The following is a 72,089-nucleotide window of genomic DNA, read 5'->3' as shown; positions in this document are numbered from 1 at the left end:
AATTTTGAAACCATAGCCATATCTATAAAAAATAAATAATTTATATTGCCTTTTGATTTAATTGACTTTCGGAGTAGACGTATTGGAATTTTTATTCTTTTGTTAAGAAATATGTATTGTGCTAGAATTGAAACATATACTAAGGGTCTATTCGGCAAGTTATTTTAACAGTTGTTAGCTGTTAGCTATTAACTATCAGCTGGTAGCTAACAGCTGTTTATATAACGGTTTAAATTAGAAATATTCTATAAAAATAATTATTTAATTAGCTGTTTAACTTAAAATGACAAAAAAAAGACATTAGTTGTTTAATTGGATGAATTCAGAGGAAAAAAACAATGGGTATAATTATAAAAAAAATTTACCTAAAAGCTAACGTTAAATGTTAGTGTTTAATGTTTCATAAAAAGCTCTCTCAACCTCTAAAGCTATATGACTGAACGTCATCATAATAGAGATAAGAGTTTTGACTTGGTAAAAAAACTAGAAATTAACTCAAAAGCTCTTTGTTGAACGAGACCTAAAAGATAAAATTTGTAAGTAATCAATTCATTACCATAATCATTTTAGTTCTCTCATGATTTTTCAGTTGTAAATAATCAATTTGTACTCTTTTTTTATATAATATACTCACTCTGTTCTCTTTATTTAGAGAAAACAGAAAAAGCTCTTGAATTAAGAAAATTAGTTAAATGAAGTTTTCTCCTTAAAATTCTTTCATTTCTTTATTAATTATGGGAACAATAGCTGACACAAAAGGTAATCCTAACAAGTGCATTTATTACCTATTTGCATCCTTTGGGTGTCACTTTAAACCTTCTTTATTTAACTCTATCACACTGTATTAGAATGAGGCATTTACATAATATGTGCCAAAAAATGAAAAAATTTATATACTCTGAACTTATATCTTTAAATGGTCAGCTATATAAAGAGTTTATTCTTTAAATAAGCATTTTTGTTTGTTTTTTTTTTTTTTTAGTTTTTGCCCAAGTTTCCTTGATCTGATCTAAATTAATGAGATTAATTGTCTACTCAATTTGTAATATTGTTATCTTGTCTTATCAATTTATAATCATATACTTATGCCTTTCTTAAAAATTCAATTACTGCAATTGACCTTTTAACAAGTTTTAATTTGAAAGCGAGTATTAAAATTCGAGTTTTAGTTTGAGTTTGAAGCCACAATTTTTTGAACAAGTGGATAATGTAGCAAAATGTGTGACAACTTCACATTTTGAAAAGTGCACAACTAATAATAATACGGCCACAAAGTGGGTTACAAAAGAGTACAACCATTATAAAGATTTGAAAAAGTGCACAACTAATAATAACAATGCCACAAAATGGCTTACAGAAGTGCACAACTAATAATAATAAGGCTGCATAGTGGCACAACTAATAATAATAAGGCTGCAAAGTGGCTTCCAGAAGTTGACAATTATTACCTAACATAGGAAACAATAATTGTTGAAAAGTGAACAACTAATAATACAAGACTACAAAATGGCTTACAACAATTCACAACTACTATTAACAAAAAGACTACAAAGTAGCTTACAAAAGAGTACAACCATAACAATGATTTAAAAAATAAATAAATTACTGTATTTCTAAAAATGCACGATTAATAATAACAAAAGGCCATAAAGTGGCTTACAGAAGTTCACAACCGTTAACTAATACAAAAAACAATAACTATTAAAAAAGTGCATAACTAATAATAACAAGGCTATAAAATAGCTTACAGAAGTTCACGACTAAAAATAAAAAGGCCATAAAGTGGCTTACATGAGTTCACAACCGTTAATTAACATAGAGAAACAAAAACCATTGAAAAAGTGCACCGACTACTAATAACAAGGCCACAAAATGGAAGTGACTTACAGAAGTTCACAATCGTTAACTAACACAGAGAAACAACAAAAAAAAAAAAACCATGAAAAAGTTCACAAGTACTAAAAGTAGATTCCAATTTCCCCTCTTTTTCAATAATCAAAACACACTCGACTTTTAAAAACAAAACGTGGTCATTTTTAAAACTTCACTGAGCATAACGTATATTCGTTCTTGACATCAACGGTTGTGGCCAAATTTTACAATGATAAAAGTGGAAATATATTCATCAAACATAAAAATAAGGGTTACTTTGTATTTATGTGCCTGTTATTTTGACTTTTAATATCAGAACTTTAATTTTGTGATCAAATTTATAAAAATGACCACTGTTGCTATAAAAAGAAATGAAAAAGTGAGTTGATAACTTGTCCCTTGAAATACGCATACATTAAATGCTAAAAATATTTGTGTCTGCCACTTTCCTTGATTATTGAGCTTCAATCTTAACACAAACACATACAGTCTAAGGGCTATCTAGTCTTTTTAACTTGGCTTGCATCACAAAGTTACTAGTTAGCGTAAAATTCTCTATATAAAAAATACACCCTAAAAGGAAAATTTCTCTAAATAAAGAGAATAGCGGAAGTATTTTTTTTATCAACTGTATTATGCAATATTTATTAATAAAAAATTTTAGTATGATATTTTTTAAAAGATTTATAACATTGAATAGACTTATATATTTAGTAACATTTTGCCCATCAAATGTGGTCTGGTTGGTCTTCCACTTCTTGTAGAAGATGTAGAGAGTGAGAGTACTTGAGTGCGAGTCTTCTCCACCACAAAAGTTATCACCAATTTAGTGAATGTTATTCAAAGAGAAGGATTGCCCCTGCGTTGTAGTCCACAACGTTATTCTAATTCATTGGGCCTCCCATGTATGGAAAGAAATATTTAGTGAAATTTTACTTGAATAATTTTTATATTCAATTTTGAGAGTAATATAAAACAGAATATGATAAACACTTGATAATACTAAAAGAATTTTTTTAGGCCAAATGCATAAATATACCCCTATACTTTACAGAAAAAAAACCTTATGGCATCCTGAACTTTGTGAGTGACCTATATGCCCATGACGTTATGAATTTTGCTAATATTGTATCCCTCTCTATATTAATAATAATTTTTTTTTTGGTATTTTTGGTATTTATGTGTAAGATATTCACTTAACATGTGGTTAGTATAATCTTTAGAACAATGATTTTCATATTTTTCAAATATCTGATAAGTATGTAATTGATCTAACTTTTGCAGTTTGAGTATTCAATAGAATAATTTTTGCAAGTTAAAGTATTTAATTGATACAATTTTATAAATTGAAATATTCAATAGTCAAAGTAAAAGTTGAAGGTGCCACAAAATTTTTTACGTAAAGTATATGAATGAATTTATGCATTGAGCCATTTTTTTTTATAAATACTAAGTTAAGCATGTAAGTATCAATCAATTTAAAAATGGAAAAAAAAAATTAAAAATTTTACCTACATCCAATGTTTGGGCTCACCAATGCACCAAATGAATTAAATTTCAGTTCAAACTATGATAATTTTTATCATTGACTAGGAAAAAAAAAAAAAGATAGAAAAGTAATATTTTTTAAAAAAAATCTTTTTTTTATTAGCTGAGTATATGAGTGGTCTTATATATCGAGTGTAGGCAAATCTACTCCATGTAATTTACTAGTTTAATTTATAGCATAGTAAAGAAAATAAAGGAAGAAAGAAAGAGATCAACCCTTTCTCTTCAATTTGTTTATTTTGCTTATGAAATGGTAGTTGATGAAGAATGGTTAAGTTTATATATAAGTTTAAGTTTATACATAGATAGTGAGTAGATGATGCAATAACATAACTAATAAATAAAAATGTCCCTTTATTTATTTATGTACCTGTTGAAATATGTAAATATGAAGGGATAAGACCGTATAGAAGATATTAGAATTATTTATCAATAGAGTAGAACTTGAAGGAGCATAACGGTTGAGAAATGCAAATTAAAATAGATGAAGAGATATACTATATTAAAGAGAAGGAAGAAATTAAAATGAAACAAATCAAATCAGAATCGAACTCAAGAACCGAGTTGTAAATATGCATCTTTTAGTTTTTAGATACATTATTTAATTTACAATAACCATCATGTAATACTTTGATTTTCAATTTTCAAAAGTCTTGGATTAAATTTAACTTAAAATACACGTATTCACATTAAATGGAATAAAGGTGAATACTCAAATTTTGAGGTTCAAAAAGCCAGTTTTCCCGGCCGCGGCGGTGGTGGCAGCCGCCGGCGACAGCGGCTACAGTCGCCTGTGAATACCTAATTTTTGAGGCTCAAAGAGCCAGTTTTTCTCGGACTGCAAACAGTCCAGCCGGACCGGAGGCCATTCGGAAAGTTCACCGGAAGTATGCCAATATGGTACTCGGAACGTCCGGAAAATTACGGGGATCACGGAACTGGTCTCGGAATATTTTTTGGAGGTCCGGAACTCCCGAAAAAGCCTCCGGAACGAAAAAAGAAAAAAAAGAGAGGGGAAAAGGCACACATGCCCGCCCGCGGGGGTGGGCATGCCCGCCCAGGCCAAGCGGGCACGCCCGCCCAAGCCAGGCGGGCACGCCCGCCCTCGAAGGCGGGCAGGGGCGCCCGGGGTCGCGTTTTTTTCCTATAAAAAACGGCTCTGGGGCTCCGTTTTGAGACACTCAGTCTGTGTTGACGGACGCTCCTTCTCCCCTACGCTCCTTACGATTCTTTTACTGCTTTTTCTGCATTTTTAATTTAGTTTTTATTGCTTTCTTGTTGTGATAATTGGTCACTTAAATTAAATTAAAATTAATTAAAATTCCCTTAACGAGGAGCTTAACCTGGAGTTAAGAAGTGGCCGTCGATTAAATCAGGTACATGAACTAAACTCTGCCTATTTAATTTTAGCACTTCATGCATGCTTCTTTTCTACTCCTAATAACTCTACAACTGCATAAATGCATTCACATCACAATTAGGCAAATAAACTGCCTCAATTAAATATGATTAAGCTTTAATGCCCGGTTAATCAATAATCGTGGTATTAAGCTTAAATCCGACAATATCGGCTAAAAGGACCTAGTTAATCAATAACTACGGTTAATTGCTTTATTTCGAACAGCCTGGCTTAAGTCCAATTAATCAATAATTGTGGCTAAAAAGCCTTAATCAATTACGTTTTGGCAACAAATTGCCTATAATTAAATCAACCACATTTTGGCAACAAATTGCCCATGGTTCAATCAATTTTTGGCAAACAAATTGCCTATAAGTTAGATTAACCACTTTTTAGCGACAAATCACTTAAATCACAATTTTTGGCTAAAAGCCTTCAAACAATTGCTTTTGGCAAATAAATTGCCTTAAGTCAATCAATTTTGGCGACAAACGCCCAATCAATCAATTTTTAGGCAATAAATTGCCTAAATCAATTCATTTTGGCTAAAAGCCTTAAATCAGTCATTTTGGCGACAAACGCCTGAATAATCACTTTTGGCAAAAATTGCCTAAATCTTTTGGCTAAACGCCTTCCCATACCAACTTTTGGCACAAATGCCTTGATCACTTTGGCGACGAATCGCCCAACAAAACATTTTTTGGCAATAATAAGCCCAAACATCAATTTTTGGCAAACTAATTGTCTAAATCAATCCTTTTGGCTAAAAGCCATTAAAATCAACATTTTTGGCATCAGATGCCTAAAATCAAATCAATCAATTTTCAGGCAGAATGCCTAAACAAAATGCACAAAGCATACACACACTCATGCATTAAGCATACCCATTCAAAGCCCTCTAAAAGAGGCATATCGAACTACGTTGACTTTGATCTTCCATTCAAATAGAAGTACGTAGGCACGTTTGGGATCTAACCCCGAGCGGCAAGTCAAAATCACATAAACATTTTTCATTGGTCCAATTACTTCATTTTCCTTGCAAATCATTCATTTGTTTGGTTAGTTCATCAACATGACATAGTCTCGGGATCCACCTCGGGCTCGAAGACCATGCCTTAAACATTGGGTTAATTAATCTAGTAATTAGGTTAATTAAAATCGGAGTCACTTAGGGTTTTTTCCTAGTTTACCCTAAAATAATTAAACAAGGTGGCGACTCATACACTCAAGTGCATTTCTGTCCTTTGTCATATGCATTCATATGCCTATGATGTTTGGGGAGGGGTTCACAATCAAATCAGAATCGAACTCAAGAACCGAGTTGTAAATATGCATCTTTTAGTTTTTAGATACATTATTTAATTTACAATAACCATCATGTAATACTTTGATTTTCAATTTTCAAAAGTCTTGGATTAAATTTAACTTAAAATACACGTATTCACATTAAATGGAATAAAGAATTTTTAAGATTGAATGATATTATGTAACAATTAACTTGGTAAAAGGTAAAAAGGATAAATTCACCCAAGTTAAAGTAAGAAATTAACATGCCGCTATTATTGCACTATTAAAACAAAACAAAGATAAGTAAGAACAATGTAAATATATATTCAGTAGATGGCATGAATAAGAGTTCTAAATCACCTCACTTGGGTAATTTGATTTGGTGTAACATCTCAGGCCTTGCAAGATATTGTCCGCTTTGGGTCCAATCCACACGGATTTGTTCTTGAGAGTGACGATCTATCACCCTCCAAAGGCCTCTTACTAGTCTAAAGCTTGCCTATTCTTATATACATCACTTTCACATTGTGTTTAGTCGATGTGGGATTCACATAAGGTAAGTTAATATTTCAAGCTAGCACCTCATCTGGTATGGATGTTACACTTCACCCCTTGGGGCTCATCCCTGAGGTTTGCCCCACCACCAACTATAAGGACAACGCACATCCCAGGCCTCACAAGATATTGTTCGCTTTGGCCTAGCCGCACGGATTTGTTCTTGAGAGTGATGATCCATCACTCTCCAAAAGCCTCTTACTAGTCTAAGACTTTCTCATTCTTATGTACATCACTTCTACCTTGTGCTTAGCCGATGTGAGGTTTTGCCTAAGGTAAGTTAACATCTCAAGCTAACACCTCATATGGTTTGTTACACTTCACCCCCCTACGGGACTCAGAGTCTTCACTAAGGTTTCCCCACCACCAGCCATAGGGACAAGGCTAGTCTCTGATACTAAGTCTATAACGTCCTAAGCCTAGCAAGATATTGTTCACTTTGGGCCCAGCCTACACAGATTTGTTCTTAGGCTAGAGCCTCACGTTTGAGTCTAAAAGGCATCATTACAGGTTAGTGGCCGGTGTCGAATCTGCCAAAATTAATAATCTCACTACCAATTTAAAGAACTTGAAGAAAATGGTGCGTAAGGTCTTAATCCACAGAGACTAGAGGTTAAAAATATTATTTTTAAAACCAAAAAATAAAAATGAATTATGAATGGGAGGATTGGAAAAATTATTGAATCTAGCAAAAATAGTAATTTAAAAATGGGAAATTCAATTGGAGAAATATTTCCAGCCAAGGTCAATCTTGTACTAGTTCTTCGTGTTGATCACTGAATTCAAATTGACTCATTAACATAATCAATAAATTGGTTATGGTTACCAAAAATGCTTTAAACAACCTAGTCTTTCCGTAGTAACAGAATAAGCAAGACAACGCGCTTTGATTAATCCCTTACCAAATACTAATTTTGACACGCGCCTAAAATTAAAATATATTGGCAGCATTAAGAATAAGAAAGACCTAATTCAATCTAATAAACAACATGTGTAGTCTATTCAAGAAGATTGTTTATCCCTTTAATATAACTTGAAAATCTGGCTCTAAACAAGCTATATTAATTGCTACAAATTGTTAACTCAATCAAACAATTACGGATTTGATTGTATTAACTAGCACCTGTCACTCTAAATTAATCAAATAACTGGCCATTTACTTAATTAAATAGAACAACAATATCCATCTAAACCATTAATTGCAAGAGATAAACAAATATTGAAGAGTTAAATGAGTAAAAAGAAGAACAATTCTCACAACACTTCGGTAGAACTAGCACTTGATTAAACCTTAAGCTGGAATTAAAAGAATTCAGCCACGTATGGCCATTTCCAAGCTTACAAACTAAAGAAAAGAATTATTAACTCAAAACTCTAATATCCCAACTAATAGCCCATCTCTCCCTTTTATAGAAGAGAAGAGAAGACTATTTCAAAGGAAACTGAAAAAATATATTTACAATCAAATCAAATCTAACAAAATAAAATCCCATGATCCTCTCTATTCTTCAAAACCTTTGAATAAATCTTCCAAAAAGAATCCAGCAGCTCCTCATCCTCTGACTTAGTGATTTTATCCGAAAAAGGCAAATAAATAGAGTCAACTAATACATGCATCTATTTAATCACATAGACCAACAAACCCATCAAAAATACCAAATTATATGACTAAAATAGTCACATTTTCATAGGTTATTCAGAACAAATAATAAACCCATCAAATTCCCCCACACTTAATATTTGCTTGTCCTCAAGGAAAAACTCAATCTACACAAAAGGAAATTCACCCAACTCTTCACAACTCTTATAAGAACATCTTTAGCAAAGCAACCTTAATTACAAAAGTAAAGCTGAGTTGAATATTCAAATCTGAAATCTATGGAGAATAAAGAATTGAATTTACATTCTTTCAAACATAATAGACTAGGCTTGAACTTCGTAATTTTAAACATGCAATTTAAATTCCATATCAATTAAACCATTGCTTAAAGAATTATTTGTTAAACAGCTTGGTCATAGAAAATCATTGCAATCACACACAAAACAAATAATGCTGAACTTTTATTTATTTATTTATTTGTTTTTTTTTGTTTTTGTTTTTGTTTTTGTTTTTTTTTTTTTTTTTTTTTTTTTTTTTTTGTGCTTGAACATTTATCAATTGCCTGAGTATGTCATCATTGGTAACCCGCTTGCGGGTACTTGGAGTCACAAACTCAAGTGGCTACTAACACTACTCTTTGCCCAAACTCGGACAGCGGAGTACCTCGACTGCTCAAGTCTTAATTTAATTACTTGCTGTTTTTTTTTTCTTTTTTTTTTTTTTTGATTTAGTAACCTTAAATTCAAAAGTAAACACACACATACTCATCTCCATACCCAAGCTGTTTATACAATAATTGGAAAAGCAATGGATGTGAATTATGATCAAGCAATTCAGAAATTTAACCATGATTCATTCAAGCCTCATATATTATGTCAAAAAGAATAACTAAATTCAATAATTTATTCTAAATGGACAAGAGATAATAGCTACCAAATTAACTTTACTTAAGTAATTAAGAGGGTTTTTCTATTGAATTCAAAGGGCTGTTCTAAGTTAAGATCTAATCATCAGAATTTCAGCTACCCAAAATCAATATCAAATTCAAGCAAATATTAGAACAAATTACTCACATTTTAACAAGACCCAACAAAATCGCTGCTGATTATTACAATACCCAGCAAAATTTAACCAAAACAAATTAGCAATTGAACCCAAATTACAGCAAAATTAGAACCCTATTTCATATTAATGATTTTTCTAGCTCAAAATTTCCTCCCCCACACTTAACTTACATTGTCCCAATGTAATACCCAACACAAATCCAAGCAAATAAAAACAGAAATTGAAATTTATGTCCAAGAAAACTTACCTGAATTGCTGGACTTGTGATCTAAAACCAAAACAGGGGGACGCATCTATTGGGTACAAAACCTTCGAACACTGCGACTAGAAGAAGAGGGAATGGCTCCGAAGCTACTGATTGGGCTCTATTTTTGCTGGCGTTGGGCGATCTGAACAGAGATTGAACGATCTCTGCTTCGCGTGGAGGAGAGAGTGTCGGCTGAATGAAATTCACTTCTCCTTTTCTTTTCTTTTGTTCTCACCTTACTCACGTGCTGTATATATGAGTCAAAAACAAAATAGGAGAACATAATATAATAAGAAAAAGCCCACACTTGACGCTTATAAGGCTTATTAAAATTTCATATTCCATTAAACTCTCCCAAGGAAAGATCACGGCTTCTGCATCCAAAAACAATCAAATTGGATCATTTTATTAAAAGAAGATGACTAAAAATAAATAAATAAATAAATAAAATTAAAATAAAACAAAAAGAAACTTCATTATTTTTTTATTCATCTACTCTTTTATTTTCAAACTTCCTACTTTCAAACCTGAACTTTAGGAATTTCCAATGATATTTCCTCTGTTGCTGATCGAAATCCCTCATAGAATGGTTTCAATCGGTGCCCATTAACCTTAAAAATTTTATTAGTCTCTAAACTCTGAATTTCCACTGCACCATGAGGAAAAATATTGATAACCACAAAAGGTCCAATCCATCTTGACCTTAACTTTCCTGGAAACAATTTCAGTCTTGAATGATAGAGTAAAACTTTCTGGCCAATTAAAAATTGCTTTCTTGAAATTGAATTATCATGAAAGGCCTTAGTTTTCTCCTTGTAAATCCGAGAACTCTCATAAGCATCATTTCTAATCTCTTCCAGCTCCTGTAATTGCAACTTCCTATGTTCTCCAACAGCATCCATGTCCATATTGCACTTCTTTACAGCCCAATAAGCTCGATGTTCTAATTCCATCAGTAAATGGCATGGTTTCCCAAAAACCATTCGGTAAGGAGACATTCCTATAGGTGTTTTATAGGCTGTGCGATATGCCCACAGAGCATCATCTAAACGCAAAATCCAATCCTTTCGATTTGGACTCACGGTTTTCTCCAGAATTGACTTAATTTCCCTATTCGATACTTTCGCTTGCCCGCTTGTCTGAGGATGGTAGGCAGTAGAAGTTCGATGAGTAACCCCATATTTCTTGAAGAGAGCTTCCATTGTCTTATTACAAAAATGTGTCCCTCGATCGCTAATGATAGCTCTTGGAGTTCCAAACTTGGCAAAAATATTAGACTTCACAAAATCCACAACAGTTTTAGCATTATCATTTCGACAAGCCTTAGCTTCTACCCACTTAGAAACATAATCAACAGCAAGCAATATGTAAGTGTAACCAAAAGAAGCAGGAAAAGGACCCATGAAGTCTATACCCCATACATCAAAAATTTCACAAATCAAAATAGGATTAAGGGGCATTTGATCTCTATGTCCTAAATTTCCAGTTCTTTGACAATTAGCACAAGCTTTACAAAAAATATATGAATTATGGAATAATGTTGGCCAATAAAATCCACATTCAAGAACCTTACGAGCTGTTCTCTTAGGTCCAAAATGACCACCACAAGCATAAGAATGACAAAATGTAAGAATGGACTCAACCTCATCATTAGTGACACACCTTCTAATTATTTGATCTGAACAAGATTTCCACAAATAAGGGTCATCCCAAGCATAGTATTTGGCATCACTTTTAATTTTATCTTCTTCATGCTTAGTTAAATCATCAGGCAATGATCTAGTAACTAAGTAATTGACAATGTCAGCAAACCAAGGAGTACTATTGCTTAAAGAGAAAAGATACTCATCTGGAAATGCATCATTTAACGGTAGAGTTTCCTCTGTCAAAGGTACCCGGCTGAGATGGTCTGCCACCAAATTTTCAGAGCCCCTCTTATCTCTAATTTCTACATCAAATTCTTACAGTAACAAGATCCATCTTATTAGCCTAGGTTTAGCTTCTTTCTTCTTCAACAAATACCGCAGAGCTGCATGATCAGAAAACACAATAACCTTAGTGCAAAGCAAATAAGAACGGAATTTTTCTAAAGCAAATACAATAGCTAACAGTTCTTTTTCCGTTGTGGAGTAGTTGCTTTGAGCACTATCAAGTGTTCTTGAGGCATAATCAATAACATGAGGTTCCTTGCCAATTCTCTGCCCAAGAACAGCCCCTACATCATGATTGCTAGCGTCACACATTATCTCAAATGGAAAATTCCAGTTTGGAGCTTGAACAATAGGGGCTGTGATCAACTTCTCTTTCAATATGTCAAATGCTTCCTTACAGGCTTCATCAAACTGAAAATCAACATCCTTTTGCAAGAGTTTACATAAAGGTTGAGCAATATTTGAGAAGTCCTTGATAAATCGTCGATAAAAGCCTGTATGTCCAAGAAAAGAGCGAACTTCTTGTACACTTACGGGGTAAGGTAAAGATTTTATAACATCGACTTTTGCCTTATCTACCTCTATACCCCTAGAAGAAACAATATGACCCAAAATAAGCCCTTGATCAACCATAAAATGACATTTTTCATAATTAAGAACAAGGTTAGATTCTAAGCATCTTCCCAAAACTTTATCAAGATTTATTAAACATTCATCAAAAGAATTTCCATAAACAGTAAAATTGTCCATAAAAACTTCTATAATGTTCTCTACAAAATCAGAAAAGATACTTACCATACACCGTTGAAACGTTGCTGGGGCATTGCAAAGCCCAAACGGCATTCGTCGGTAAGCAAAAGTTCCAAATGGACATGTGAATGTTGTCTTTTCTTGATCTTCGGGTGCAACTGGAATTTGATAAAATCCTGAATATCCATCTACACAACAATAATGAGTTCTACCCGCTAACCTTTCAAGCATCTGGTCAATAAATGGCAGCGGAAAGTGGTCTTTCCTCGTTGCTGCATTTAGTTTCCTGTAATCTACACAAACACGCCATCCATTTTGAACTCGAGTAGGAACTAACTCACCATCGGGATTTTCTACCACAGTAATGCCCATTTTCTTAGGTACAACATGAACGGGGCTTACCCACTTGCTATCCGAAATTGGATAAATCACACCAGAATCCAAAAGCTTTACGATTTCTTTCTTGACAACCTCCATCATAGGTGGGTTAAGACGCCTCTGTGCTTCTCTCCTTGGCCTGCTATCTTCTTCAAGCAAAATTTTATGCATGCATATGGATGGACTTATGCCTTTAATGTCAGCAATAGTCCACCCTATAGCATTCTTATACTTCATAAGGACCTGAATTAACTTCTCCTCCTCCTCCTTCTTGAGTTTATTTGAAATAATCACTAGAAGGGTTTCTTCTTCACCCAAAAACACATACTTCAATTGTTGGGGCAGCGGCTTAAGCTCCAATTTCTGTGGCTACAAAATATAAGGCAAAAGAGCATGGTGACATTTAGGTAAATTAATTATAGGTCCATCACTTACCTTAGGGTCTTGTGCTTTTAATGCAAGCACCACTTCATGCAATTCTTCTTCAATCACAAACTTTTCTTCAAGCTTTCCAAGGCTCTCTGAATTTAAGTCATTGCAAAGCACAACCCTAAGCTTATCTTCTTCATTCAAATGAAGCACTTTTTCAGTCAATGGTTCAATAACATCTATGCCACAAACAGAAGAAACATCATTGGGAAATTTCATGGCATCATAAACATTAAATTTAATCACCTCACCATCAAATTCCATAGTTAATGTCCCCTCATACACATTTATCTTAGTTCTAGCGGTACTAAGAAAGGGTCTTCCAAGTAGTAAATTACAGGAATTAGAAGATTTATCATCCTCCATATCAATAACATAAAAATCCGCTGGAAATATTAAGTTATTCACCTGAACTAACACATCTTCCAACACTCCCTTGGGGTAAACTATAGATCTATCGGCAAGAACAATAAGTATCCCAGTTTCTTTTAAAGGGCCAACATTTAGTTGCAAATAAATAGAATAAGGCATTACATTTATTGATGCTCCTAAATCACACATAGCCCTATCAATCCCGAAATTACCAATTTGACAAGGTATGGCAAACATACCTTTGTCTTTGCATTTTTGGGGTAATTTTCTTTGAAGCACAGCAGAAACATTTTCTCCCACATCAATATACCCAGATAATTTCTTTTTATTAGTGCACAACTCTTTAAGAAACTTTGCGTACCTGGATATTTTCTTGATAGCATCGAGTAGTGGAATATTGATTTCCACTTTTCGGAATATGTCAAGAATTTCTTTCTCTTCTTCTTCCCTCTTAGACTTGGCAAATCTTTGAGGAAGGGGGCTGAATCTTCAGAATTTCAGACTTCTCCAACTCCGCACCATCGGTTGGCTTGACCTTCTCTACTTCTTCCTCTAGTACCAAGTCACGTACACAATTTTTTGCTGCTGGAATTTCCAGCTCCTTACCACTCCTCAAAGTAATTGCATTTGCATTCTGTTTCGGATTCAAAATAGTTTGAGAAGGTAACTTACCTTGAGACTCTAACTTACCTAATGAAGTGGCTAATTGGCTAACTTGGTTCTCCAAATTTTGGATGCTAGTTCGTGTCTCTTACTGAAATTGCATAGTGTTAGTAGCAAGTGATTTAACAATGTCTTCAAGAGACATACCTGAACTAGAAGACCCATGATCAGGTGCTGGCTGCCTATTTTGAAATTTTGAAAAATTTGACGGCTTTGTTCCGTAGCTCAAATTTGGATGGTCTCGCCAGCCCGGATTATAGATGTTTGAATACGGATCATATTTCCGTTGAGGACCTAAAAAATTTCCCATTGCATTGGCTTGTTCTTGACTTTCATCTTGCAAAGTTGGACACATGTCTGTAGGATGTCTAGTATAGGCGCAAATTCCACAAGCTTTAACTTGCTGCCCTTTTCCGATAACTAAATTCTGAACCAAAGATGTTAAATCATTAATTTTATTTTCAAGAGAAGAAACACTTACCTCATTAATATTTCTCGAAGGTTCATGGCGAGACCCGAATTGTTGAGAATTTGCAGCCATCGTGGAAATCAATTCCCTTGCGGCTTGGGGAGTTTTATTATCGATTGCTCCACCACTTGCTGCATCTATCATTTGCCTCTCCATAGGTAATAAACCTTCATAAAAATATTGTATTAAGGCTTGATCAGAAAATCCATGTTGCGGACAGCTTGCGCACATTATCTTAAATCTCTCCCAATACTCATGTAGAGTTTCATTATTCTTTTGTCGACTCCCACAAATATCTCTTCTAATGCTGGCAGCCCTTGAAGCAGGAAAGAATTTATCTAAGAAAGTTCTTACCATTTCTGTCCATGACGTAATAGATCCGGATGGCAAATAAAATAACCACTCTTTGGCAGAATCGGCTAAAGAGAAAGGAAAAGCTCTTAATTTTATTTGTTCCTCAGAAATTCCATGGGGTTTCATGGTAGAGCATACAACATGAAATTCCTTTAAATGTTTGTGAGGATCTTCATCCAACAAACCTCTAAAAGTGGGCAATAATTGGATCAAACCTGATTTAAGCTCAAATGCAGCCTCCAAGGCGGGGTATGTGATGCAAAGAGGAGTTTGATTAATTGGAGGTGTTGCCAACTCCCTTAATGTTCTCTGATCAGCCATCTCCTCTTCCGGTGCAAACTCACCTGAACTTTCAGAAAGTTCAAGAACAACAGTCTCTTCTGGGTGTGAAGTAGTTGTAGGAACTTCAGGATCAATTGTTTGCTCTAGAGTTACTGTAGCAGCTGTAGACAATTGTTTCTTTTGCTTTGCCTCTTTTCTCAATCGTCTAGCAGTTTTCTCGATTTCAAAATCGTATTGGAGATCACCTGTACTATCTGATCTGGTCATAAAAAAACAATATAATTAATTAACTCTAGTCCCCGGCAACGGCGCCAAAATTTGGCTGGTGTCAAATCCACCAAAATTAATAATCTCACTACCAATTTAAAGAACTTGAAGAAAATGGTGAGTAAGGTCGAAATCCACAGAGACTAGAGGTTAAAAATATTATTTTTAAAACCAAAAAATAAAAATGAATTATGAATGGGAGGATTGGAAAAATTATTGAATCTAGCAAAAATAGTAATTTAAAAATGGGAAATTCAATTGGAGAAATATTTCCAGCCAAGGTCAATCTTGTACTAGTTCTTCGTGTTGATCACTGAATTCAAATTGACTCATTAACATAATCAATAAATTGGTTATGGTTACCAAAAATGCTTTAAACAACCTAGTCTTTCCGTAGTAACAGAATAAGCAAGACAACGCGCTTTGATTAATCCCTTACCAAATACTAATTTTGACACGCGCCTAAAATTAAAATATATTGGCAGCATTAAGAATAAGAAAGACCTAATTCAATCTAATAAACAACATGTGTAGTCTATTCAAGAAGATTGTTTATCCCTTTAATATAACTTGAAAATCTGGCTCTAAACAAGCTATATTAATTGCTACAAATTGTTAACTCAATCAAACAATTACGGATTTGATTGTATTAACTAGCACCTGTCACTCTAAATTAATCAAATAACTGGCCATTTACTTAATTAAATAGAACAACAATATCCATCTAAACCATTAATTGCAAGAGATAAACAAATATTGAAGAGTTAAATGAGTAAAAAGAAGAACAATTCTCACAACACTTCGGTAGAACTAGCACTTGATTAAACCTTAAGCTGGAATTAAAAGAATTCAGCCACGTATGGCCATTTCCAAGCTTACAAACTAAAGAAAAGAATTATTAACTCAAAACTCTGATATCCCAACTAATAGCCCATCTCTCCCTTTTATAGAAGAGAAGAGAAGACTATTTCAAAGGAAACTGAAAAAATATATTTACAATCAAATCAAATCTAACAAAATAAAATCCCATGATCCTCTCTATTCTTCAAAACCTTTGAATAAATCTTCCAAAAAGAATCCAGCAGCTCCTCATCCTCTGACTTAGTGATTTTATCCGAAAAAGGCAAATAAATAGAGTCAACTAATACCTGCATCTATTTAATCACATAGACCAACAAACCCATCAAAAATACCAAATTATATGACTAAAATAGTCACATTTCATAGGTTATTTAGCACAAATAATAAACCCATCAGTTAGTAGGATGGCAAGCCCACATCCCTGTTAGACACTGTAAGATACTGCATGCTTTGGCCGAGCATTCCTATTAGTCTAAGGCTTGCCCATTCTTATGTACCTCACTTCCACCTTATGTTTAGCTAATGTGGGATTTTCTTGGAGTGTCACATACACCCTTTTAGGTACTCAGCATCCTTGCTGAGGTTTGCCCCACCACCAGCCATAAGGATAAGGCTTGGCTCTGATACCAAGTTTGTAACATCCCAGGCCTAGCAAGATATTGTCCACTTTGGGCCTAACCCGCACGAATTTGTTCCTGACAGTGACGATCCATCACCCTCCAAAGGCCTCTTGCTAGTCTAAGACTTGCCCATTCTTATATACATTACTTTCACCTTGTGCTTAGTCGATATGAGATTCGCCTAAGTTAAGCTAACATCGCAAACTAGCTTAGCCGATGTGGGATTCACTTAAGTTAACCTAATATCACAAGCTAGCACCTTATCTTGTGCAAATGTTACACTTCACCTCCTACAGGACTCATCGTCCTCATTGAGGTTGGCCCCACCACCAACCATAGGGACAATAGGCTCTAATACTAAGTCTATAACATCTCAGGCCTAGTAAGATGTTGTCTGCTTTAGGCCTAGCCCGCATGGATTTTTTCCTGAGAGCAACGATTCATCACCCTCCAAGGCCCCTTGCTATTCTACAGCTTGCCCATTCTCATGTACATCACTTTCAACTTGTTCTTAACCGATATGGGATTCGCCTAAGGTAAGCTAATATATCAAGCTAGCACCTCATCTGGTGTGGATGTTACAATTGGTAAAGGAGTGAATAGCGCCCAGACACTTTGATTAGTGATAAGTTCATAGTTCAAAGTTTATATGATGCCTTTGATGTACCATTAGAAAGGGGAAAATGAAAGGAATTCAATGCCACAAACTATACCATCAATAATCACTAGATAGCACAGGCAATGACGTCTTAAGTCAATAATGCTCTATCACCTTTAATTAGCGGTATTGCTTCATTTTGGTGATTCTTGTCTCATTAAAAAGCTAGAGATGTCCTCTTTGGTTTTGTACATGGTTCACACAATATGAAGACTTGATTACGAAGATTCTTTGAATCGAATGACGACCGTAATGAATGTCTGCTCAATCCAAAGGAAATTATGCAGAAGCTTTACAGAACATGAAGCTTTGCGGCTAGAAATTGATCCATATGGTTAAAGTTATATACTCTATAATATAGGCCTTATTCACACAATTAATGGAGAGCACACAAAAGCTTTGGAATATTATTTTCAGGCACTAGAACGAAACCCCTTTTTACCACAAGCTTTAAATAATATGGCCGTGATTTGTCATTACATGCGACTATCTCCACTATAGAAAGAAAAAAGAAAAAAAAAAAGAAAAATTTAATAGGCTTTCTACATATACATTGTCCAAAACAATAATTTTTATCAGCTGTAGTAAAGAAAGCAACTCCATAGAAGCCAAATATGAAGAAAAAAATGTCTAGATACTTTATTGTATGGATAAAGGATCTAATTGATAGAGAAAGCATCGTAAAGATCAATTAGCGAGATTTTTGGCTGATACACCAAGCTCAAAGAAGGAAGAGATAAGAGGGCCCCATGTAGAATGTGGTCAGAAATTCATAATAGAATCTAACCATAATGACCGAATTGATTATCTTCATGCATAGGGATACTAGACTACCTAGTATAAAAGATTTCAAAATCATCACAGTGAGGATAATTTTACTTCTCATTTCTTCAATTAATAGAAGAAAACATCAAACAAATATTTTCCTTCCATAGAAACAAAAACATAACAGTGCTCTTGATGAGCTAATCAAAGAATCGCATGTAACATGTAAAACATAAGAAAATAAGAAAATTGAGCAAGGAGAGCCTTATTTTCATTCTTGCTTCTATATTATACAAGTCTTTTTTATGACATGCGTTACACGTTGACTATACTCGTTATATATTTGTACTCTTTTAATTTTTTTTTTTTATCTATATAATATTAAAGTGTAAGTTTTTATTTAGATTAAATAAATATAATTACTTAATTTGTATTGGACTTTGTCGTATAAGTTACTTGTAATGTTACTTCTTATATACTTAATTCAATTTTTTTTATAATGAAATAGTCTTAAAGTAAAATTAACCCAATCCCTATACCTAATTCTTCAGTCCCTAACTATAAATTCAGATTTTTAAAACCTTAATAAGCGCTCAAAAAGAAAATTAAGTCATCACTTCATCTCCAACCTCCTAACCTGAATTCCAAATCAATATCTACATACAACTATAATGAAAAATAATAATAAATTATTTTTTACTGTAGGGTAAAGCAAAGAAACGAGTAGATGATTGGAATTGATGATGGTGATTATTTTGGCTATACTGACAATATTACTCACTCAGTGTATTAGAGAAATGAATATATGCACATACACACAAATTCTTGAACCCCAAAAAATGACCCAAAACAGAAATGTATAGTTCTAATTTTTTTTTTCAATTTTATAAACGCTATTTTCTTTCGAGTCAAACAGATTTAATTATAATAGAAAAATATTAAGAAAATGAAAAATATTTAATTATCAAGAGGTCATCTATTTATTGCAAGGGAGATAAAAATTTCTTACTAAATTAAAGTGATAATAGTTATAAATTAATTCAGTAACAAAAAAGAAAATAAAAAAAAATTATTATTAAGAATAGAATTATTTTCGTAACTCAACATATAATAAGAAACAAATTATATTAAAAAAAATATCAATCTGAATTTCAAAAACCAACCCATTCTTTAATTAGAAATGTTGTAATTTAATGAACTTTGACCTTGATAGACAATATATATAGCCAAGTCAATAAATGAAAATTACAAAGCAAATAATGGTAGCATCTAATTTTGTTTCTCTATTTTTATAAGTTGCAAATTTAAAATAAATAAATAAATAAATAAGTTAATTAATTAATAAAAAATTACATAAAAGAAACGTTCTATTCTCGCCAAATAAAACCTCAATTTTAAGGAAGAGTATACTTTTCTTTTTTTATTATCTACATGTATTTATTTAAAAAATAATTTTTAGAAATTATATCTAATCAAATAATAAAAGTATAATTTTTCTATTTTTTTTGTGTTAATCAAAGGTATCCCAAGTCTACTAGACTATAACTAAATCTTACTTGTACTGGATCGGCCCAAAAAGAGGTAAAATGCTCCCATCGAGTATTTACTTTATCCATGAGAATTGAACCCTCAACCTTAGTCAAAGAAGAAGAGTGCCGAGCCATTCATCCAAACCCTCATTGGTATAAAATGTAATTTTCGAACTAACTACGATTAAGGCTATTTTAGAATTTCTAAAATTTCACTGAGGTTAGTATAGGTAATCCCATTATTCCCCCTCATTCCCACTTTTATATATAGTTTATATAATTTATATAGATAGATAGATATAGAAGTATAAATAGATGGGTTGACATTTCATCTCCACCTTCTCATGATATTGATATTTATCCTCTTCATTTTCCTTACTTTGCTTCATCAAATGTTTTTTCCTCCTAATGTGCTATATCTTACTTTTCTCATGGTTTTGTTTGATTAACTACTTGAATAAAATACGTCGATAAGATTTTGCTCATTCGAATACATTTTCTTTTGTAATAGAGGATAATCATTCTTGAGATAAACAATCATTAATGGTTTTTGAAGAATCTTCCAGCAAATCTCAAGGAAGAAAATATGGACAAATAGTTTGAAGAGCTGGATCAGCCAATGCACGTCATTGACAAGATCATGCAAATAATTTTTGAAGCCACCATATTAGCAGCTGGCGCCTATAGTTTCAATCAATATTTGATCGGTAGCCTAGATATTAATGATGAAATGGAGGAGGACCTAAATACTAATCATGCACTTGACATGGATAACACTGGAGAGATAATGTATGCAATGTGAATATCTAATGGAAGAAGCATTTCAGAACATATTGGTTGGTTGATGCAAAAGAGTAGGGTACAAAATTTCTATCGTTCCTTTGCTAATGGTTCGGAATCTGTAATAGGAGCTGAGAATCCATTTACTTGTATCCTTTTGTCATTTATCATTTTTTATGGATGCAATCTTCTCTATAATGTGGGTTGCTAATTCTAGTAGCATATCTAAATTGTGGTGTCTTTTTGTTATTCATTGTATATCACCTTCTCATTTTCCTCTAAAATTGTTGCATATTTCATTGTATTCTTTATATTTTTATTTTTGAGATTTTTTGCTAGCTTTTACAGCTTTATCTGCAGCTCCCATTTCAAAAATAGTAAAATTACATAAAATTTCAGTTGGTCTGGAAGTAACATAAACTTCCAGATAGATGCATTAGTAAATAAAAACAAGTAATGTATATATTAAGAGAGAAAAACCTTTTCTATAAAAAAATTGCTTTAGATGGAGTTAAAGGTACTTCATCTTTAAATCTCTCAAGACGAACTCCGTCATAAAATCACATAGAGAAAAAACACTAATGGATTACACATTATCTCATCAATTACTAAAGCAGATGGTAACAATAAAGCAACAGTATAAAATAAATAAAATCTCTTAAACATGTATGGGCGTGAAGTTGGTTATCATCAGCTAATGCTGATGAACTTTAAGTGTAGAACCATAAGCCTATGATCAAATATTTCCAACATGACAATCACATTCAAGAAACTACATGATATTATGAAGAAATTTCACCTCGGCAATACTAGCTATTTTAGTAGTTGTTAGAGGTTTTACAAGATGTTAGCTGATTTAATAGCTGCTAGTTGTTTAGAGTAAATGTGTTCAGTAAAAATAGTTGTTTGATTAGCTGTTGAATTTAAAATAACAAAAAAAGACATTTAAATATTGAGTTAGAATTTTAACTTATGACTATAGTAGTGAACTCATTAAAAAAAAAAAAAGAATGTCAATTTATAGTGTATAGTACAATTATAAAAATTGAAATCATTATCATTTCTAAAATGATAATACAATTTCCTTACATATTCCTCTATTAATTCATTATTAAATTATTTTGTTTAAATTTTTGTGTAAAAGATTAATTTTTTAACTTAATTGCAGACTTGCAGTACCATAGCAAAAGACTTTAAACTAATGTTAATATAAATTAATTACGATTAATATAAGCTAATTAAGGATAAGGATAAAGATAATATAAGTTAATTAATGACATAATTGTCAAAAAAATTTTAATCAAAAAATGAAAACGCTAAACGTTTGATGGATTAACGTTTTAATAAACATTATCTTATCCACTCACAACTATTTTATATACTACTTTACTGAACGATATAATTTACAAAAATAGTGGTTTGACACCGTCAAAATTCTAAACTCTCTTTCAAACGCTGTTACCGAACAGAGTCCAAGTCATGACTAATTGGTAATATGTATGCACCGAAACTCGCTCCTATAATGTTTGTCACTGTAGCAAAGGGCCCGGATGGGACCTTCTGTAGTTGCCAATTGTTCATGTTGACCCCAATATTTCTTAACATATGGAAATGTCTGCCAAATCCATGTGCTAAAATTGAATTTCCGTATGAGCTCCATGTTAGATTATTTAATAATCTATATGTGGCCCATGTGATTAAAGGGCTGATTTTAATTAAGGTTGCCCAAGATGATGGTTATTGGGCTTAATGGATAAGAGCCAGTTAGGGTTTTAATACCCTTCCTCTGCCTTATAAAAGTAAAAGGACTCGACAGCTTAGGGTGAACACAGAAAAGAAAATAAAATAGAGTGTGACGGCTGCCTCAAACACATACGGTGATAGCTTGTGTGAGAGAGCTCATAAAAGAAACTCCCGTAGCTGTTGATTATTCTTTGATCATTGAGAGAAAACTTACGGACAAAAGGCCAGAGGAATAAACATAGATCTACTGTTATGGTGAGAATCGAATTACTGCAACGAGGTAACCCATAACATAGATCTACTGTTATGGATCAAGGTACGCTTCCACTTATTGTCTATTTCTGTCAAACAAATTCTATGAACAATAGATCTAGGCTATATTAAAGATTATTTAACATGTGGTATCAGAGCCTGTACCTGTTCTAGATTTGTTTGATAGCGTTTTGTTTGGCTTAATTTATGGAAAATTAATTTCGTATTGTGATGATTGAACGAAGCCAAAACTATAGAAATTTGAAAACTGTTCGTTTTCTTAATAAATTATTTTGCTATAATTTATAGAGAATGGTTATGACATATTATTGTGTTATGTCGTTAAAGTTTTGAGATCTTAATTCAATCTCATAAAAGTTTTACATAAATCTGTGAACCCCTTCCCCAAAAGCACATAGGCATATGATGCATATGATGAATGAGAAGAAATACACGTGATGTGTGTGAGTCGCCACCTTGTTTAATTATTTTAGGGTAAACTAGGAAAAAACCCTAAGTGACTCCATTTTTAATTAACCTAGTTACTAGATTAATTATCCCAATGTTTAAGGCACAATCTACGAACCCGAGATGGATCCCGAGACTATGTCATGCTGATGAACTAACCGATGAATGAATGTTTTGCAAGGTGAAAGATGGATTAATGAAATGTTTAAGTGATTTTGATGATTTCGACTTGCCACCCGGGGTGAAATCCCGAACGTGCCTACGTACTTCCGTTTGAATGGAAGATCAAAGTCAACGTAGTTCGATAGGCATTCTTTGAAGGGCTTTGAATGGGTATGCTTAATGCATGAGTGTGTATGCTTTGTGCATGAGTGTGTATGCTTTGTGCATGAGTGTGTATGCTTTGTGCATGAGTGTGTGTATGCTTTGTGCATTTTGTGTGTATGCTTTGTGCATGAGTGTGTATGCTTTGTGCATAAGTGTGTATGCTTTGTGCATGAGTGTTTAGGCATTTCGCCAAAGATTGATTGATTTTTAGGCATGTTGCCAAAAATGTTGATTTTAATGACTTTTAGCCAAAATGATTTGATTTAGGCAATTGTTGCCAAAATGTGCGATTTAGGCGATTGTCGCCAAAATGGTTGATTTTAAGGCCTTTGGCCAAAATGTGTTGTTTTAGGCAATTAGTTTGCCAAAAATGTGCGATTTAGGCGATTGTCGCCAAAATGGTTGATTTTAAGGCCTTTGGCCAAAATGTGTTGTTTTAGGCAATTAGTTTGCCAAAAATGTGCGATTTAGGCTTTAATGCCACGATTATCGATTAATCGGGCGTTCGAGCTTAATCACAATTTATTGTCAAAATGTGATTGATTAAGGCTTTTAGCCACAATTATTGATTAATTGGACTTAAGCCAGATTTATTCGAAATAAGGCAATTGAACCGTATTTATTAATTAACTAGGCTCTTTTAGCCAATATTGTCGGATTTAAACTTTAATACCACGATTATTGATTAACCGGGCATTTAAGCTTAATCAAATTAATTAAGGCAGTTTATTTACCAAAAATAATGACGTGGATGCATTTATGCAATTGTAGAATTATTAAGAGTAGAAGAGAAATATGCATGAAGTGCTAAAATTAAATAGGCAGAGTTTTGTTTACATACCTGATTTAATCGACGACCGCTTCTTAACTCCAGATTAAGCTCCTCGCTTAAGAAATATTAATTAATTTTAATTTGTTTAATTTTAATGTCCAAATATCACAATAAAAATGCAATAAAAATTAAATTAAATGCAAAAAGCGGTAAAGAAAACGCAAGGAGCGTGAGAGGGAGAAGGATTCGTCCGTCAACACAGACAGGGGTCAAAATTGGACTGAAAATGGCCTATTTATAGGCCATTTTCGGGTCCCGGGCGGCAGGTGCCGCCGGGAGGGCGGCAGCTGCCGCCCGGGGGGCTGGGCGGGGGGTGCCGCCTGGGAGGGCGGCAGCTGCCGCCCAGTCGGTGGGGCGGCAGGCCCCGCCTGGTTTGGGCGGCAGGTGTCGCCCAAGCTGGGCGGGAGGTGCCGCCCAGGGGCGTGGGGGGGCCAGGCCCCGCCTGCGCGGGGCGACAGGCCCCGCGCGTGCTGGGCGGCACGCCTCGCCCGCGCGGGGCGACAGGCCCCGCGCGCGCTGGGCGGCTGGCCCCGCCCGCGCGGGGCGATAGGCCTCGCCCGCGCGCGCTGGGCGGCAGGCCTCGCCCGCGCCGAGCGGCAGGCCTTGCCCAGGAAGTGGGGCGGCTGCTGCCGCCGTTCCCGGCGGCAGGCACCGTGCCTCGTTCCGAGGGCCTTTTTGGGAGTTCCGGACCTCCGAAAAATATTCCGGGACCTGTTCCGCGATCCTCGCGATATTCCGGACGTTTTAAGTACCATATTGACATATTTTCGGTGAACTTCCGAAATAGCCTCCGGTCCGGCCGGACTGTTTGCAGTCCGGGAAAACAGGCTTTCTGAGCCTCAAAATTTGGGTATTCACAGTTGCCCCCCACCGTCGACCATAAAAATGATTTATGGGAGTCGGTGGTTGTCTGAAACGCAAATTTTGTAGGCGAAAACTGGACGCGTCCAGAAGACCCGCCTCTTGACTATTTGCTTATAAATAGCTTGAAAAAACTCATTTTCATTCATTCTAAACTTTCTAACCTAAGGAACTCTCTCAAATTCTCTCAACTTCTAAAGTTTCAAAATTCTTTTCTCTCTTTTTTTTTTTTCATGGCTTCCTCTGATCTGAGCAGTGAGGAGTACCTGGGGTCTCTAGGGATCTCGCTTGACGAGGTCCACCTTACGGCGGACGCTAACACTCACGCTTCCGTAACTGGCATCTTTGCCCAGGTAAGCCTACCTTTATGGCATTATTATCATCTTTTTCAGGCTAAAGTTGGGAATTTTCGGGCCTTAGGCCGAATTGTGAATTTTCGGGCCTGTGTGGCCGAAAATGTGAATTTTGGGCCTCTGTGGCCTGATTTGTGATTTGTGGGCCTCTGTGGCCGGATTGTGAATTTTGGGCCTCTGTGGCCGAAAATGTGAATTTTGGGCCTCTGTGGCCTGATTTGTGATTTGTGGGCCTCTGTGGCCAGATTGTGAATTTTCGGGTCTGTGTGGCCGAAAATGTGAATTTTGGGCCTCTGTGGCCTGATTTGTGATTTGTGGGCCTCTGTGGCCAGATTGTGAATTTTCGGGCCTGTGTGGCCGAAAATGTGAATTTTCGGGCCTTAGGCCGAATTTGTGAATTTTGGGCCTCTGCGGCCGAATTGTGAATTTTCGGGCCTGTGTGGCCGAAAATGTGAATTTTGGGCCTCTGTGGCCTGATTGTGATTTTTCGGGCCTGTGTGGCCGAAAGTGTGAATTTTGGGCCTCTGTGGCCTGATTTGTGATTTGTGGGCCTCTGTGGCCAGATTGTGAATTTTCGGGCCTGTGTGGCCGAAAATGTGAATTTTCGGGCCTTAGGCCGAATTTGTGAATTTTGGGCCTCTGCGGCCGAATTGTGAATTTTTGGGCCTGTGTGACCGAAAATGTGAATTTTGGGCCTCTGTGGCCTGATTGTGATTTTTCGGGCCTCTGGGGCCTGAATGTGATTTTTCGGGCCTCTGTGGCCTGAATTGTGATTTTTCGGGCCTCTGGGGCCTGAATGTGATTTTTCGGGCCTCTGGGGCCTGAATGTGATTTTTCGGGCCTCTGTGGCCTGAATTGTGATTTTTCGGGCCTCTGTGGCCTGAATTGATTCTTCGGGCCACTTTGGCCTGAATGTGATTCTTCGGGCCTCTGTGGCCTGAATGTGAATTTTCGGGCCTCTGTGGCCTGATTGTGATTCTTCGGGCCTCTGGGGCCTGATTGTGATTGTTGGGCCTCTGCGGCCGAATGTGATTTTTATTTTATTATTATTATTATTATTATTATTATTTTTTTTTATGAAATGATCAAATGCATGGAATTATATTTGCAACTTAAAGATGTTTTAGCCTCTTTGAGGAGTTAAAAAGAAATTTTGCCTCTTAGAGGACTCGAAAAGATGTTTTGCCTCTTAGAGGGCTCGAAAAGAGATTTGTTTTATTTGTGTTTTTTTTTTTTTTTTTTTTTCTTTGAGAACCAAGGGTCCACCTAAAGTCGAAATGATCAAATGGCTTGGTTTTGGATGAAGAATGGTTGGCTATTGGTTAGGGTTTCACCCTAGGTTTTATGTAAAAAGAGGTCGACGATAGTTGGGTTTCACTCTGGGTTGTGTATGTTAACACTTGCCCCTGAATCCGACCTGGAGGAATTCGCCCCCTGTTTGATGCCTTTATTAGCTGAAATAGAATTTCTTCTTAATGAAAGACTAGAAATTCCGTGATTACTTCTGTGATGGGAGAATGGTGAAGGTTCTTATCACTTCTTGCCCCCAGAATGGTGCTGACCATGGAATACTTCAAAACATTGGTGTTGTACTTGTCCAATCGATTGAGGAATCAAAGAGAACAAAGTCACTTATATGACTCGAGGAAACAGACAATGTTGATGACATCGCTCGTCTGAAAGGATCGAAGAAACGATGGTCCGAGTGGAGACGAGGTATTAAAGAATTACCTCTCAACGATTATGTTTGACATTTTTAGGGTTGTTTTGGAAACCCCGGGGATTGACATTTTCCTCTTTTTTTTTTTTTTTTTTTTTTTTGAGGAATGACTCAAAGAGTGACGCTTTCAAAATGAACTTTTGAGAATGACTCAATTTTTTATTACTCCTTGTGGAATGACCACTGGTGATGGAGACTTGATTTTAGAGACTCGATTTAGAGACTCAAATTTTTCTTGTAGTGAATTTTGACTCGAAGGAACTTAGTGTTCATCCTACAAAAATGGACTCTCTAAAAGAATTCATGAAAGCACTTTTTGTTTTTTTTTTTTTTTTTTTTTACCTAGTAGCCACCCTTTCGGGTTTTCGACTCTAGCAGGCTCTTTGCCCTAACTTTTGCCTAGACCGCCCTTTCGGGTTTTCAGCCTAGCGGGCTCAATTCTTGCCTGAAGCCGCCCTTTCGGGTTTTCAACTCCAGCTTTTATTTTTTTTTCTTCGCTTTTTTTTTTCTATATATATATATATATATATATATATATATATATATATATATATATATATATATATATATTTTATATATATTTTTTATATTGGCAAAGAGAAAATGCTTTTTATGATGCAAACTTATGTTTGTGACCGCGCCTTTGTGGCTGCCTACGTATCTCCAAGAACTCTTCGGGGGATGGGGAGAATCAGGTCTTTCGTAGTTCCTTCCGGGATGCGAACTTCGTGCTCGGCTTGGTGCGGAATTCATCTCCGGCTTGATTTCTTCGCGGGATTTCTTCCCGGGTTGATGTCTTTGCGAGATTCCTTCCCAGCTGGACGTCTTTGCAGGATTTCCTTCCCGACTTGATGTTGATGCAGAATTCATTTCTGTCTTGATTTCTTCGCAGGATTCTTTCCCGGCTTGGTGCAGAATTTATTTCCGACTTGGTGCGGAATGACTTGCTGTTGGGGCAAAATTTAATTCCGACTTGATGCTGATTGTGGAATTCATTTCCGATCTGATTGTTGATGCAGAATTCATTTCTGACTTGATTTCTTCGCGGGATTCCTTCCCGGCTTGATGTCTTTGCGGGATTCCTTCCCGGCTGGATGTGGATGCAGAATTCATTTCTGACTTGATTTCTTTGCGGGATTCCTTCCCGGCTTGATGTCTTTGCGGGATTCCTTCCCGACTGGATGTCTTTGCGGGATTCCTTCCCAACTTTATGTCTTTGCGGGATTCCTTCCCGACTTGATGTCTTTACGGGATTCATTCCTGACTTTGATGATGTTGAATCAACTTATTGACTCGAGCTTGCATGATAGTGATGACCCTAGGCGAATCTGGCTTTGTTGTTGTAGCGGTTTTACCACTGGTTGACTGAAATATGACTTGTATTCATCACAAAGAGTTTTGAATACCCACATTGTGGTGGTAACTTGAGTGGCTTGAGTGTCGAAGAAGCTTTTATGCTTTTGTGGCTTCGCCATGTTTGAATTCTTGAGGTTAATTTGATTCCTTTTCTTGAACTTTATCTTCCTCTGAATTTGAAACTTATTTCCTCAATGGTTCTCCTCTCCATAAGGAATTTTGAGGAGACTCTTCCTTTTCCTTGTTTTGAGAAATGGTCCTTGTTTATTAAGGACACTTGTATTTGTGCCATGCTTGGCGCTTGATTTTCAAGGTGTTTGTTGTCATCCAATTTGTGGAAATGACTACTTTTAACTTGCTTTTTCAAAATGTGAGCAGCCGCTTGGTCTTTGTCCTTATGGCTGAAATGATTTGTCCTCTACCCTTGATGGGCTTGAATTTGTCGGAGAGTTTGTAGTTGACCCGTTCTTGGCAACTTGATTTCCTGTAGCTTTGATTTCTTTCTTTTGTGCAGAAGTTCCTTTTGACCCATTTTTTTCTTTTTGCTTTGTTTGCTTCCTTTTGACCAGGGGTTCCTTTTGTCCCGTTTTTCCTTTTGCTTACTTAGAAGCAGCCTCTCCATAAAGAATTTCGAGGCAACTTGATTCTGAGATGACTTGAGTAGTGTATGGATAGCATTGCGACTTCGTGCAGACCCAACCCAATTCCAAGCATAACTTCTTTATTCTGTTGCTTTTAAGCTCAAAATTCAGACACCTCTCTATCGGAGCATCTTCCATCCTTGGGTTTTCGGAGAAACCATTCTGGCCCTAACCCCTTCAATCGGCTTTGTCTCGGTACTGTTTGAAGTCTTGCGTACCCTTTGCTGGATCCTTTCCATGATTACCCTTCAAAACTTCCCCTTTGATGGTGCTTCTTAAGATGCCCCTAGCTTTGATTGATGCAGAGCAAATGAATGGATGAATGCATTTTTCTTTGCCAATTTTTATTATCTTTTTTCTTTTTTTTATCATCATTTTTTTTTCATTATTTTTTTGATTTTTTTTTTGTGCTTTCACAGGAAAAGATAGAGAGAGAGTATAAACATGATTGGAACGTAAACTGATCCCTTTTTATTGATAAGACAAAATTTGTGTACAAAAGACACTTAGATTTACAAATTTGAATTGAATGAAAACTTGAATGGAAATGAAAATGAAAAGAAAAAAGAAACTAGGCCCTAAAAGATAGACTCTAGGTGGACTATGATGGACTAGGATCGGATTGACTGTAGTGACTTTGTTCTTCTTGATGCTTCAATCAATCAGACATGTTGTTGTTGGTCTTGAACAATTCTTTTGTTCTTTTGGAGGTTTGATCTCAACCTTCTCAGACACAAACTTCATTCATTTCTAAGAAAAGTTCGAAAGGATCGAACGATTCTTGTTCAGCAATTTTTTTTTTGCATTAATCCCATGGTTAGGCAAGGGATTGGTTGTTATTCAGCTTGCTCTTGGGGATGATAGACCCATTGTCAACCAGGTCTTGTAGACGGTTTTTCAAAGTCCAGCATGATTCGGTCTTATGCCCATGTCCTTGATGGTACTCACAGTATTCATTGGCTTTGAAATTCCGGGGCAGGGGGTTTGGTAATGGCCTTGCTTCTAAGGGCTTCAGTAAATTTGCTTTCATTGCTTCTCGGAATACCAAAAGGATTGGCATGCCGAGATCAGTATATTGCCTCCTTGGCTGATTGTTCCCCAAATTCCCAACACGTAAAGGATTTATGGGGATTATACTGGCTATTTCATTTGTCTCACTGAACCCAGCATGATTCTGCTTCTTGTATGAGTCTTCTTTGAGCTGACCCAACTGGATTAAGTCTTCCACCTTAGTTGCAGTCGCAATGAGCGATTGGAACGTAGGCAAGTACTGTGTTTGAAGCTGTGACTGGTAGACAGGCAGTAAATTCTTGATTATTATGTCAACTTGTTCCTGTTCAGAGGGTCGGTTGATCATTTGAGCAGCTTTGGCTCTCCACCTCGAAAGGAATGAGGAGAAGGGCTCATTGTTCTTTTGTTTACTGGTTTCTAGCTCCCTCCGGGTAACATCCACTTCGATATTATAATGGTATTGCGTGTTGAAAGCATTGCATATGTCCTCCCAATTCTTCATTTTGGAACGATCCAAGCTTACAAACCATCTTAATGCAGCACTAGTCAAAGATTGCTGAAACAACTGAGCAAGGAGCTCGCTGTTCAGGCCAAACGGGTTGAGGGCACCCACATACATTTTCAGGTGCGTTTTGGGACAAGTGGTTCCGTCAAACTTATCCATGTTGGGCATCTTGAATTTTGTAGGTAATCTTGCTTTGGGGAACAAGGACAAGGAGTCCATGTCCACCACTTCTTTGTGTGTTTTAAGGGCAGTAACAGATCTTTCTAACAATTCCAGTTTTTCTCTCATTTTTTGAGCTTCCAACTCAGAAGCAGTTTTGGAGGGCATTTCTTCCAAGTTAGGGATAGGGTTTGAGGATGCAGATGTAGCACCAGGTCCTTGATTGGAGGCAGCATTACCATTTCCCCCAACTGGAGCCCCATTTCCATTACTACCGCCTAGTTCAGCTAATAGGGCAATTCTTTGGGCAGCCAATGCCTCATTCATTCTAGCCTCCATTCTGGCTTCCAGTTGTTCAATGAGGTTTTGGATGTCGGTGAGTGATGCCATTGGTGCGGTTGGTGAAATTGGTCTTGTGGGTGAGAGCTCAGTTGGCGTTTCGGGTGCAGGTGGTCTTTGGAGGGGTACCTGTGAAAGGACATAGTCAAAATGATTAGACTATCCTATATAAGGTGTTTTCATAGGGGATGTGAGATAGGGTAGTGTAAGGGTAAGGTATTTGGACTTGACCCTTGTGATGTGGGTTGGTATGACCAAACAATGTAGGGTAGTGTTGGTAGGCTAGGACACCTAGGATAGGACCCAATGGGATGTGATATGTAAGGTAGAGTGCTTAGGGTTGGACACCTCGACTTTTCGAAAGGCCCCAGGTTCTCAAAGAATTTTTTTTTTTGGGCCTTAAGGGCCAAAATGTGAATTTTTGGGCCTTTGAGGCCAACATGTGAGTTTTTTGGGCCTTAGTGGCCAAATTGTGAATTTTTGGGCCTTATGGGCCAACATGTGAGTTTTTGGGCCTTAGTGGCCAAATTGTGAATTTTTAGGCCTTATGGGCCAAGATGGGAATTTTTGGGCCTTATGGGCCAACATGTGAGTTTTTGGGCCTTAGTGGCCAAATTGTGAATTTTTGGGCCTTATGGGCCAAGATGGGAATTTTCGGGCCTTTAGGGCCAAAATGTGAATTTTTGGGCTAAAATGTAATTTTTCAGGTCTTAGGGACCAAAATGTAATTTTTCAGGTCTCAGGTACCAAAAATGTGATTTTTCAGGTCTTAGGGACCAAAAATGTAAGTTTTCAGGTCTTAGGGACCAAAATGTGAATTTTCAACTTTGAAATGGAATTTTTTTTTTTGAAATATGGGATGAGTGCGTGAATGCGCACAACATCACAACATAATCCATTTTTAATGGAATGATTCAGCATCATCGGGTGCATACAGTCCTAAAGGATAGGTTCTATAGGCTATGACACAAATAGAGAATTGGCTTATTAAGGGACCCTTGAACCTTGAGTAAGGATATACCTAACCACATGTGAAACAAAGAGTTTCGCGTGGGTCCAACGGTACGCATACTCATGGGCCACCCCCAAAAGAATTAGGGACGGTTTGCGGTAACAGGGAGGACGCTTTGGCTGTCCGTCGACATAATCAAAGAGACCTGCCGATCAGCGCTACTTGCTATCCAGACTCAGAAGTTTGAACAGCGAGAGAAGAAATTCATTTGAAGTTCTTTTTTTATGCAATGGAGAAAAAGATTCGCAATCGTGCAAATAAATCAACAAGTTTTAATGTCTTAATTAAATGTTTCAATTAAGTTCAAATTTCCTCATCAAGTATTCTTAAAGAAAGAACACTTGATTCGTGCTATGATATCCTGCAAAACAAGGCACAACAAAATAATACCCTAAAGAAGGGCAGGTTAGTTTACACAGCAATTGTAGTCCACTTTTATGCAAAAAGATTACATAATTAATTTTCCCCAGTGAAGTCGCCAAACTGTGAACCCCTTCCCCAAAAGCACATAGGCATATGATGCATATGATGAATGAGAAGAAATACACGTGATGTGTGTGAGTCGCCACCTTGTTTAATTATTTTAGGGTAAACTAGGAAAAAACCCTAAGTGACTCCATTTTTAATTAACCTAGTTACTAGATTAATTATCCCAATGTTTAAGGCACAATCTACGAACCCGAGATGGATCCCGAGACTATGTCATGCTGATGAACTAACCGATGAATGAATGTTTTGCAAGGTGAAAGATGGATTAATGAAATGTTTAAGTGATTTTGATGATTTCGACTTGCCACCCGGGGTGAAATCCCGAACGTGCCTACGTACTTCCGTTTGAATGGAAGATCAAAGTCAACGTAGTTCGATAGGCCTTCTTTGAAGGGCTTTGAATGGGTATGCTTAATGCATGAGTGTGTATGCTTTGTGCATGAGTGTGTATGCTTTGTGCATGAGTGTGTATGCTTTGTGCATGAGTGTGTGTATGCTTTGTGCATTTTGTGTGTATGCTTTGTGCATGAGTGTGTATGCTTTGTGCATAAGTGTGTATGCTTTGTGCATGAGTGTTTAGGCATTTCGCCAAAGATTGATTGATTTTTAGGCATGTTGCCAAAAATGTTGATTTTAATGACTTTTAGCCAAAATGATTTGATTTAGGCAATTGTTGCCAAAATGTGCGATTTAGGCGATTGTAGCCAAAATGGTTGATTTTAAGGCCTTTGGCCAAAATGTGTTGTTTTAGGCAATTAGTTTGCCAAAAATGTGCGATTTAGGCGATTGTCGCCAAAATAGTTGATTTTAAGGCCTTTGGCCAAAATGTGTTGTTTTAGGCAATTAGTTTGCCAAAAATGTGCGATTTAGGCTTTAATGCCACGATTATCGATTAATCGGGCGTTCGAGCTTAATCACAATTTATTGTCAAAATGTGATTGATTAAGGCTTTTAGCCACAATTATTGATTAATTGGACTTAAGCCAGATTTATTCGAAATAAGGCAATTGAACCGTATTTATTAATTAACTAGGCTCTTTTAGCCAATATTGTCGGATTTAAACTTTAATACCACGATTATTGATTAACCGGGCATTTAAGCTTAATCAAATTAATTAAGGCAGTTTATTTACCAAAAATAATGACGTGGATGCATTTATGCAATTGTAGAATTATTAAGAGTAGAAGAGAAATATGCATGAAGTGCTAAAATTAAATAGGCAGAGTTTTGTTTACATACCTGATTTAATCGACGACCGCTTCTTAACTCCAGATTAAGCTCCTCGCTTAAGAAATATTAATTAATTTTAATTTGTTTAATTTTAATGTCCAAATATCACAATAAAAATGCAATAAAAATTAAATTAAATGCAAAAAGCGGTAAAGAAAACGCAAGGAGCGTGAGAGGGAGAAGGATTCGTCCGTCAACACAGACAGGGGTGCCAAAATTGGACTGAAAATGGCCTATTTATAGGCCATTTTCGGGTCCCGGGCGGCAGGTGCCGCCGGGAGGGCGGCAGCTGCCGCCCGGGGGGCTGGGCGGCAGCTGCCGCCCTGTCGGTGGGGCGGCAGGCCCCGCCCACGCTGGGCGGGGGGTGCCGCCTGGGAGGGCGGCAGTTGCCGCCCCGTCGTGGGGCGGCAGGCCCCCGCCTGGTTTGGGGCGGCAGGTTGGTCCGCCCAAGAAAGCTGGCTGGAGGTGCCGCCCAGGGGCGTGGGGGGGCCAGGCCCCGCCTGCGCGGGCGACAGGCCCCGCGCGTGCTGGGCGGCACGCCTCCCCGCGAGGGGAGACAGGCCCCGGCGCGCTGGGCGGATGGCCTCCCGCGCTTTGCAGTCCCTCCCTCGCTTTCCATTCCCTCCCCCCTGCTTCCTCCCCTCCTTCGCGTTTCTACTTGCCGGGCCCGCTTCCTGCGCATTCCTCTCCCCTCTCTCGAAGCGCTCTGGGCGGCAGGCCTCGCCGCGCCGGCGGCAGGCCTCGCCCAGGAAGTGGCGGCTGCTGCCGCCCTGGGCTGGGCGGTGCTGCGCCGTCCCGGCGGCTGCCTGACGCCGTGCCCGGCGGACTTCTGGCAGGTGCCGCCGTGCTCGGCGGCCGGCGGCAGGCAAAATGTTGCCTCGTTCCGAGGGCCTTTTTGGGAGTTCCGGACCTCTGAAAAATATTCTGGGACCTGTTCCGCGATCCTCGCGATATTCCGGACGTTTTAAGTACCATATTGACATATTTTCGGTGAACTTCCGAAATAGCCTCCGGTCCGGCCGGACTGTTTGCAGTCCGGGAAAACAGGCTTTCTGAGCCTCAAAATTTGGGTATTCACAAAATCAATGTTTAATGAATGGAAAACTTGTTAGTCACTAAAGTGGCCTTGTTTGGATTATTTTAGACATTGATTATGCAGGTTTCAATTGTTCATGTTTGTGTGATGCCGTTAAATGACATGAAAGTTAACAGTGAACAATTGAGATCATTGATTATAACTTGTTAGGTTACCCTAAGGTAGACCATTAATTATAATCAATGACATTAAAGAGACTTATCATTGTACTAATAAATATGAATGTATATCCAAAGATAACATGCATACTGTATGGAGCATTATTGAATGGTTAAAAGTAATAATAAAAAAAAAACGTAACTGGATTCCAAAAAGGTGCACGGGCGTGTTGCAATGAGCACGGCCGTGCCCTAACTTCCAGAAAGAAGCATGGGTGTGCTGCAATGAGCACGACCGTGCCCTGACTTCCAAAGAGAAGCACGGGGCGTGCTTCTCTCTGACTTGCATAAAGGCTCGCAAGTGGCTCCATAATGAAAGTCTATTAAAGTATTTTTCTTCTTGGCATCATTATTGATTAAAGCTATGCATTTAAATATTACCCAAAGGTAAATCTAGATGCATAATTAAAGTTGTTATTTGTTTGAATCCATTTTTGCTTACTCAAAGCATTAACGTATGAGTATATGTGTAATGTTGCAGCTTCCTTTAACATGTTTGCTATAGGCACTGGGTTGATTAAGTTCAATGGACTGAACTATGCTGATTGGTCCGAACAAATCCATTATCAGTTAGGAGTTTTGGACTTGGATCTAACATTAGTCTCTGAAAAGCCAGCAGCCATTATAGAGACCAGCACTAAAGCTGGCAAGTCTTATTATGAGGCTTGGGAGCGGTCTAACAGGCTAAGCTTGAACTTAATGAGGATGACAATGGCTGAAAATGTTAAGCCATCAATGCCCAAAACAGACAATGCGAGAGAGTACATGCTGAAAATTAAGGAATACTCCCAATCGGACATAGCTGACAAGTCCATCGTAGGATCCTTGATGAGTGAGCTGACGACCAAGAAGTTTGATTGGTCACAATCCATTCATGATCATGTGATTGGCATGCAGAATTTGGCAGCCAAACTGAAATCAATGGGAATGGATGTGAGTGAATCCTTTTTAGTTCAATTTATTATTAACTCACTTCCTCTTGAATTTGGTCAGTTCCAGGTGAATTACAACACCCTTAAGGAAAAATGGAACATTCAGGAAATTAAGGCCATGTTGATACAAGAGGAAGGGAGATTAAAGAAATTGAAGGAACACTCCATGGAGCTAGCAGCAGCAATAACAAATCAGGGAAGAAAGGCAAGAAAAGGGACAGTGCCCCAATGAACATTAATAAAGGCCAAATCCGTAAGGAATTGAAGTGCTACTTCTGTAGGAAGAATGGTCACTTCAAGAAGGACTGTCCTAAAAGGAAGATTTGGTTTGAAAAGAAAGGTATACTTTATGTTTCAGTATATTTTGAATCAAATCTTATTGAAGTGCCTAATAATACCTGGTAGTTAGATTCTAGTGCAACTACTCATGTGTCTCATATTATACAGGGATTTCTTTCAATCCAACCCATAAACGAAACTGAAAAGTTCCTATTCATGGGAAACAAAATGAAGGCACGAATAGAACGAATTGGGACTTATAGATTGATCTTGGACACTGGTTGTTATCTGGATCTTGAAAAGTGTCTCTATGTTCCTGAATGTGCTAGAAATCTAGTTTCTGTAGGGAGGTTGGATAATGTTGGTTTCAGTTTTAAGATTTGTAATGGTATTTTTTCATTATACAAACATAAGTACTATTATGGTTCTGGTACTTTGATTGATGGTTTGTATCGTTTTAATCTTGATTCTGAATTTATTGAATCCCTGTTTAATGTTGAACACAATATAGGTAATAAACATAGTGCACATAATGAATGTTCTACTTTCTTGTGGCATCAAAGGTTAGGTCACATATCCAAAGAAAGGATTTTGAGGTTAGTGAAATGTGAAATCTTACCTCAATTGGACTTCACTGACTGGGATGTGTGTATAGATTGCATTAAAGATAAGCAAACTAAGCACACATTAAAGGATCCAGCCACAAGAAGCAGTGAATTGCTTGAACTAATACACACTGATATATGTGGCCCTTTTGATGTTCCTCCTGGGGTGGTGAAAAATATTTTATTACCTTTATCGATGATTTCTCACGATACGGTTATGTATATTTACTGCTTGAAAAGACTCAATTAGTGGATATCCTTGAGATATTCATTAATGAGGTAGAAAGGCAGTTAAATAGAAAAGTTAAAGTGGTGAGATCTGATAGAGGTGGTGAATATTATGGTAAATTTAATGAAAATGGACAATGTCCAGGTCCATTTGCAAAGTTTCTTGAAAGTCATGGCATTTGTGCGCAATACACAATGCTAGGCACACCTCAACGAATGGTGTAGCTGAAAGGCGGAATCGTACTCTTATGGAAATGGTTAGGAGTATGCTAAATAATTGTACTGTACCTTTATCATTATGGATGCATGCATTAAAGACTGTTGTATATTTACTTAATAAAGTTCCTAGTAAGGCAGTTCCTAAGACCCCTTATGAACTGTGGACGGGAAGGAAACCTAGTCTGAGGCATCTTCATGTTTGTGGTTGCCTAGCGGAAGTAAGGATATATAATCCACATGAAAAGAAGCTTGATGCTAGAACGGTTAGTGGATTTTTCATAGGATATCCTGAAAGATCAAAAGGGTACAAATTTTATTGTCCTAACCATAGTACGAGAATTGTTGAGTCTGGTAATGCTCGATTTATTGAAAATGGCCAAATTAGTGGGAGCAGTGAACCACGTAAGGTGAATGTACAAGAGATTTAGATTGAAAATCCAACTCAGATGGACTTTCCTAATGTCTCTTGTTCGATTTTTGTTCCACTTGTTGTATCACGGTTTAACAACATGGTTGAACAACAAAACAACATTCCTAACCAACAAAATGACCATATAAATGATGAACCAGCAAATAATGAACAATTCACGAATGATCAAGTGGTTTCATAAGAAATAGCATTACGGAGGTCACAAAGGCAAAGAAGGCTAGCTATTTCTAGTGATTATGTGGTTTACTCACTTGAGCATGAATGTGAATTGAGTATTGATAAGGATCCAGTCTCTTTCCAGAAAGCCATGGAATGTGATAATTCTGAAAAGTGGTTTAATGCCATGAAGGAAGAAATGCAATCAATGAGTGATAATCAAGTCTGGGATTTAGTCGAGTTGCCTGAGGGGTCAAAACAAGTTGGTTGTAAATGGGTTTTGAAGACCAAACGGGACTCTAAGGGCAACATTGAAAGATATAAGGCCAGACTTGTTGCTAAACGTTACACTCAGAAGGATGTCATTGATTATAAAGAGACCTTTTCTCCAGTTTCCAAAAAGGACTCTTTAAGAATTATTTTGGCTTTGGTGGCTCATTATGATCTAGAGCTTCACCAAATGGATGTAAAGACAGCATTTCTTAATGGTGACTTAGAGGAGAAAGTATATATGGACCAACCAGAGGGGTTTGTGGTCACAGGAAAGGAAAACTTGGTGTGTAAGTTAAAAAAGTCAATATATGGACTAAAGCAAGCTTCCCGTCAATGGTATCTTAAGTTCAATAATACCATCACTTCATATGGTTTTATAGAAAACACTGTTGATCGGTGTATTTATATGAAGGTCAGTGGGAGCAAGCTCATTATGTTAGTCCTATATGTTGATGACATTATTTTTGCTGCGAATGATGTTGGGTTGTTGCATGATGTAAAGGGTTTTCTCTTTAAGAACTTTGAAATGAAAGATATGGGAGAGGCATCCTTTGTGATTGGAATAGAAATATTCCATGATAGATCACAAGGACTGTTAGGATTGTCTCAAAAAGCTTACATTGATAAGGTACTAGAGAGATTCAGAATGAAAAAATACTCCGCAAGAATGGTTCCAATTCAGAAAGGAGATAGGTTCAGCGAAATGCAATGTTCTAAAAATGATTTGGAACGTAAAGAGATGGAGTCTATTCCATATGCGTCAGTGGTTGGGAGCTTAATGTATGGTCAGACATGTACTCGATCGGATATTGGTTTCGCCGTAGGAATGTTAGGGCGACATCAAAGTAATCCATTGGAAAGCTGCAAAGAAAGTACTTAGGTATTTACAAGGCACTAAGGATCATATCTCACTTATAGAAAGTCCAGCCATCTAGAAGTGGTGGGATACTCGGATTCAGACTATGTCGGTTGTGTAGATTCAAGAAAGTCTACATTTGGCTACTTGTTTCTTCTAGCTGGAGGAGCAGTATCATGGAAAAGTGGAAAGCAGTTAGTCATTGCTACTTCCACTACGGAGGCTGAATTTGTGGCATGCTTTGAGGCCACTGTTCATGCATTGTGGTTGCAGAACTTTGTCTTAGGTCTAGGCATTGTCGACAGTATAGCTAGACCGTTGAGAATTTACTGTGATAATTCCGCAGCTGTCTTCTTCTCTAAAAATGATAGGTACTCTAAGGGTGCAAAGAACATGGATTTAAAGTATCTATCTGTGAAAGAAGAAGTGCAAAAACACAAAGTGTCAATTAAGCATATCGGTACTGATATAGCGGATCCGCTAACTAAAGGCTTACCGCCCAAAATTTTCGCTGGCCATATTGATAGAATGGGCATTATAGATAAGTCCTTGTTAGCATGATGTTCAGACTTGTATATATATATACATATGGTTATTTTGTTCATATTATTGTGACACTTGAGAATTCAATTAAAGATGTATTTTTGCTTATTTATGTGTTATCCACATTATAGATGTATACAATAATGGTTTGAGTGAGATAACAATAACATTTGATTGTGACAATGTATTGTTTGTTGAATAGTTTCTCCATTAAAGTTTATGAATTGAAGTGCTCTGTGATATATTGAAGGAATCATTTCGATTTATGACTTTTGACCGCCATAATCCGATCATCTTAATTCTAATTAAGGTAAACATGATAGACTCAAGAAATGCACATGGGCCAAGTGGGAGATTGTTAGATTATTTAATAGTCTATATGTGACCCATATGATTAAAGGGCTAGTTTTAATTAAGGTGGCCCAAGATGATGGTTATTGGGCTTAATGGATAAGAGCCAGTTAGGGTTTTAATACCCTTCCTCTACCTTATAAAAGTAAATGTAATCGACAGCTTAGGGTGAACACAGAAAAGAAAACAAAATAGAGAGTGTGACGGATGTCTCAAACACATACGGTGATAGCTTGTTTGAGAGAGCTCATAAAAGAAACTCCCGTAGTTGTTAGCTTGTTTGAGAGAGCTCATAAAAGAAACTCCCGTAGTTGTTGATTATTCTCTAACCATTGAGAGAAAACTTACAGACAAAAAGCCAGAGTAAGAAACATAGATCTGCTATTACGGTGAGAATCGAATTGCTGTAATGAGGTAACTCATAACATAGATCTGCTGTTATGGATCAAGGTACGCTTCCGCTTATTGTCTATTTCTATCAAACAAATTCTATGAATAATAGATCTAGACTATATTAAAGATTATTTAACACTCCAGTGATGACCATTAACCCTATGGAAATTACCAAAAAAGTATTATATTTTTAAATCTACATTCTTCATACAACTATTGGGTATAAAAGATTTACATAAAATAAAAAATTGAAAGCTAATAGAATTAAGCATTATTGAAAGGTAAGATAAAGGCCATGTTCGCAATAATTTTTGAGCTAACTTTTAATCTTTTGATCAAGTTAAAACTCTATCTATATTAATTGTAGCGTTTGGGGACATAACTTTTATAGTAACTTTTAAAGGTTGATAGAACTTTTTATGAAATGTTAAACACTTTAATGTTTAGCTTTTAGTTTTTAATTAAATTTTTTTTTTAACAATCATAACCATTGTTTTTTCCTCCGAATTCAATTAATTAAACACTAGTATCATTTTTGTAATTTTAAGTTAAAAAGTTAATAAAATAATTATTTTTACCTAACACTTTTAATTTAAATATCTATGCAATACCCACTCGCAAAAAATTAACAACTAATAGAACATTTAATAATTATTACAACTACTAATAGCTATTAAAACAATTAATATTGCTGAATAGACTAAAAAAACTAATTAGAGGTTACTCGACCCATTACAAGAGGAAGATAATATGAGCTTTGGAGGCAGAGAATCCATAATAACTTGTTTAAAAGTTTTATAATAACTAAACTTTAGAATTTGTAATTTAAACGACTCAAAAATTTAAAAGTTAAAATTTTAGTTGTATTATATTAAGTTTCAAAAATTATCAATATTATATATTGAATATTAAATTGAAAATTAATTAAATTGACCAATCAAAATGTAAAATAATAAAAAAAAATTTTAAAAAAAGAAAAAAAATAGAATGTTGAATAAATAAAGCGCTCAAAACTTTTTCAACTAGTTTTCTTAATATTTCAAATAACGAAAAATCTGGAAAATATTTTTAAATAAAATATTTTTAACAAATAAATAGAGCCCATAAGGAAATTAAAAAAAAAAAAAGTCTAATTCTATCTTTTCTAAGATTTTACCGCATCAAAAAATTATGCTTCAGTTTTGGATAAATAAATAAATTATAGATAAATAGGTATATTATAAATCAAAATTACTAATATTTATTTTCATATTAATTAAAAAAAGCAAAAATCATATTTGCTATTAAACTTATCATACCTTTCCTTTGTTCTTTTGTTTCCATTCTAACAAGGACGATCGTCAAGTGGGTTTTGCTCTGCTCTTCCATTTCCATCAATGGAAACCATTTAGGTCAGTATGCGGTCTTCTTACAAGTAATTTCTATTTTCTTTTGGATTTATCATCTGGGTTCTATTTGAAATTTTGGTTTCTTCAATAAAAATCATAACTTGATCAATTACAGAAAAAAAGAAGAGAAGTTTTGTGGAGAAATCTGAATAAAGGCGATCTTTGATACAAAAGTTGTGAGTTTTGATCATGGCGGTTGCTGAGAATGCTGGGGCTAGAAATGACGCTTCCGGTCAAAATTTTGATAGCACTGCAGTATCATGGGAATCGAAGGGAACACACGATCTCGAAATATCAACACCCATAAATGAATCGGTGGTCAACACTAATGAATCAAATTTTCAGGGTCAAGATCATGATCAGAGTGTTACTGGCAAGTGTGAGCAGCAAGAGAGTGCAACTGCAGCGGCCACTTTTAGCAATGGCAAGAATAATGGTAACCAGATGCAGACTGGGTTCGGCATCAGTCGTGAGCAGATGGTGGCAAAATCTGTTGGGCACGGGACCAATCATCAAAGGGCTAAATCTAATGGGCTGAATGATATGAGTGATTTGGTGGAGATATTATCCAAATTGAATCCCATGGCTGAAGAGTTTGTCCCTCCTTCGCTTGTTAATCATCACGGCTATCTGGGTAATGGGCTCGGCTACACTAACAATTTTGCAGTGCAAACTAATCCTGGGAACGCCAATGGAAATAATACTAAGAGGGTATGTTTGATTTCCTTTCTATTTTTTCAGATTAAATGTTTTGCCTTATCATTGCTGAAAAATGCAGGGAGAAGATTGATTGTGTGGAGTTTATATTTTTATTTGGGTATAGAGTTATATAGTGAAAAAAATTGATCATGTTTGCTATTTATTTATGTCATTCTTGTTTAGAATTTATTTTCTTGTTCTAGAAGAAGAACAATTATAGCCAAGGAAGGAGAAGGATTAATAGCAGGACAAGTATGGCACAGCGTGAGGAGGTAATCAGGAGGACTGTTTATGTTTCTGACATTGATCAACAGGTAAAAGTCACATATGACTCTTCTATTTTCTGTTCTCATTTCCTTTTACTGAGATTTCTTTATACCTTTGATGATTGCTTGTACATTGATTGTCAAATCATTATTTATCTGGGTTCTTATATAGGTAACTGAAGAGCAGCTCGCAGGCCTCTTTGTTCACTGTGGACAGGTATCCAACTTTGTTTCCACGTTTTAGCACTTTTAATTCTGCTGATGGTGGATTGTGGTTATAGCTTGTTTAATTTGTTTCCTTTTCGGCAAAGGTGGTTGATTGTCGTATATGTGGTGATCCTAATTCGGTCCTCCGATTTGCCTTCATTGAGTTTACTGACGAAGGTATTGTTGAAAACGAATATACCTTATCCATCTTGACAAACACGTGTTAATAGTTTATGAGTTGTGCTGGCAGATGGGGCTAGGACTGCTTTAAATTTGTCCGGGACTGTGCTTGGATATTACCCACTAAGGGTGCTGCCTTCCAAAACTGCAATTGCACCTGTTAACCCCACATTTTTGCCACAGGCGAGGACTTATATATAACGAACAATGTCATCTGTCTGATTTTAGTGTTTTAGTATTTATTAAATATTTAATATTTAGATTTAGTTATTTAATATCTAGAGATTGAATTAATGGTGGAGTTTTATTCTTATATATGGCTTTCTAATGTTATCATGATCGTGCATTCTACAGTCAGAAGATGAACGTGAGATGTGTGCAAGGACTGTTTACTGTACAAATATTGACAAGAAGGTAATTGTGGAAGTTGCACAATCTTTGGGATTGTTCTGGATCTTCGTAACTGCAATATCTGGAATCCTTCTTCTTTCTCGTTTTCTTTTCTGATTTTTTTCTTTGTTCATTGAATGCAGGTTACTCAGGCAGATGTGAGACTCTTCTTTGAATCTTTCTGTGGAGAGGTTTGTTGATGGTTTAAAAGGAACTCTGAACACTACTGTCTTTCAATTGTGGACTATACCTTATTTAACATTTTGCTTTAAATAGGTTCACCGTTTGAGGCTTCTTGGAGACTATCATCATTCAACTCGCATTGCTTTTGTTGAGTTCGCAGTGGTAATTGATCTCTACGAATCCCTTATTCTTACTTATGGAATGGATATGGCTTGGTGTTTTTTCTGAAGTATTGGCACAATAGTTGATAGATATATTTCTGCAATCTATTATAACTCTAATTTCTTTATATTCTTATTATCAACTTTGATGCCATCTTACTGTTAGAGTTGGTATTCAAACTGGTGTTTCAGTCTTTCTTTACAAATATGCATTTGAAGCTTTATGATTTATTCTTTTCATTGAAGTTCTCTGTATATTTTTTATTATTATAGTACATAGGACTGGATCAGAATAGGTTCTTGTTAGTTGATATTCTTTATTTCAGAAATATTTGAAGGTTGAGATCTCTTGATTTACAAATATTCATAACTGAGTGAGAAGTCCTGCTACAAACATCAGTAGGTTTTCAGTGTAAATCTACAAGTCTATGAACTTTATGATACATGTAGTTGATGTAGGACTTGTCCAGCAAGTAGCCTACTAGTGCTCTTATGGTGGTTAAATCTTAAGCAATTGGTGGGTTTTAGAGTTAAAAACAATGGAAAGGGATTTTAGGGTCAAAGTTGAGGTTGAACTAAGGAGACAGAAGGGAAGAGGGACAATGGACTATGTCACCCTTGTAATTATAGATATCAAAAACTTGTTCTCGGTCCTATTAATCCCATTCCCTAATCTGTATTACAAGGTTTTTAATTGTTTTAGTTGACATGTTTTTGTCTTGTCATACAACTCTTCATAGCTAAGGAGAATGAAGATTTCTCTTTTTATTGTTCTCTAGCTAGAAGTGGGATCAGCAGGAAACAGGATGAGGGAATAACAAAGTATGTATAGGATGTAGGGAATTAATAGAAGTTCATTAAAGCTGGAGTCCATTCCAAACATGTTTACCACTTTTTCTTGACTAAGGCTGTGCTTAGTTTAAATGAATGTTATGTGTAGAATGCATTTTAAATAGAGTTCTGCATAGAAGGCAAGAAATGAATTTCCATGTTTGGATCTAAAATTCGAATAATAACATGAAAATTTCCTAAAACATGATTGAAAGAGAAGAAATAGAGAGAAAAGAGAGACGTAGAGAGAGAAGGAAATAAATCGAGAAGAGAAAACAAGAGAGAAGAGGTGAAAGAGATGGGAGATGAAGGAGAGAGAGAGAGAGAGAGAGAGAGAGAGAGTGATGAGTGCATAGCTGATACTCAAAGGGCATTTTGGGTATATACCAGGAAAGGGAAGCCAGCTAAGAGAATCATCCTTGGGAATGAAGAAAAGAGCAGTTACACGTCAGCATAGTTTGTTACTAATTCTGTGTATATATAGTGTACGGTTTGGGAAAGGGGGATATCTTTTTCTGTCATCTATGTAATCAGCATTCTTGCTGTATCGGGCTCGTCCTGGGGGTTGGTTCAGCCAATCATTTTATCCTTTGTTTTCCTTTATTGCTTTCCCTAAACTCTTGTAATTCAGCAAGTTCAACAATACAAATTAATCCCTCTCTTCCCTACAATCTGTTTCTTCTATTTCCTGCTAAAATATTGATTTCTCTGGTTGGTTAACATTCACTGATTCTCCATCAGAGAAAGAGGATGTGAGTGGATGATGTCCATTTTGGTCTGTGATTTTAGTTGTACAAGTCCTGGGAAATTTATTTGGAAGTCCACCAATTTTGATGAAATTGTGATAGTTATGTTCATTTTTATATAATTGAATTCCTGGAATGTGGAAATGGCAATTATGAATATAAGTGAATTGATTTAGACAGTACTGTTTATTTGTCTCGTGCCCCGATTCATCATTTCTCTGAACGTGTTTATTGTTTGCTTTGCAATCAATCACATAAACATGCAGTTTCGTATGTTTGAAGTTTCTGCTTTGCAATCAATCACATAAACATGCAGTTTCGTATTTTTGAAGTTTCTGGCTTACGTCTTCATTGAGGTTGAGTTTTCCCTTTCATTTTATGTTATTGAGTTACATCTTTGATGTTGTTACCTTGTGCTCTTTTTCTTTAACACTGGATATGATTATATGACCACATTTTTTTTAAACTGATGTTCTCATAAAGGTTTAAGAATATGGTTGGTAGTTTTTGGATCACTACCATGCGTGTGGTCTCTCTCTCTCTCTCTCTCTCTCTCTCTCTCTCATACTTGTTTATATAAGAGATAATGGGGAACATGAATGTCTGCTTAAAACTTAAACTACCATCATCTGAATGTTGTAATATCTTCTTGTATGTCCACTATGTTGAACTGAAATAATCTTTATGTGATATTGGCCATTGATCTCGATGCGTCTGGAGGAGTTATTGCCTATTTTGGGCTTAAATCTTATCAACTTTTCATGTGCAATTGGTTATGCGTAAGCATCTCCCTTATGCTGGTTTTCAAACTCTTGCATGAATAATAATGTACTTTATGTTGTCTTTTAATTCTTGCAGGCTGAAAGTGCAATTTTAGCACTCAACTGTAGTGGTGTGGTTCTGGGATCCTTGCCAATAAGGTAGTATTGGAAGAACTATTTTTGTTTTTGCTGGAATTTGGCCTTTCCCTACCACAAACATCTTAAAGTTTCTAAGCCACTCCATTTTTTGTTTGTGTGTGCAGGGTGAGTCCATCAAAGACACCTGTTCGGCCTCGCATTCCTCGCTCTCCATTGCACTGAATCAAATGCTTAGTGCTTCATGGACTAATCAACTGCTGATATATTTATATATATATACATATGTAGATACTGAAATATTTACAGGTACTTGTGGCGTTTATGTCGTATCATTTTGTCCTTGCATCTGAGCCCGGTATCTTTGTTCCAATAGGGGAGTTGCTTATGTTTTTTCCTTTTCTCCTTAGCTAATAGAGTTGGATGGGATTCTGAGGATATGAATGGTTTTATTTATGTTTTACAATGGACAAGTGAACAATGACTGACTTTTTACAAATCTTTCTTTTTATGATATTTGATAGTTTTCTTGTCTTCTGCTCATTTTGCGCACATTCTGTTCTTCTGCTGTTTTGAAATTTCAATGGTTAGTTTCCCTATCTTTCAGTATTGCAAATGGTCAGTCTGCTATTTGGTGGGTTATATTGTCTCGTATATGATGCATTTTAGATCAAGGTAAAATTACTATTTAAGTCTCTATTATCGCAAAATGCGCTATTCAGTCTGCTTTTCCTCAAAATACATTATTACATTTTGAGTTTTTGCCATTATTTGTATTGGAAAGGCAAACATACCCTTCTTTTAAACGTTTCTATTTCCTCTCTCTCCTTAAAATAGTTTCCTCCAGCAATAATTTCATAAATAAGGTTGACAGTAAGAAGATGTCCGCAGATGCTTCTCCTTGAATGAATAATTTCCATTCGTAAGATGAAAAAGGAGCAATACACTAAAAGGCATATTGCTTGTTTCGACCTAGAAATCTAAAACCTTTTAAAATAGGGAAATACCCTAAAACTAGGGGAAGACAAGTTAAAGCTTAAAGCTTGGAGTGCAGTTATAGAAACAGAGAGCAAGAGAAAAAAAGGAAAATGGCGAATCTCCATTGCAATTCCTTCTCTCTTCGTGACTCTCTTTTTTCTCTGTATAATAGGTTCTAATTGGCTGTCGGCTGCTCCTTGTTTTTTAGTGTATTGATCTTTCTTTAAATTAATTTGTTTGCTGTGAATATTGATAACGACTTTTATATAAATTCCAGTTGGATATTTTCGCAGGCAATCAAATTTTAAAGCGTCACATTTTATTTTTGTTTTCTAAAATGTGAAAAGGTTGGAGAATCTTCAAATGACATGGAGAACTTTTAATTCTATTGGTCTGATTAAAAATATCGTTAAGGATAATTTGATCTTATTTTTAGTTAAATTTTGATAGGTTATATTAATTTTCTATTTGAATTTAAATTTAAATTCTATTAAAAATTTTAATATAATTATAATTAGAAAATTGTCTAATAATTAATATTTATAACTTTTAATTTTATTGATTGATTTAATATCATTAAGGATAATTTAATTTTGATCGGTTGCATTAATTTTCTATTTGAATTTCAATTCTATTAAGAAGTTTAATATAATTTTAATTAGGAAATTGTCTAATAATTAATATTTATAACATTTCCTCAAAAAAAAAAAATATTTATAACATGCTACATAATATAGTTTAATTTTAATTGGTCATATTAATTTTCTATTTAAATCTAAATTCTATTAAGAAATTTAATATAATTCTAAATAGAAAATTGTCTGGTATTTAATATTTATAGCATACTACCTAATGTGGAAAGCTAAACATCTTCCTCTTGCTAGTAGAATTACGCTTACGAAGGCTATTCTTATGGCTATCCTACTTCTGTGTTTCAGACGGTTTCTGTTCCCCTCTCTATTTGCATGGAGATTGAGAAGCATTGCAGAAAGTTTATTTGGGGATGTAATTAACAAAAGCGAGGTCTTTCGCTTATTAGATGGGATCATATATCTATCAGCCTAAGGAGTCAGGTGGCCTGGGATTGAGGAAGCTTCAGCCCTTTAATGATGCATTTATTATTAAGCTTGCGTGGGGTTTCATTGTTAATAATAATGCTCTATGGGTGCAAATGTTACGAAGAAAGTACACCAAGGGGATGACCTTTTTCCTGCTTAGTTCAAAACAGTGGGTTCCTTTTGGCTTTGGCGGAACATTGCTCGTCTCTGGCCGGTCATATTGCAGGGTGTTTACTAGTCCATCGGGAACGGCAAGACCATTCGCTTTTGGCAACACTCGTGGATTCAGGATATTCCCCCCCTTTGGACCCTTACTTCTGTCCCGATTCTGCCTGAGGAGTTCGATAAGGCATTTATTTGAGGATATTCTTCCGAATGCCATCCTTGAAAGTATTGCTGGATGTGGAAGTCATGTTTTATCTAAGTTTGAGGATTCGGTATTCTTGGGTCTTTCATCAAGCGGTACCTTTTCCATCAAGTCTGCTTATACTGCGTTAAGTAGTCATCTGTGGGTGGATAAAGCTGCGATTTTGAAGATGTTTGGTCTTGGCAAGGGCCTGAGCGTATCCGGACGTTTCTCTGGATAACTGTTCATAATCGCTTGCTCACTAATGTTGAAAGGAACCGTTGTCCCTGGGCCTCTAGCTCAGCCTGTGCGATTTGCATGGTTCATGATGAAACGTTTCTTCATGTCCTTAGGGATTGTATGGTGGCTCGTAGACTGTCTGGTTACTCTGGCTATGAGCATGGAGTTCTTCTCGATTATGGAAGTAGATAGGTGGGTGGATTTCTACTATTGCTTTGGCAGATGGTAGTCCTTGGAACTTTATTTTCGCTGTAGGCAGTCGGTTTCTTTAGAAATGGAGGAATCAAACTATTCTCTGTCTGGAGATAGGCCGACCGACTGATCCTGCAGGAGTGGTTCGTACATTTGTTAGGAATATTCAGGCTTCGCAACAAGATATTGCGCTGCATCTGGGTGGAGATAGGGAATGGAGGTTTCTGGGTTGGAGTCCACCGACTGTGGTGTTGGTTCAAGCTCAACTGTGATGGCTCTTTAATTAGGAATGATGGAATGAGATGGTGCTATGAGTTCGCTTACAACTTGGGAAGCTGTTCCATTCTTATGACAGAGCTTTGGGGTTTATTTCTGGGTTTGCATTTGGCTTGGGATAAAGGTATGCGTAAGCTGCTTGTGAAGCTGGATAATGCTCAAGCTTGTTCGCTGGTTAATCAGGCTAGTCTTGCTCCTTCTCCGGTATATAATCTGGTTTTGGAGGGAAGAAAGTCAATTAAAGGAGAGTAAATTTTCTTTTCCCTATATGACATTTCTTGAAAGTCCGCTTGCTGCCTCAAAGAAATAAGGAGGTCCATATCACGCATATTTACAGGGAAGCAAATACCTGTGCAAATTGGCTAGCCCATTATGGTTCGACTTTGCCTATGGGAAACCATATCTTTGAGTCTCCTCAAGACTTGGTTAGTCTCCTTCAGCATGATAGTTATGGGGTGGCATATCCTAGATACATCTTGATCTAATCTCTGTTCTTCTCTTCTTTATCCAAAAAGAAAAAAAACATACTACCTAATCTTAATTAATAGAACAAATAGCGATTAATGTTATATAAGAATAATAATAATAAGCAAAGCCAACCCAACCCATATTACCTCTTTCCAACCACCAAACATATTGGTTTTCTAATTCTTACAAATATGATAGTTTTCTTTACATATTAGAAGCTTTCAAAGAATTGAGTATGTTTAATAAATTATCATGTATTGTACCTTTGTATAATTAGATTTGTTTTATTTAATTTATAATATGTTACTAATTACAATTATTAAGTCTCAAGCAAAGGTAGTTTAATTTTAATTAGTTATGTTAATTTTCCATTTTGATGTAAATTCTATTAGGAATCTAATTTTAAATAGAAAATTTATTGTATGTAATTAAATACTATATTTTAATATATTTATTTTATCTAAATAGGAAATTTATTTTATGTCATTAAATATTTATTTTAATATATTTATTTTATATTAAATAATATTTTGTTAAATAATATTTATTTTGTTAAACGGGTTTGTGTATACTTCTATTTATAGTTATGAAAATTGAAATTTGTATTAAAAATCATATTTATATGCAAAAAAAAAAAAAAAAAAAAAAATAAAATTGCATCATTAATGCTTAAGCGGAAAATTAAGTATATCTAAGTTAAAGGCCAATTTTTTAAATTAAAATATTTTGTAAATTTAATATATGACTAATTATTATTCGTCCCAAAAAAATTATTCATCTTTTTTTTTTTTTTTTGCATTATAGTTAATTCTTAAATTGTCTATTATGCCTCTTATTAAATTGTATCTGATTTTCAATAATGCTCATTACTTCTTACTTATTATTCTAATATAATAATTGCTTATGTGTTATTTAAAATGGACATAATAAGAATGTTATATCAATAAAATTGTTCTTTTAAGCATAGTAATTGCTATTTTCTAATTTATGTGAAAATAGAAAGTGGACTATTTTTTTGGGATAGAGGGAGTATCTAAATGAAAAACTAAATTAAAGGCCACTTTTTTAAATTAAAATATTTCGTCAATTTAATAACTAAATGGGAAACTAAAGGACATTTTTTTTTATAAATTAAGAGTTAATTTCTAAATATTCTTATCATATTAATTAAAAGATTGTTAATTTATATTTAAATTATAAATTTTAATTAATATAAAATTTCTCAATTAAGATTGAAAATATAATTATTGTGGACTACATAAAAAAAGATAATATATTTTCCTCCTTTCAAATTTTAACCAGGTTTATAATATATATTTTATTTCCTAACTAATAATATATGTAATTGGATTTCTAAGTAAATAAAATCGAACTTATAATATATATATATATATATATATATATATATATATATATATATATATATATATATATATATATAATATTATATTCTTATCATATTTAATATGTAACTTTTATAGTATAACATAACCAATCAAAATAAAATCACCTTTGCACACTAAGACATAATGTAGTGGTATATACATATACGATTTGATATTAGATCTAGGTTCAAATCTCCCCTTCCTCGATACTCAAAGAAGAAATTAAATTACTCTCATTTTTTCAACCAACAAAATTAAAATCTTTTAAAAAAATAATACTCTTACCATATTAATATATCTTATTTAATATATTATATAATTTCTTAGGTTATCCAATAAACTTTTAATTTAGATAGGAAATTAATGTGACCAATGCAACATTAAGTGTCTAAAATGCCCCTACTAAGTTTATATATTAATAAAAATGTCTTAAAAGATTTTAATTCTATTGATTGAAAAAATAAAAGTAACTTAATTTTGATTGGTTATTAGTTTTCTTTTTAAGTATAAATGTAGTATATATACCTCAACTAAATTTATGGATTGATTCTATTAGCATTTCTCCCCTATGGACTGGGACTTTGATCATCTGTTTATCTCTGCAGATGAGCAGAAGGAGATCTTTGTTGGTCCTAGGAGGGTAGCGGTAGTGAAACCTATGAATTTTGTATGGTGGGGAGCTTTCCTACATACAGTTCTGTAAACTTTCAAAACATGAAAACTATTTTTGTTGATTTGTGGCACCCTATGGGGGAAGTAACCATAACGGGTTTGGGTGTGAGGCAATTCTTATTTCGCTTTCATAACAGTGTTGATTGGGAAAGGGCTGTTAACAGAGCTCCACGGATGTTCAATCGCCATCTTTTAGTTTGGAGTTCGATAAAGGATGGGGAAGATTCGATGGATATTCCTTTACTGTCTTCAGACTTTTGGGTGCAAGTACATGACTTACCGATTGGGTTTATGATCGAAGCAGTGGCTGTAATGCTAGGAAATTTTGTGGGTGCTTTTATCGAATATGATGCTCGTAGTAACTCTAATCCTTCGCACAAATATATGCAAATTAGAGTTAGACTAGGTATCCGACACCCTCTGAAACGAAGAAGGAAAGTTGTAGATTTAGAGGGTAACGTTTACTACGTCTAGTTTCGAGATGAAGATTGCCAGTCTTTTGTTAATTGTGTAGGAAGTTAGGGCTCACTGATTCGTTTTGTGAGATTAGGGTGCATAAGGCAAAAGAAGATTTAAAACCAGAGTGGGATGATCATTACGAGTTCCCAATCGTTGAATGTCTCAAACACAAAGTTACTGGTTGCGGGAGGACGGTATTGTTGAGGTTCCGGGACCCAGGGGAGTCGATATGTGGTATGCTGGTGTTGACAACTACGCACTAAAATCACATGGCTTTAGAAATACCTTTTATAGTTTTACTAGAAATATAGACATTAACAAGCATGATGGAGGGTCTATGGACACAGATAATGCTAGCGTTGATCATGACAGTAATGGTGGGTTAGGGGAAGAGGAGGAGGTAACATAACCGATTGAAGCAAAGAAGAGACCCAGGAATAATTTGCACACTTTTGCTACATCTATTTCTAAAACTAAGGATTTCAGTTGTTAGCTCTCACTTATTAGCTTCGATTATAGGTACATCTAAAGCGGTTGATCTTGGTAAGTAGAATAGCCGAAAGCCATGAAGATCTTCAACTAGAACTGCCAGGGGCTTGACAACTCTCGGACAATAAACGCACTCAAAGATTTTGCTTTGAGTTATAGGCCAAACGTGATTTTCCTTATTGGGACATTAGTCCATAGGGAGAGATGGAAGTTGATAGACTTTTTCGCAAGTGTACGAAATCGCAAACCAAGTACTAAAATTGTGCTAATATACTATTATTTAGATGGCAATAAGGAGAATTACTTTAAGGAATTAAATTTAAAAAATAAAAGAGAGCAAAAAGAAATCAAGCAAGGCAATTCGATAAAAAGAAATCAAGGACTAAAAGCTAGTAGGGATTTTGATTTCACTTAATTCTATTCAATTTATTTTATTAGTTTAATAATCAATTTTAATTGTTCAAGTAGGGGAAATGTTTCTGACTCTCAAAGGTGCTTTCTCGCGCCCGCGTATATGAATATCGCGCTCGCGTCTTTCTGGTCCAATTGCTTCTGAAACTCAGATCTGCTTGTCGCGCCCGCGTATATGAATGTCGCGCTCGCGACGTGGGCATTTTTCTTTGTTGCGACTTGCTTGAACGCGCGAAGGCTGGATCAAGGAATTCTTCTATCTTTTTAACTTGTTTTGACCCTATTTTTGTATAAAACAAGTCTTTGCTCCAACTTTGTTCCTGCAATTCACTTTAAAACAAAACAACACGAACAAACGTAAAATGTACAAAAACAATCATGCATTCATGCAATTTATATCGAAATAACATAACAAGATTTGCCCGCTTTGCGAGGCTATCAATTCCCCCACACTTAGCTCTTTGCTTGTCCCTAAGCAAAATTTTTATCCTTCTTTTTGAACTTCATGTTGATCATGTTTGTTTTTATTTGTTGATTTAGACTTCTTAAGTAATCTACCAAAGATAAGAGATTAATGTATTTATGAACTAAGTAGTATAAATGCATATGACATGTAAAACTTTCAATATAGCAAACAAAAATCTAAACTATAAGAAATCTAGCCATTTTTAAGAAATGAGATAGGCAATCCTCCATCCCTAGAATGCAAAGAATAGGAAGTACTTTAGATAGCATACATGTATTGTTTCTTATCTCAAGGCATTTTTAGGTTGTCTTATTTCTAACTCACTTAAGTGGTTGCATTTTATGCTCCATACCACATTTTTTTCTTTTGCTATTTTTATTCTAGGTATATGGGAATGTAATTGATAAGTGGTTGCATTTTATGCTCCATACCACTTTGCTTTTAAAAACGGATTTTCCGTTATTCCCTCTATCGTATATTTTTCTCTCTTGAACATACCTTCATCCTTTATTGACTTGAAACATACAAGTTTTTAATTTCTTTCTATTCTTCATTCAAGTTAGGAATCAAGCTTCTCTAAAACAAAAGATAATGTCTAGATAGTTAACTAAAGATTAGAATGTGCTATTTGAAAATTTTAATATGTCATATGTAATATATTAACACTTTAAGTTCATATAAGAATTTAATCTCTTTAATCATGGTATATTATTCAAGACTTCTATTTCAACAAGCAAAATACAAACAAATCAACATGTAGAGACTAAAACAATGAACTAAGGCAAAGAAGTTGACTTTTTTAATTGTCACAATTTTTTTTTTAAACATGATAAAAATAATGAAATGTAAGTCTCCCCCACACTTAAAAGCTACAATGTCCTCATTGTGTGAGGTTAAAATGCAAATAAAACATACGACACATGCATAAACACACAAACAAATACTAAAAATAGAAAGAAAAACTTAAAGGGAAATAGAAAAACCTTAGGCCTCCGGAGAACCTGGAGGCGATGGAGTGAACTCGATGTGTTGATGGTGGAAGTATTTCATCCACTTCCGTTCCATCCGTTCGTGGTTTTTCTGGATTGTATGCAGTTTTTGTCCCATGTCAAGAACAGTAACTTGCAAGGTTTCCTGCGATTGCTGTAAAGCTTCCACTTTACTCAACACTTGTTTCCACCCGGCAACTTCATCTTCTTCTTCTTCGGCATGAGAAGATGATGTGACCGGTACTTTGCCCTTCCGCTGTCTTTGCATTTGTGCCTCAGAGGTGCCGTCGTCGCGATCATTCTGCCCAACTCGCCTTTCCCATGGCTTCCAGCGATATAGAACTGTGCTGCCAGCTTTGATTTCTTCAACCGACCCTGTCTTTTTCAAGAATGTGCCATCCATATATCGGAAAATGTCTGTAGGCTGGGGCTGATAAGGTGGAATAGGCATCCGAGCAATATGTGCCAAGATAGGCGCCAGACTACCCACTCTTAAAGTAACTTTGCCTTGATGACGAGAGGCATTGTATATTGTATCGAGTATTATTCCTGCAACGTCCACTCGTTTTCCCTGTAAAATACAATCCAAAATAAACAAGTCTCTTGTTTGGACTTTGGATGCTTCCACCCGTCCAAACAAGGCATAACACAAATACTTCTGCAGATACAAAATACTCTCATCTTTTATCCATTTATTTCCAGAATTTCGTGGGGTAAAAGTTGATTGCCCTGTTAGTTTTTTCCAAACGGAAGATGCATTCCATCCTTTCGGTTTAGGAGGACATAAACTTTTGGGAAATCCTAACCATTCATGCATTTGATCATATCCCACAGTTAATTCTTCTCCATCCACTCTAAATGTGATGGCCATTTCATTATCATCTACCCAATCAATAGTAGTTAGTAACTCTAAACTTAATTTAGCATTTTCAGGAATTTGTAATTGACTAAATATTTCAAAATTTAGAGTTTCCAAATACTCCTGTACTTTCTCTAAAATACCAGTATTTTGTAAAAAGGTTGGGTTAAGAAGATACATACCTGTGAAAGTGCACTTGGCTAGGCGTGTGTAGCGTTCTCCCTCCGCTATAGTATATATGGGGAAAGGAGCCTTATATCTGGTGGCCAAATCCTTTCGTGCTGGTGCAGAGGAGGAAGATCCTTCCTTGTTCTTCCTAGCCTTTTGCTTAAATGGCATGGTGTGAGTGTGGATGGAGTTATTTGTTGCTTAAGATATGTAGAAAAGAGGGTTGCTGGGAATTGATTTTGTAGTGACAGAGTTTGGGGGTTTGTAAAGAAGGGACTTGAATTTCTTATATAGATGAATTGGGGAAGGATAGGGTTGAGTAGTTAATGGGGAAGTTGAAAAGGAAGAGTTTTGATTGGATTTGAAAGGTTACTTACAGTTTTTCGCAGGTTTGAATGCCTTGGGAAGGAGAAGAATTGATTGGAATGTGAGAGGGCAGTTGAGAATTTCTGACCGTTAGGAAGTTGCGCCAAAAATTTGTGGAATCGCGCCAGGAATTTTTCTGGAGTCGCGATTGTGTCTGAAAATTCGCGCTCGCGAATGGTTCTCGCCTTGCCTCTGTCCTCTTTTGTGCCCTAATCGCGCTCGTGCTTAGTATTATCGTGATCGCGAGATTGAATCTCTGTGCTTCTGACTTATTTTGCAAAAACTCGCGCTCGTGCAGATATATGTCGCGATCGCGATTTTGATCCGGAAGCTTCTGACTTCTTTTGTGGAGTAGTCGCGCTCGCGCAGAGTAATGTCGCGATCGCGAGCTTTGTTTTAAAAAGCTTCTATCTCTTTTTTGCAACATTCGCGATCGCGTGTCATTTATTCGCGCTCGCGAATTTTGGCTTCCTGCAAAAATAGAATTCTCTGCACACTTGATTTTTGATGGGTTTCCTTTTTTTTTTATATATATATATGAAGGTAATATAAAATAAATAAAATAATAAGTTATAATAAACAAAGTATATTAATTTATTGATATTATACATACCTATTTGATTCAAAATGTTACCTGTGGTGGATCATCAATCCTATTACCCAAATAAAGCTTACACCGTTGTCCATTGACCATAAATGTGGATCCATTAGATAGATTCTTCAATTCTAATGCTCCATGTTCTGCAACTTTGATTACTTCAAATGGTCCACTCCATCTGGACTTCAATTTTCCAGGAAATAGGCGTAATCTTGAATTAAATAATAACACCTGGTCTCCTTCTTTAAATGATTTGATTCGGATTTGATTATCATGCCATTTCTTAGTTCTTTCCTTATATAACTTGGCATTTTCATATGCTAATAATCTGATCTCATCAAGTTCATTCAACTGAAGTTTCCTTTTGTAACCAGCCTTGCTTGAATCAAAATTCAAAGACTTTATTGCCCAATATGCTTTGTATTCCAATTCTAGGGGTAGGTGACATGCCTTGCCATAGATTAAACGATATGGAGACATCCCAATTGGTGTCTTAAATGCCGTTCTATACGCCCAAAGTGCATCATCGAGTTTAAGTGACCAATCCTTACGTGATGAATTGACCGTTTTTTCCAAAATCCACTTAAGCTCGCGGTTGGAGATTTCCACTTGACTGCTAGTTTGTGGATGATACGGAGTAGATACCTTGTGATGTACTCCATATTTCCTCAAAAGACTTTCAAATGATCTATTTAAAAAGTGCGTACCTCCATCACTTATGATTGCTCTGGGAACCCCAAATCTGGTAAATAATGCTTTTAAGAATTTTACCACTGTATTGGCGTTGTTTGTGACACAAGCTTGTGCTTCCACCCACTTGGAAACGTAGTCAACAGCTACTAAGATATAACTTTTACCTTGTGAAATAGGGAATGGTCCCATGAAGTCGATTCCCCATACATCGAATATCTCTACCTCGAGTATGTTGGATAAAGGCATTTCATCTTTTCGACTTATGTTGCCAACCCGTTGACACCTGTCACAATGAGACATAAATATACGAGCATCGTGAAATAGAGTGGGCCAATAAAAACCACTTTCCAAAACCTTTGAAGCAGTTCTATTTGCTCCATGATGCCCTCCATATGGACTAGAGTGACAATGCATAAGTATATCTTGTATTTCAGTTTCCCCTACACACCTTCTAATCATACCGTCCATACATATCTTGAACAAGAATGGTTCGTCCCATAAGAAATTTTTAGCATCTGCATAGAACTTCTTCTTTTGTGCATAAGTCATATCTGGAGGTATGATGTTAGAAGCTAGAAAATTTGCAATGTCAGCATACCAAGGTGTGTGAACATGTTGTACTAACATTAAATTCTCATCTGGAAAACTTTCATTTATAATTGTAGTTTCTCCTATTGGTCCTTCTTCATTTTCCAGACGTGATAAATGATCAGCAACTAAATTTTCAGAACCCTTTTTATCTCTAATTTCAATGTCAAATTCTTGCAATAATAATACCCATCGAATAAGACGTGGTTTTGCATCTTTTTTAGCAAACAGGTATTTCAATGCAGAATGATCAGTATAGATTATGACTTTGGCTCCTAACAAGTATGATCTGAATTTATCACATGCATATACTACAGCCAACATTTCCTTCTCAGTAGTTGTATAGTTTATTTGAGTACTAGTTAGAACATGGCTAGCATAGTATATCACATGCAACTTTTTCTCATGTATTTGGCCTAAAACACAACCAACAGCAACATCACTAGCATCACACATTATTTCAAATGGTAATCCCCAATTGGGTTTTGCTATAATAGGTGCACTTACTAATGCATTCTTTAAAGTATTAAAAGCTTCCAAACATTCTGGAGAAAAATCAAAAGATGCATCTTTAACAAGTAAGTTAGTTAGAGGCTTAGCAATGATAGAAAAATTTTTTATAAATCTTCTATAAAATCCTGCATGGCCTAGAAAAGATCTTATACCTTTAACCGTAGTGGGAGGAGGTAACTTTTCTATGGCTTCTATCTTTGCCCTATCTGTCTGGATTCCTTCCTTACTTATTTTGTGCCCTAAAACAATGCCCTTATCAACCATAAAGTGGCATTTCTCCCAATTCAAAACCAAGTTAGCACTTTCACATCTTGACAATACAAGATCTAGATTTTTCAAACAATCTTCAAATGAATCACCATACACAGAAAAGTCATCCATAAAGACATCCATAATTTCTTCTATGTAATCATTAAAAATCGCGGTCATGCAACATTGAAATGTTGCAGGTGCATTGCATAATCCAAAAGGCATGCGCCTATATGCAAATGTACCAAATGGACAAGTAAATGTGGTCTTTTCTTGGTCATTCGGAAAGATATAAATCTGAAAATATCCCGAATATCCATCGAGAAAACAATAGAAAGCATGACCAGCAATTCTTTCTAACATTTGATCTATGAATGGTAACGAAAAATGATCTTTTCTTGTGGCTGAATTAAGTTTTCTATAATCAATACATACCCTCCAACCTGTAGTGGTCCTAGTAGGAATTAGTTCACCATCTTCATTTTTTACTACAGTCATTCCTCCCTTTTTAGGCACACATTGGATTGGACTAACCCATTGGCTATCCGAAATTGGGTATATTATTCCTGCATCTAGCAATTTGATAATTTCTTTCTTCACTACTTCTTTCATATTAGGATTAAGTCTCCTTTGTCTTTCTGCCTTAGGTATATGTCCATCCTCAAGATTGATATAATGCATGACTCGATTTGGACTTATCCCCTTAAGATCAGAAATTTGCCATCCTATACTCTTAATCCTATTTCTAACAATTTTTAACAAGTCATTTTCTTGATCTATAGTTAATTTGTTAGAAATAATTATAGGAAGAGTGTGATCTTTACCTAAGAAAGCATATCGTAGATGATTCGGTAACTCTTTAAGATCTATTGTTGGTGGAACTTCAATTGATGGTGGTAAAGGTTCATGCTCCCTAAGTAACATTTCAGGTCTTAAATTTATAAACTCCTCTTCTTTATTATTGACATTTTCTTCCTCAAAATTTTCCTTATCTTCCAAAGCAAACATTTCTTGTATGCAGACATCAACTACATCAATTCTCATGCAATTCCCCTCATCCATAGGATATTTCATAGCTTTATCTATATGAAATTCAATGACATCATCACCTATCCTAAGGACTAATTTTCCTTCTGAAACATCAATTAATGCCCTCCCTGTGTTCATAAATGGTCTTCCTAAAATAAGAGGACAATTTTCATCATAAACAAAGTCAAGTATGACGAAATCAGTTGGAAAAATAAATTTGTCAACCTTAACAAGCACATCCTCAATGATACCATAAGGTCTTTTAATAGTTTGGTCAGCAAGTTGTAAAACCATATTAGTTCTTTTAACTTCATCCTCTAATCCCAATTTCTTAAAGAGAGATAATGGCATCAAATTAATACTTGCTCCTAAATCACACAGGCATTTAGGAAAATCTACTTTACCTAATTTGCATGGTATAGTGAAACTCCCTGGATCTTTGAGTTTAGTAGGTAACTTACTTGAGATTATGGAATTGCAATCCTCAGTTAGAGTGACTGTCGACACATCTTCCCAACTACATTTCTTTGAGATCAATTCTTTAAGGAACTTACCGTAATTTGGAATTTGTGTGATAGCTTCCATAAGTGACATGTTGATATGCAAATTTTTCAGTTTATCAATAAAATTTAAGAACTGCTTATCTTGCTCCTGCTTCTTGAGCCTTTGCGGAAAAGGTGGCCTAGATTGATAAATTTTAATGTTGTCCTTCTCCGTGTCCTTTCCTTTTTCTTGTCCTCTTGATCCTGCACTATTTACTTCACTGCTTGGTTCACCAACCGGCTCCACAGTTATGTTATTCAAAATATTAGCATCAATACCCGAAGGAACTATTTTATCTACTATTTTTCCACTTCGTAAGGCAATGGCGCTCACATTCTCCCTAGGATTCTTTTCTGTATTACTAGGAAGATTTCCCACTTCACGTGAGGAAATAGCACTTGCAAGTTGCCCTACTTGTACCTCCAAGTTATGTATAAATGATGAATGATTTTTGAATAACTTATCAAACTTTGATTCTAACCATTTAAAGCTATCATCCTGACTACTCATCTTTTGGTTAAAGCCCTCCAGAAATTTATCAATTTTATTAGTCAATTGTCCCGGTCTATCTTGATATTGACTACCCTGATTGCCTCTATCCTGATTATCATGATTTCTCCAAAAAGAGTTATGATAATTACGATTTTCAGCATTATAAGTATTTGAATATGGACCACGAACTTGTCCTTGGACATAATTCACTTGTTCCTCCATAACCGGATGCTTATAATTACATTCATTTGACACATGCCCATTTTGACCGCAATTGTCACAAATAAGAGATGTTGATTTACTTATGTTTAAGTTATCAATTTTATAAGACAAAGCAGAAATCTGTGCTTGCATCATAGTTAAGGGGTCTAATTCATGCACTTTCTTTGCCGAATTTTTGAAGAAGAAGAAGACTCATTACTAACAGTAGAATGACTTACCTGAACCTTTTCAGTTGGCCATATGCTATTATTGTTGGCCATTTCTTCTAGTAACTCAATTGCATCATTAGTAGTCTTCTTCATTAATGATCCTCCTGCCATAGCATCTATAGTTCCCCTTGTAGATGGTGTTACCCCATTGTAGAAGGTTTGAATCAATATATTTTGGGGAAGGCCATGGTGTGGGCAAACTCGTTGGAGCTCTTTGTAGCGATCCCATGCCTCATATAAGGATTCATTTTCATGTTGGGTAAATGAGGTTATTTCTTTGATAAGCCTAGCGGTTTTCGCTAGTGGGAAATATTTAGACAGGAAGGCTTGGGCTAATTCTTCCCACGTAGTGATAGAGTTTGGTGGTAATGAATTTAACCAAGCTTTTGCCTTGTCTTTCAATGTGAAAGGAAATAGACGTAACTTGATAGCATCTGCTGGTACTGAATTCATCTTGAATGTATCACAGATTTCAAGAAAACTGGCTATATGTGAGTTAGGATCTTCATTTGGTAATCCGTAGAACTGAACACTATTTTGAAGCATTTGTAATAAAGCAGGTTTAATCTCAAACTGGTTAGCATTCACCGGTGGACGTACTACTCCCTTTTGTGAACCATTTAAACTTGGAGTAACAAAGTCCATCAACCTCTGTGGCGGATTTCCATCACCCATGACTCTTGAATTTCTTCTTTTCTTTTTCTTCTTTCGTTGTGAAAGAAATTGTTCAATCTCAGGTTGATAATCCTCCAATTCACTGTTTGAAGATCTGGTGCTTGGCATATGAGGTGTGTAAATTATGTGTTTCTGCAAAATTTTGAATCAATTATAAGTAAGTATATTAATTAAAACAAGCTGTAAATCATATATAAGAATATTTCGTTAAATGACAGAACACCATTCCCCGGCAACGGCGCCAAAAACTTGTTGCGTCTCTTTTGAGTTCCCGCAAGTATACGGATCGCAACGTAGTAATAAAAGATCGATCCCACGAGGAACAGGTTGAGTACACTTGCTACTTTATTCTTACTGATATGTTTACAGGAATACAAATATAAAATAGTTCTAAGGAATTTCTTAGTTATTCTAGATCTAATGATTATTCAACTTCCACTACAAAAAAAACGCCATTTTGCGACCGACAAATCGGTCGCAAAATGGCAAAAATCGGTCGCTAATTTACTGTAGCGACCGATAAGTGTCGGTCGTAAAATCACTGGTCGCAAACCAATTTTGCGACCGATTGTGTCTTCGGTCGCAAATTAGAGACCGATAAAATCGGTCGCAAACGTGAATAAGCGGTCGCAATTTTTGGTCGCGGTTTAATTGGAAAATCAGTCGCAAATTTGGTCGCAGAAAGTCGGTCGCAATGTTTTGAAATCGGTCGCAAATTGTAAATTCAAAATGTTTACTTTTGGTAGCAAATCGGTCGCAAAAATGAAAAAAAAATAAAAAAAATTAAATATTGTTTTGAAACCAAAATTTTTCTGCACCTGTGAAAATTGACATAAATGCATATATATCACACACGCAATTCAAGAACAGTATAAAAATGTAATTTTTATTGTTTTGAACAAATTAAAATATGAAAATACAAATGAAAAACTAAAAAGGTCCAAAATCAAATCTATATATGCTGTTGCTCATCTGCAAGATCCGATGTCGGATCGCCGGGAGGAGTACCTGCTGGATGTGATGTAGCGCCAGGAGGGGTGACCAAGGTATCGTCTGCAGCACCGGGATCAGGAGCCGATAGTGGCTGCTGCTGAGACGTCGAAACATGTCGGTCTGTAGCAGGCGCAGGATCAGAGGAAGAAGTACCAGCACCGTGCTCACCGGACAGTCGCATCACATGCGCTCTAAGCTCTGCAATTTGTTCTGCTGATCAGCAAGCTGAGCCCGTATATCATCATCATAGTGCGAGTCAGTGTGCTCCGGCTGTGGTGCTGCGCTGGCTGTAGAAGCGTGAGCTGCTGAGCCAGTGTAAAACTGTGATGCCTGAGACCCGATGCCGTATACCTTCCTCTTCTTCTCGCCCCCTACAGCCTCGAGATAAAGTGCTACCTCGTCAATTCTTGACTCAGCTTCGGATTCATCGGTCTGAGAAGTAACAATACGCTCCCGAGCTGTAGTATAGTTCTCCTGAAAACAAAAAATTAATAAATCAATGCAATTGCGAGCTTTGTTATATTGAACTTTGTACATCTTCATAATGATTAGAGGGTAAATGTAAATATTATTCATTGTTACTTACATTGACGCTCAGCGCACGTCTGTCGACAAAGGTATTACGATCGTGGTCCTTCGTGTGAGTGTATGTAAACACCTCCATCGGTGTGGGCTCACGACCTAATTCTTTAGCCTGTAATGAATTTATATGCATGATATATTAATATATATAGTGTCCTTTCATTAAACATCAGTTTCTTGTAAATGGACTAATTCACTTACTAATAATCGAGCTGTCTCTATAGCAGATATAGATCCGCCTGTGTGTCGCGAAGGTCCTGCTCCATCACCGCCAGTCTCACTGCACCTGTTTTGTGCAAATATCTCCCGCTTTCTCTTGAATGCAGGATCCTCCCAAGCCTTTTGCCAGCTCTCCCATATCTCCTGAGACACGCACTGCTGCTTCTTACCGCTTCTTCTCATCCTATAGGTGAAGTCAGCGTATCGATCGGCGCATATCTTCTCCCAGGCTACTTTCAGCATAGCCGTAATGGCCTCGTCCCATATGAAATGTTTCTGCAAAAAAAATGAAATATAGCGTTTAAACATTGTCGATTTGTATCTTGAATTGTAAACATTGAATGATGATATAACTTAAACCAAAGAATACCTAGAACTCCTCCCAATAAAAGTCTCTCGCCTCTTGTGGTACGGCATCCCATGTGTATCCTTCTTTATGCAGCTGTAGCTTGATTATCTTCAAAATTTGCCTCGCTGCTCGAGAAGATGGATATATGCTAAAAAAAAAAAAAAACAGAAGTAAAATATAATTACACGAAAGCATCACAGTTATGAATAAGTACAAAATATATATACAAAATATGCCTGCAGAAAATTTGAATAAGTACTTACTGTCCCGCTACCAAACTGAGGGTGATACGTGGATCTGATGAAACTGCAAAAGAAATACAAAGATTATAAATTTCTAGATAATTAATATATAATTAAAATGACAGTTATGACATTTATGATTACCTTGCACAGTAGGTGACTGTGCAGCTGGTGGAGTCTGTACTGGTCCAGAAACGGGAGTAGAAGAGGAAGGAGCAGAAGAGGATGGAGCAGAAGAGGAAGGAGCAGAAGGCTGTGATGGCGGCAGTACTGGACGCTGAGCAGAGGATGAAGCCCCAGACGTACCTGAAGAAGGATGTGATGGCGGCAGTACTGGACGCTGAGCAGAGGATGAAGCCCCAGACGTACCTGAAGAAGGATGTGATGGTGGCAGTACTGGTCGCTGAGCAGATGACGAAGCCCCAGACGTACCTGACGAAGGACGAGGGATCGACCCTCCTCCTCATTAATAATATTAATTACATATACATTTATCAATTTGTAACAGTTAAATTGCTCTAAGTTTTAAGTGTCTTCAATTTCATCTGCTTCCTCCTCCTCTTCATCAGCTTCCTCTTCTTCATATTCGTAATAATTTTCAGATGGAGTGGCCTGACCCACTGGCAACTCGCGCTTCACCATGATGTATCCATTCGTAATAATTTTCCACGAACCCATTTTTGCACAAATGAAGTTTCACTGTATCAATGTCTAAGAAGGCTCGATTTCGACACTTCTTGTGATTACATGGACACCTCAACTTATTCCCATCCATAAAACTGGGATTACCAACTGCAAACTGTATAAACGCCTCCAATCCATTCAGGAACTCTTGTCTTAATATCCCATTGACCTCGAACCTCCAGTACATCCAATCGCGATTATTTCGCATTTTCTTTACCTAATTAACAATGTGTTTATCAAGGGTAAATTATATGTAATTGCATTAGTCTGATCTAGCCTTAAAACATGCCACTAATGTAATGTTCAATTTACACTTATAACTAACTAAGGTTATTTCTATAATAAGGGGAACTATATATAAATGTAAAAAAACTAAGTTCATTTATTCAATACAAAGGTTATATACCTACTATAATAAAGGTAAGTGTACTATTCTACATATTGAATTTATTGAAAAAAATTCGGCAGCATTTCGGCACAACACAATCAAATCTCAAATACAAAAACACTTCAATAAACACTTCTATAACATATCAACATTCTCCAAAGGCAAAATGGCCACTACTAGGCCTCCAATCCAAACTCAACCTTCATTTAATAAAAACATATTTAAGAATAATAACGACAATAATATCTATAATAAAGAAAAAAATATTAATTTGGTTTGGATAAATTTTAAACTGTATCAAACCTAACCTAACTTCACCAAGAATAACCCTACATCTAGTAACTTAGGTATGACAAAATAAAATGTATACCATAGTAGTGAAAGTTTAGTTATAGCTTAAATGCGAAATTCGGTCATCGAAACAATGAAAATAGAAAATTTTATTAAAATAAAGGTATCTTTTACTACATGAGAAAAAATTCAAATTGTTATTAGTTTGGTTTATACTACTTTTAGTTGGTTAATTATACTACTTTTAGTTGGTTAATTACAATGGAAAACCTGAATTAATGGCATAGAGCCAATCATAGTAAGTGGGGTTGACAAAGAAACCAAGTTGTTGGGAAATAATAGTTATTTTCCAATTGGGCTTCCATTTCTAAAAGGGTTGCAGAATTTATCATCAAACTTTGTGCATTGTTAGTGGCTTTTAAAAAATATTGGAATCCTTTTTTATAATAATAAAAGAAGGGTGAAGAAGCTCTGAAAATGGTTGGTTGACACAGCCATATCTATATATATATAATATAAAAAGACTTTGGAATGTGCATATTTTGTTAATAAAATTTACTAGTTCAAGTTTGAGGCATCTGATGCATTTTTTTTCCCTTTTTATTCTCTTAATTCACATTGGGTATAAGGAGAATGTTTGTGTGCATATATATATATATATAATTATTAGCTATCAAAAAAAAAAAAAAAGTTTTCAATGCTTATAATCAAACATTCTTTAGATGATCTTGTAATTTATGGAGCCTCAATTAATATCCCAGTAGAAAGATGGTGGCTTTGCGATAATAAACTAAATAAAATATTGGTGGTGGTGGTAGTTATAAACTTGTAAACACGTTTTTCCCTTATTTATTTATTGTATGGAGGTTGATTTGGAACTGATCAGGGAAGAAAAATCAGAAAACAAGTTGATGAATTTTTGGATTAATCTGGCTGCCTGCTTATAATTTAGGACCTTCAAAAATAGCAAATAAGTCAAGATTCTAAATTTCCAACTAAAATTTGAAAAATTCAAGATTTCCCAACAAATCTTTCCTAATTTTCCTTCTTCTCAATTTCCATATTGTTTAGGTTTCAGCTTCCAAACTGTGCACACCTGATAATTGAGGAATTGTAAAATATTAATCATATTGGTTTTACATGATGAAACCTCTACATGTTCTATATATTTATCTATTTTTAAAGATAGTGGCTGAAGATTCATACAGAAAGATATTTTGCAGCAGAAAAATTGGCACTGACCTGATAATTTGCAGAATTCAATTTAGATGGAGCATAAGAATTCTTGCAATCTAATTACTATAGCTAAAAGTCTGAATTTTTTGCTAGATTATTAAAATAGTTTTATCAGTTAAGTTTCTTCTTTCCTAAATTGATCTATTGAACTCATTTAATTAATTGAATATTATCAAGTTTGAAAATCAAACCCATAAAATAATCAGCTCTTAATAATTCATAAATAAACAAAAGGAAACCAAAAGCTCACATTATCAATTTCATTTACAGTAAAACAAAAAAAACTAAACTAGTATAACTATATTAATAATAATAATAATAATAACAACAACACTAACAACAACATTAACAATATTAATAATAATAACAATAATAATAAATTGAAAAATACACAAAAATCGCAAAAAAAAAAAAAAAAAACATTTCGAAAAAAATAAAATGCAAACCGGCTTACCTCAAATGGTGTCCAGACGGTGGCGAACGGCGTAGAGGAGTGACCGGAGCGTCGGTGGCGGCGTCACAGGGGCTGGAGCGTTCTCAGGAGGGGCTGGAGCGGCGCTGCGGACGGAGGAGAGGAGAGGAGAAGGAGAAGAGAGAAAGAAGAAGAAAAGAAAAGAAGAGGGCGCGTTTAAAGCCCTAAAATTTGCGACCGACATATCGGTCGCAAACGTAATTTAAATCGGTCGCAATTTTTTAATTGTCCGACGTCGTTTTACTACGCGAGCATTTTGCGACCGATTGGCGACTGAAATAGTCGGTCGCACTTTTATCTCATTTCGGTCCCAGAATTTATCCATTTTTTTACGCGCGCATTTTTTGCGACAGAAACACAGTTAGTCGCAAAGCGGTCACCAAATCGGTCGCAAAGGAGTAGTAATTCAGTCGCAAATGGAGAGGCAAACTCGCGCGAATTTTTCGCGCTAAATTTTGCGACTGATTGGCAAACAGTCGCAAATCGGTCGCAATATTGCGACCGATTTTGGTCGGTCGCAAAAAGCGGTCGCAATTTGGCATTTTTTTTGTAGTGTTCAGAGAATAATGTGCATTAAAATACTTAGAATAATTAATCATAAAGACAAATGTGTAGTAAAATACTTAGACTAATTAATTGTACACAGGATTTTCCTTTTCTATGCAAAAGCTTGTAATATTCAATAAAGAATCTCTTAATTACATATGGTATAATATAATTCAACTTCTCAGTATAGAATTATACTATCTATTATATGTATTTCTACATATAATAAAATCCCTATCTTGTTAAATATTAAACCTAATTCTTATTCTTTGATTATTTCAATAAGACAGATTTAATTTCAACAGAAATAAGTAAAATATGCATATGTAAATTCAATTCAATGAATTAAATCTCTTTGATCTTTACTAAACTATTTCCTTCTGAGAATATAATCTAGTAACTTTGATTAAACAAAGATCAAAAGATAACTTAAGGAATTTTTATTGAATACTACCAATTAAAATTGTTGCTTTGTATAGAAGAATTATGAAGACCAACATACAACAAGTCTATAAAACAAGAGAAAGAAGTAATCAAACTCAAGCCTCCGGAGGGCGTCACACCTTGAGGAACTTCTTGGTGTTCTTGGCACAATCAATAACAAGTGACTTTCGTCAATCTTGCTCTAAGTACTACTAACACACTTCTCCTAATACAATCTAAGTATTTTTGTGAATCTAACTTTGAAATAAGAGTCAATTCTCTCTATCTCTCTTCACTTTGATTGCTATTTATAGAGGAGAAGAGTGATGGTGGTTTTGGTAGTGATTGGTTGGCCAAGAGGTGCTTGAGGTGACTTCTCTTGGGAAGAGTCCCGACTTGTGCATGGAAAGATATGATTTTCTGATGAAAAGGCATCAATTACGTCTTCTGGAAATCTCGACTCGCGCTCGTGCTGGTAAAGGTCGCGCTCGCGACTTCTGCTTCAAATGCTTCTGCCTCTCAAAAGTTCTTCTCGCGCCCGCGTATATGAATATCGCGCTCGCGCGTTTCGTTGGCAATGTTTCTGACTCTCAAAGGTGCTTTCTCGTGCCCGCGTATATGAATATCGCGCTCGCGTCTTTCTGGTCCAATTGCTTCTGAAACTCAGATCTGGTTGTCGCGCCCGCGTATATGAATGTCGCACTCGCGACGTGGGCATTTTTCTTTGTTGCGACTTGCTTGAACGCGCGAAGGCTGGATCAAGGAATTCTTCTATCTTTTTAACTTGTTTTGACCCTATTTTTGTATAGAACAAGTCTTTGCTCCAACTTTGTTCCTGCAATTCACTTTAAAACAAAACAACACGAACAAACGTAAAATGTACAAAAACAATCATGCATTCATGCAATTTATATCGAAATAACATAACAAGATTTGCCCGCTTTGCGAGGCTATCAGGAAACAACCCTAAAATCATTAACAAGCTCTCCCGATGTATTATTAGCTATTTTAACCCAGTCTAATTATCTATCTTCCAATAGCGTAATTAAATATGAATTAAATCATTAAGTTTTATGGTTTGTTTATGAATTCATAACCTAAAGTCGTTAACTTATGAAAACCCCTCATGAATCAAACCATATAGTTTCCGCATCAATTTATTATTCTCATGTAATTTATTACCTTTTTTCACATGAAAAACATTTCTTTCGATAGCAATTAATGAAATAAATCAATCCATAGGAGAAACTCTGCTTGGAAGCATAAAATTCAATAATAAATTATACTTTGAACAAAGAAAAACAAATCTAATATTATAAATTGGAATAGAAATTAAGCTACATCAAATCCCTAGTATGAGAGTTTAGTTCGACATAGTAATTAAATAAAACTCAATTAAATTTGTAAATAATCTAATAAAAAATAATAAACAAAAACAAAGTTTAGAAATGAAAACTAGTCAACAATTGGCTTGAGTGGCTTCCTTATATCGTGACACCAACTTGAATACTTGAAGTCTTAAAGAGAGAGAAAATTATCTAGAAAACAATAGAAAAAGGGATCATATATAATGAATGGCTCCTCACTTTATATAGAGTTATTGGGGAAACTTTGACTTCGTTTAGGAAAAAGAATTTTTAATAAGGAAGAAATCGTTTGGGGATAGGAGACTAATTAGGCTTTGTATGTTTTTAAATTGGGATTCTTTCAGTGGCTTGATAGATTTTAAGCTTGATTTGCACGTCAGAAGCATTTCGTGCAAGTCCATGCAAGCTGCACGGGCTAGAACTGGTGTTCTCAGCCCAAGGCAATATTTATTCTTCAGCACGGGTGTGCTATCTGGTACGGCTTGGGTGTGCTAGGCTCTGAGTCCCCAAGGTGGTTGCAGCACAGCCGTGCTGGGGGGAGCATGCTCAGAGATCGACAATCTCTTGTAGCACGGGCGTGCTCTCTGGCATGACTTGGGCGTGCTAGCCTTTGAACCTCTGTTGAATTTAACACAGCACGGGCCGTGCTGGATAACATGCCCAGGGCATGCTAACCTTTTTGCTTAGGCACACTCTTTTCTGCTGGTTTTCTATAAAAAATGCTATAAAATTCCCTAAGATCAAGTGAAATGTGATTCGAGAAAGCTTTAAATAAAAATATAAATAAAAACTAATTAAAGTAATCAAAAATACTAAAAATTCTAATAAAAATTATATTAAAACTACTATGAAAGTAACATCTATCAAAATTCTCCAAACTTAAACCATTGCTTGTCCTCAAGCAATAAAACTAAAAACAAAAGAAAAACACAAGCTAAACAAAAGAAAAACACAAGCTAAACAAACTAACAAAGCTAGCTTAATATGGTTGGGGATAATTATTCACAATTTCAAAAATATAAAAAATTATTAATAAGAGAATAATTCAAGTGTTTCCTAAACTAATTATTTTCTTGCAAAAATTTAATTACCAGCAAAACACATTCTTAATTTAAACATGAGTTAATAAACACTGATATTTGTTCAAGTTATGACAAATAGAATATGAATTTTTATGAAAATTATTAACCTTTCAATAAGATGTTTGATAATATAAATTCAATATTTCCATTTGCAAAATCAGTTATCCCTTCTCCACAAATCGAAATTCATACAATTAAAAAGATCAAAAGGCATTTTATTAAGGTTATTATGGGGCTTTAGAGGTATAATTTTAGCTAAACAAAGAAAAAGGATAAAAGGATAGATAAAAGTACAAAGAATGCATAATATCAAGATTTTCATTACATCAAAATATATATTTACATATTTTATTTTCAAAAGAGAGATTACTGGAGAATAATTTATTAGCACAATATTAGAGACCATTTGGCAAGGATTATTCTTCTTAATATTAAGATTTTGATAACAACTTCCTTGCTATAATTCCCCAAACTTAAATTTTGATTACTTTTTATTTCATGGGGTGATCTTCCATTTTTTTTTTCTCTTTGATTGCTAGCATTAATGAATTAACTCTCCTTCTTATTCTTTATATATATATATATATATATAGTTTAATGTATCTAAACCTCATAATTATACATTCTTCTACTTAGGGTAAGGATTTGAACTTGGTTTAATGGCTAGGTTAAACAAAGGTAACCAATAAAATTTGGATATAGGCTTCAAATTAGTTGCAAAGGTCATAATTTAATTTAGGTGGCCTAGGCTAAATATGAAGTTCAACAAAAAAAAAAAGCCTAAATCATCTCTTTCTAAATGTAAGCATTTAAAATTTTGACTCAAATTAAGGGAATCTAATTTATTCTAGAAATGCGAAGTTAAATAAATTTTAATTAAAACATATCTATATACAATAAAATTCACAAAATCAGTGTTCAAGATCTTAAAAACAAATGGTTAAATCAAAGAATCATATTAAGTTAAAAATTTAAATTAACGTTTAAACATACTAGACTAGAAAAATAACTAAATTTATTATAAACTACTAAATTATGATAATTTTCAAGCTTGCTCACAATTATTCCTACCATATTAAGCTAATGAAACAAATAAAACTAAAATTTTAACTAAAATTTTCATTCCCCAAACTTAATCTAGCACATTGTCCCCAATGTGTGTAAAATCAATTCTC

At 35.6% G+C, this 72,089-nt stretch overlaps 1 protein-coding gene, 2 non-coding genes and 1 pseudogene across 4 annotated transcripts; 3 read left to right on the top strand and 1 right to left on the bottom strand.

Annotated features, from left to right (window-relative positions):
* The first annotated feature begins 14,767 nt into the window (after positions 1 to 14,767).
* On the top strand, positions 14,768 to 14,874 carry LOC149496263 (small nucleolar RNA R71). Its single transcript, XR_016321065.1, has one exon. It is a non-coding gene; the product is annotated as a small nucleolar RNA R71 (small nucleolar RNA).
* Positions 14,875 to 41,755: 26,881 nt separating this feature from the next.
* On the top strand, positions 41,756 to 46,950 carry LOC149496262 (polyadenylate-binding protein-interacting protein 12-like). 2 transcript variants are annotated; one of them, XM_089721102.1, is made up of 11 exons: positions 41,756 to 41,890; positions 42,003 to 42,598; positions 42,793 to 42,900; positions 43,025 to 43,069; positions 43,164 to 43,236; positions 43,310 to 43,422; positions 43,594 to 43,653; positions 43,773 to 43,820; positions 43,906 to 43,974; positions 46,409 to 46,470; positions 46,575 to 46,950. In XM_089721102.1, the coding sequence occupies exons 2-11, from the start codon at positions 42,077 to 42,079 to the stop codon at positions 46,630 to 46,632; spliced, it is 1,158 nt and encodes a 385-aa protein (XP_089577228.1). In that variant the 5' UTR covers positions 41,756 to 41,890; positions 42,003 to 42,076; the 3' UTR covers positions 46,633 to 46,950. The 2 variants fall into 2 exon arrangements, with proteins under 2 accessions (XP_089577228.1, XP_089577227.1); XM_089721101.1 differs by having other exon boundaries at positions 42,790 to 42,900.
* Positions 46,951 to 56,673: 9,723 nt separating this feature from the next.
* On the bottom strand, positions 56,674 to 62,010 carry LOC149496260 (uncharacterized; annotated as a pseudogene).
* Positions 61,547 to 61,653, top strand: LOC149496261 (small nucleolar RNA R71). Its single transcript, XR_016321080.1, has one exon. It is a non-coding gene; the product is annotated as a small nucleolar RNA R71 (small nucleolar RNA).
* Positions 62,011 to 72,089: the final 10,079 nt, after the last annotated feature.

This window comes from Jatropha curcas, chromosome 5 (assembly GCF_041381405.1).
Source record: "Jatropha curcas cultivar XTBG-Jc1 chromosome 5, XTBG_Jcur_1.0, whole genome shotgun sequence".
In the NCBI taxonomy this organism is placed as follows: domain Eukaryota; kingdom Viridiplantae; phylum Streptophyta; class Magnoliopsida; order Malpighiales; family Euphorbiaceae; genus Jatropha; species Jatropha curcas.
Note: the sequence above shows the minus strand (reverse complement) of the source record. Positions and strands in the feature narration are given on the sequence as shown.

Coding starts and splice junctions, on each gene's coding strand:
- LOC149496262 (XM_089721101.1), top strand. CDS start 42,077: ATGGCGGTTGCTGAGAATGCTGGGGCTAGAAATGACGCTTCCGGTCAA. Junction 43,423..43,593: donor ACCCCACATTTTTGCCACAG/GCGAGGACTTAT, acceptor TGCATTCTACAG/TCAGAAGATGAACGTGAGAT. Junction 43,821..43,905: donor TTGAATCTTTCTGTGGAGAG/GTTTGTTGATGG, acceptor TGCTTTAAATAG/GTTCACCGTTTGAGGCTTCT.